Here is a 72,089-nt window from a genome sequence, read left to right as displayed (position 1 = left end):
AATGGCCCATTTAGTCTGCCCATCCACAGTAACCATTATTTCTTTCTCTCTCTGAGAGATCCCACTTGCCTATCCCAGGCCCTCTTGAATTCAGACACAGTCTCTGTATCCACCACCTCTTCTAGGAGACTGTTCTATGGATCTACCATCCTTTCCGTAAAAAGGTATTTCCTCAGATTACTCCGGAGCCTATCACCTCTAAACTTCATCCTATGCCCTCTCATTGCAGAGTTTCCTTTCAAATGAAAGAGACTCGACTCATGCACATTTATATTATGTAGGTATTTAAACGACTCTATCATTTCTCCGCTCTCCCGTCTTTCCTCCAAAGTAAACGGATTGAGATCTTTAAGTCTGTCCCCATACACCTTACCACAAAGACCACACACCATTTTAATAGCCTTCCTCTGAACCGACTCCATCCTTTTTATATCTTTTTGAAGGTGTGGCCTCCAGAATTGTACACAATATTCTAAATGAGGTCTCACCAGAGTCTTATGCAGAGGCATCAATACCTCCTTTTTCCTACTGGCCATACCTCTCCCTAAGCAATCTAGCTTCCTTCTAGCTTTCACCATCATCTTTTCACCTTGTTTGGTCACCTTAAGATCATTACATACAATCACACCCAAGTCCCGTTCTTCTGTCATGCACATAAGTTCTTCACCCCCTAATATGTACCGTTCCCTCTGGTTTTTGCAGCCCAAATACATGACCTTGCATTTCTTAGCATTAAATTTTAGTTGCCAAATTTCAGACCATTCTTCAAGTTTCACTAGGTCTTTCTTCATGTTATTCACACCATCTGGCATGTCTACTCTATTGCAGATTTTGGTATCATCCGCAAAGAGGCAAATCTTACCCAACAACCCTTCAGCAATATCATTTATGAAAATGTTAAAAAGAATAGGCCCAAGAACAGAACCTTGAGGCACACCACTAGTAACATCCCTTTCCTCACAGCAATCTCCATTGATCACTACCCTCTGTCGCCTTCCACTGAACTAGTTCCTGACCCAGCCCGTCACTTTGGGAACCATCCAAGGGCACTAAGTTTATTTATTAGACGTCTGTGTGGAGCATTGTCAAAGGCTTTGCTAAAATCTAAATACACCATATCTAGCGCACATCGTCTATCCAATTCTCTGGTCACCCAGTCAAAGAAATTGATCAAATTTGTCTGACAAGACCTACCTCTAGTGAATCCATGTTGCCTCCAGTCCTGTAATCCACAGGATTACAGAAACTTGCCCATTCTCTGTTTTAAAAGTGTTTCCATTAATTTGTTTACCACAGAAATCAGACTTACTGGCATGTAATTTCCTACTTCTTCTTGAGAAATATTTGCCCTCATTGCTCCCACTGCATACAGATCTCTCTTTTGATTATTCATTGTGGATATTCTGTAAACCTGACTGGCTGGACTAGGTATGGGAACCACTGGCATATTACATTACATTACATTAGGGATTTCTATTCCACCTGTGCCTTGCGGTTCTAGGCGGATTACAATAAAGATGATATCTGGGCATTTCCAGTAGAATTACATTACAGGAGAAGAGTAGATTACAAGTAACAGTGAAGAGTTACAATACATTCAATATCGCAGCAGATGTAACATAGCCACGGATTACAATAAAGAAGATATCTGGGCATTTCCAGTAGAATTACATTACAGGAGAAGTGTTAATTACAGGTAATAGTGAAGAATTACAGTACATTCATTATCACAGGAGATGTTACATAGCAACTGAGTCAATTTACAACTGGTGGAGAATAAGAATTACAATATATTCTAGATTACAAAAGATGTTACATGAGCTGAGTCAAGTTTCTTCGGATGGAGAGTAGCATCATATGCCTATAAGTGGAGGTGTATTTATTGTTTTGATGTTTGCATGATGTTGGTTAATTAATGTTGATGATATGGACAGTAGGGGTGTTTAGTTTGGGTTGGATAAAGAGATTCTATTCCCAAAGGAATTGGTTGGGAACTCATTAGATGGCGGTTTAGATTGATGGGAGATATTTTTTGAACAGTAGTGTTTTTATTTCTTTTCGGAACTCTTTTATGTCTGTAATTTCGATCAGTAATTTTGAGATGTCGGAGTCAATATTAGCTGCCTGTGTCCCTAGTAGGTTGTCATAAAGTTTCTTACGTCGAGTACCATTGAGAGGAGGGTAGGTGAAAATGTTCTGTGTTCTCCTTCTTCTGGATAAGAGATAGTAGTGAAAACGGTTGTTTAGGTAGCTGGGTGCCGCACCGTGGGTTACTTTGAATAGGAGACAGTAGAGTTTGAATTGTATTCTTGCTTTTATTGGTAGCCAGTGAGATTCTATGTATGCTTTGGTAATGTGGTCATATTTGCTGAGTGAGTATATGAGTCTGAGGGCTGTGTTCTGGACGGTCTGTAGTTTTTTTATTGTGTTGATTGGGCAAGGTAGGTAAAGGCTGTTGCAGTAGTCTACCATACTTAGCACGAGGGATTGGACAATGATCCTGAATTGGTCTTTATTAAAGAATTTTCTTATTTTTCTCAGATTTCGCATTGTGAAGAATGCTTTTTGGATGATTTTATGGATTTGTGTTTGCATAGTGCAGCATCTGTCTAGTTGTATTCCCAGGATTTTGAGGGAACTCTGTATTGGGTACTTGATTGAGTTTACTTCCAGTTCTGTTAGGGATGGTTTTTTGTCCTTCTCTAGTAGTAGGAATTTAGTTTTGTCCGTGTTCAGCTTCAACTTATGATTTGTCATCCATTTTTCTACTGTTTCCATTGTAATTTTCAGGCGTCCTGTGGAGATGGGGTCGTGGATGTCGAATGGAAGGAGGATGGTTATGTCGTCCGCATAGCTGAATGAAGTTATGTTTAGGGCATCTAGGGTGCTGCCTAGGGAAGCAATGAATAGGTTGAAAAGTGTGGGAGAGAGGGGAGAGCCTTGTGGCACTCCGCAGGGGTTAGACCATGGTTCTGATAGTATTTCTTTTGACTTGACTCTATATGTTCTTGTTTTAAGGAAGCTTTGGAACCAGTTGTGCACTTTACCTGAGATTCCTATTGCGTCTAGAATCTGGAGAAGTATGGAATGGTCCACTAGATCGAAAGCCGCTGAGAGATCAAGTTGGATGATTAGCAATCTGTTTCCTTGGCTGAGGTGTCTTCGGGCTATATCTAGTAAAGATACCAGGAGAGTTTCTGTACTGTGGTTAGTTCTGATATATATATATGAGGAAAGACTGAAAAGGTTGTGGGTGCCTTTCAGTGCTATAGAAATGATAAATAGTAGTAGTTAGGCTCTTCAGTTTCAAAAAAAGAAGGCTGAGGCAGGGGCAGCGGAATGCTGTCTTGTTTGGGGAGGCCAAGGCGCTCCGCCCTAGCCCCAGCAAAATTGTGCGGCAGCTTCAATTTTAAATGATCAGGCCTCCGTCGCGCAGCATCAAGAAGAAGGCCTGTCCCCGGAAGTCTTCATTCTACTTCCGGGACAAGTCTTCTCCTTGAAGTTGCGTGGCAGCAGCTGCCCGATCATTTTAAGTTAAACCCTGGGAGTTGGAAGGGTGGGTGGGCACCAGTTTTTGGGGGAGGCAATGGCCCCTGTGGCCTCCACTGTTCCAATGCCTATGGGCTGAGGGGAGATATGATTGAAGTCTATAGAATCCTGAGTGGAGTAGAACGGGTACAAGTGGATCAATTTTTCACTCCGTCAAAAATTACAAAGACTAGGGGACACTCGATGAAACTGTAGGGAAATACTTTTAAAACCAATAGGAGGAAATATTTTTTCACTTAGAGAATAGTTGCCAGAGGTTGTGATAAAAGCAGATAGCATAGCCGGTCTTAAGAAAGGTTTGGACAAATTCCTGGAGGAAAAATCTATAGTCTGTTATTAAGGCAGGAGGGAATCCTCTGGATCAGTAGCATGGAATGTCGCTACTCTTTGAGTTTTGGCCAGATAATAGTGACCTGGATTGGCCACTGTGAGAATGGACTACTGGGCTTGATGAACCATTGGTCTGACCCAGTAAGGCTATTCTTATGTTGGCAATATGGTCAGTTTTAATGAAGCATCTTTTTCAGACAATTTAATTTTTCCTCCAATTTTACTCATCAAGCTTGCTTTTTGGATTTTCACCTCTAATCAATCTCCAAATATAATTTAAGCCCACAAATAATTGCTTATGTTTGACTTGAGTGAATTCCTTCAAAAAAGTGGTAAATAAATACCCCCCCCCCCCCCTTTTTACAAAACTGCAATAGCAGTTTTTAGCGCAGGCCGGTGTGCTGAATGCTCTGCGCTGCTCCCATGGCTCATATGAATTCTATGAGTGTCGGCAGCAGCGGAGAGCATTCAGTGCACTGGCTTGCGCTCTAAAGCGTTATCACGGTTTTGTAAAAGGGGGGAGGGGGGATAAATAAATATGAGCAAATTGAATCCATAAACAATTTTTGCAATGGGATAAGACTTCTGAGTATGTGACATTGTTCTTGCTGTCTGGCATAATCAGCATGATCTTATCCTTCTGAACAAGTATCTATACTTTATAATCACATTTAACATAAGCTATAGGGAAAGGAAATGACTTGATTCAATAATACACTGATCAAAGCACATATTTATATCTCAGTTTAAAATGCATCCAATGCAATTACTTATATTGGCCTCTATTATATTAAAAATGTCTTTGGAAATGGAAGAAAATGTTATCTGTATTATGGTCAATAGGGAATGGGGTGCACATATTTATATTTTCTGACTATGGATTTCATAATAGAAAAAAATAGACCTGGGTCTAATACGCAAAGCTTTTTCTCTGTTGATGCAGAATAGAAGAAAGATGTATAAATCAGGCTTATAAGAAGCAAAACGTAATAGGTTCTGGTCTCACGTCAATGCACTTTCAATAGTCACAGAATTGTGCTGGCAAATACTGTAAACACTTTAATACCTCTGATGGGATGCTTGAGGTCAAATTGTATAGCTGTATTTCCCTTGCCACAGCTGTCTCGAACTTGAAGTGTATCTATGAAACAAGCTGTTCATTTTGAGTATAAGATGGAGTAAGAAGAGGATGTCCCAAAGGAAGAAGACTGCTTAAGAACACTTGTTTTCGATATACAAACACAGATGTAATCGTACATAAGTCCTTTTATTAAATATTTCAGGGCTGAAAAAGGATTAATTGAGAATAGAAAACTCCATGCCCATCCAATATGTACCCGTTTACAAAAAGCAGCAGACAGGGGTTCTAAGAGCATAAGAACATAAGAATAGCCATATTGGGTCAGACCAATGGTCCACCTAGCCCAGTTTCCTGTTTCCACAATGGCTAATTCATGCCACAAGAACCTGGCAAAAACCCAAATACAGAATACAGCCATAGTATCGACACAAAACTCGACAGCTCAAAAATTATAACTTCATTTATGATGCATAGGAGTGATGCTTAAATGGAAGTCCCAGCAACACATAAGTGAAGACGATGCAGGACAGATTTCTATGGTCTGTGCAGTGGCATAGTAAGGGTGAGCAGTGCCTGGGGTAGAGAATGACATGGTGACAGAATTTGTCACCAACCCTTTCCCTGCGGTTAACCAAGGGAAATCATTCCCGTGCCATTCTTTAAGGAGAGGAAGAAGAATCAGAGTATGAATGGACACAGCCACTGACCCTCAAGCCTTGCATTGAAGAATGCTAGTGCAGAAGGACTGAGGTTGAGATAGACACTAAAGAAGGGCACGGGAAGATTTCCCGTGGTTATCTGCAGTGATGGGGACAAGTTCTGTCATTCTCTAACCAGGAGTCCTTTGACAATTTTGAAAAAAAGGAAGTATACAGAATACATTAGACGTATGATATATATGTTAATATTTGTGAGAAACGGAAGAGACAAAACTAAAGGTGAAGAAAGTGCAATGAATTGAGAAGTGATAATACAAATACAGCACTCCACTGAAATTCATAGGGGTTCCGTTCCAGGAACACCTGCAAATTTTGAAAAACTGCAAATGCGGTTTAGGAGCTAATCGATGGCAGGAGAGAGCAGCTGGGGCGCCGGGGGGTGCTGAAAATCATTCTCAGTATTTTCTGACCGCCTCTTCCTGGTTCTAAAGTCAGGCCACACCAATCAGGAGCTGCTCTGACACGCCAGATAGCGCCAGGAAGAGTCAGTCAGAAAATAGCACAAATTACTGAGTCCACGACTCGCGAACCGCAAAGTCGCGGAGGTTTACTGTAATTGGAAAATAGGCCATTTTGCTGCTCCGATAAAAATGGCTTTAACCCATGGGGGAAACCCATGCAAGGCTACACTAAGACCACTTTTTACTACTGCTTAGTAAAAGGACCCTTTTACTAAGCAGGCTGACATCAGAGGAGGGGCGGGACCGAGGCGGAGGAAATAGCCGAAGCAAGCAAAGATCGCTGGCATCGCGCGATCTTGCTGCAGGCTGTTTCCCCAGGGAAATGAAGCGGGGAGGCTGGGGAAATGAGCAGTGCATTGTGGTGGTGGTGGTGGTGGTGGGGCCGAGCGGTCCTTCGAGGTAGTGGGGGGGGCAGCAGTCCTTCAGGGTGGGGCGGGCAGGCAGACCTTGTGGAGGAGGGGGCACAGGCCTTCATGGGGGACAGGCCTTCATGGGAACAGGCAGGCAAGCCTTCAAAGGGGGGACAAGCCTTCGGGCGGGATATGACAGGCCGTCGGGGAGAGACAGGCCTTCAAGGGGGACAGGCCTTCAAGGGGGGGGACAGGCCTTCAAGGGGGGGGACAGGCATTCAAGGGGAACAGGCAGGCCTTCAAGGTTGGGGACAGGTCTTTGAGGGGGGTGTAGGCCTTCGGGGGGGGGTGCAGGCTTTCGGGGGGGTGTAGGCCTTCAAGGGGGGGGGACAGGCCTTCAGGGGGGCAGGCCTTCAAGGGGAACAGGCAGTCAGGCCTTCAAGGGGGGGACAGGCCTTCGGGGGGGTGCAGGCCTTCAGGGGGTGCAGGCCTTCAAGGGGAGGGACAGGCCTTCAAGGGGAGCAGGCAGGCCTTCAAGGGGGGGGACAGGCCTTCAGGGGAGGGGGGTCCCTGGTGTAGAAGTACACGGAGGGAAGGGGGAGGGGTTCAAAGAGACGTGCATATGCCGGACTTTGGGTGGGAAGAAATAATGGGTCTGAAAATAGAGGAGAGAGAGAGAGATGATGGACATGGGTTTTATGGAGGGAAGGAACAGAAAGGGAGAAAAGTTGGACACAAGGGATGGTGTGGAGGGGGGATAGAGATACTGGTTAGGAGGATAGTTGGGAAAAGAAAGGGAGAGATGATGGACCCTGGGGTGGTGGGGAAGGAGGGAGAGCTGCTGGATGAAAGAGTAGTTAAGAAAAGGTGGATCTGTGGAGGGAGACAAAAAAAAGGAAAGATGCCAGACATCCGGGGGAGGGAAGGGAAACGGAAGGGGAGAACAGAGATGGCAGATGGATGGTTAGCACGGAGAAAGAAGAAAGAAGGAGACCCTGGCAAGCAAGTTATCAGAAGACAACCAGAGCCTTGGACCAACAAGATTTGAAAAATAACCAGACAACAAAAAGTAGAAAAACTAATTTTATTTTCTGTTTTGTGATTACAATATGTCAGATTTGAAATGTGTATCCTGCCAGAGCTAGTGTTACACCGCAAACGTGAGCTAGGATTTAACAGAGAGAGGAAAAGTCCTTTTTGTTTCTTTATTTTATTTACACCACAGCGCCAGTGTGGTTAGGAGAAGCTAAAGGGGGGTGAAAAAAGCTATAAAATAAACCCACCAGGATGTTTGAAACAAACACCCAATTGGGCAGGAAAATCGAATCGATAAACCAATTCAATAGGCTGAATCGAATCGAAATTTTTTTCCTGAATCTGGCAGCACTAGTTTGCGCTACTGTCTTAGACTTTAGGACCTGGGATTGGGGAGAGATGGCATCCTCAATACTTTATAATGCAAGTGCAACAAGGATTTGGTCAGATTTTTGAAGGGTCTGCAGAAGAAAAATATTGTATAGGCCAGGGACATGAGACAGCAGGAAATGGAAACTTTTCTTCCTTCTATTTTTGTGAATGGAAAGGCTGAGGATGTCAGAGAGTTCAGTTAAAATATGTGCTGTATAAGAAAATATAATAATGTGTTTTGTAAAGTTTATAGCATTGCTGGCCTACCCGGTGAGGTGTTCCTAGTGGTGGTGGTGGCAGCGTGTCAATGTGTTGAGAGGAAGAGGTGATCTGGGAAATTCTGCTGAGAAAACTCCGGGCCCATTTCCACCCCCCAATTAGTCCACTCCACTCAACTGGTTCACACACTGAGTGGGTCTTTGGGTGTTGTTCCTGGGTAGTTGTTTTGGGATCTCTTCCAGTGGTTTGTCAGTATCTCCTTCTGGTCCAAGGAAGGAAACTTTGTTAACCTTAGCACTGACCTACAGAATATGTTTGTAACAGCGCTGCTTGTGTGACATTAGTCTATGTAGTGATCAAAAGAAAAAAAGAGACCTTTGTACATTTTTGCACTATATGGTGGGTGTATGAGGAGATTCACATTTCCTGCACAGCTAAGTCCGTGTGAAGTTACCTTGTGCTGTATTTGACATCTAGCAAAGTCTCTGTTTGGAAGGAAAGATCTCAGCTTAAAAATGAAGTGGCCAGAAGTTATGGTAAAAGCAGATAGCGTAGCTGGTTTTAAGAAAGGTTTGGACAAATTCCTGGAGGAAAAGTCCATAGTCTGTTATTAAGACATGGGGGAAACATCTGCTTGCCCTGGATCGGTAGCATGGAATGTTGCTACTCTTTGGGTTTTGACCAGGTACTAGTGACCTGGATTGGCTTCCATGAGAATGGGTTACTGGGCATGATGGACCATTGGTCTGACCCAGTTAGGCTATTCTTATGTTATGTTCTCATCTGTAGGGGCCTTTGTTTTCACTTCTTATTTTAATGTATTTTTTTTCTGAGAACTTATCAGTGTTTTTTATAATGTGAACAAAAATGGAAGAGAATTAATGTGTGTGGAATGGGGGGTAACTAATTTCTTCAGCTAAATAATTCAATCCACCTCAACCAGATATAGGAGAACTCGCACACCATTCACACACCCTCCAACCAAAAACGTCAAAAGAAAAAAACAGTTTGACAACCTCCTAGCCATTCGAGCTGCAACACTTGACCCCCAACTCTACAACCTATTGACCTCGACCACAAACTACAAAACCTTAAAAAAAAAAAAAAAACCCTTCTATTCAAAAAACACATAAAACTGAACTAACACAGTCAGAACTGTCCCAAGCATCACCTGCAACTACTCCATATGTACTTCTGATGTCATGACAATTCAGACATAAAGCACAGTTACTTACCGTAACAGGTGTTATCCAGGGACAGCAGGCAGATATTCTTGACTGATGGGTGACGGCACAGACGGAGCCCCGGTACGGACAATTTTAGAGTGATTGCACTCTAAGAACTTGGAAAGTTCTAGCAGGCCGCACCGCGCACGTGCGAGTGCCTTCCCGCCCGACAGAGGCGCGCAGTCCCCAGTTAGGATAAGCCAGCTAAGAAGCCAACCCGGGGAGGTGGGTGGGATGCAAGAATATCTGCCTGCTGTCCCTGGATAACACCTGTTACGGTAAGTAACTGTGCTTTATCCCAGGACAAGCAGGCAGCATATTCTTGACTGATGGGTGACCTCCAAGCTAACAAAAAGAGGAATGGAGGGAAGGTTGGCCATTAGGAAAACAAATTTTGCAAAACAGATAGGCCGAAGTGTCCATCCCGTCTGGAGAAAGCATCCAGACAATAATGAGATGTAAAAGTATGAACTGAGGACCAAGTAGCAGCCTTGCAGATTTCCTCAATAGGAGTGGAACGGAGGAAAGCTACAGATGCTGCCATAGCTCGAACTCTATGGGCCGTGACAGAACCTTCCAGTGTCAGTCCGGACTGAGCATAACAGAATGAAATGCACGCTGCAAGCCAATTTGACAATGTACGTTTAGAAACAGGATGTCCCAATTTATTCGGATCAAAGGACAGAAAGAGTTGTGGAGATGATCTGTGGGGCTTAGTACGGTCTAAATAATAAGCTAAAGTCCGCTTACAGTCCAAAGTATGTAGAGCCTGTTCTCCAGAATGAGAGTGAGGTTTCGGAAAGAAGACAGGCAGAACAATGGATTGGTTGAGATGGAATTCAGAGACAACCTTAGGGAGAAACTTTGGATGTGTACGCAGAACCACCTTGTCATGATGAAAGACTATAAAAGGTGGGTCCGCAACTAGTGCATGTAGCTCACTAACCCTCCTGGCAGAGGTAAGAGCAATAAGGAAGACCACTTTCCAAGTGAGAAACTTGAAAGGAGCCGTAGCCAAAGGTTCAAACCGAGGCTTCATTAAGGCGGAGAGAACCACATTGAGATCCCAGACTACAGGAGGAGCTTTAAGAGGTGGTTTCACATTGGAAAGACCCCTCATGAATCTGGAAACCAAAGGATGAGCTGAAAGGAGTTTTCCATGAACTGGCTCATGAAAAGCAGCAATAGCACTGAGGTGAACTCTGATGGAAGTAGACTTGAGGCCAGAGTCAGACAAAGAAAGAAGATAATCCAACAAGGTCTCCACTGCAAGGGAAGTGGGATCGTGATGATGAAGAAGACACCAGGAAGAAAAACGTGTCCACTTCTGATGGTAACATTGCAGAGTGGCCGGTTTCCTGGAGGCATTCAGAATAGAACGAACGGGCTGAGACAAAAGAGTATCATGTGAAGTCAGCCCGAGAGATACCAAGCTGTCAGGTGCAGAGACTGGAGGTTGGGATGCAGAAGTGTCTCCTGATGCTGTGTAAGCAGAGAAGGAAACAATGGAAGAAGAATAGGCTCCCTGGAACTGAGTTGAAGTAGAAGGGAGAACCAATGTTGCCTGGGCCACCGTGGAGCAATTAGAATCATGGTGGCTTGTTCCCTCTTGAGCTTGAACAAGGTTCGTAACATGAGAGGCAGAGGAGGGAAAGCATACAGGAACAGATTGGACCAATCCAGAAGAAATGCATCCGCTGCCAGACGGTGAGGAGAGGAAAGTCTGGAGCAGAAGTGGGGCAGCTGATGATTGTGAGGAGCTGCAAAGAGGTCTATCTGAGGAGTGCCCCATTGAGCGAAAATGGACTGGAGAGTCAAAGGATCGAGAGTCCACTCGTGAGGCTGGAGAATCCTGCTGAGATTGTCCGCTAAGGAATTTTACTCTCCCTGAATGTAGACAGCCTTCAGGAATAATTGGTGATCTGTCGCCCAAGACCAAATCTTCTGGGCTTCCTGACACAAGAGGTGAGAGCCTGTCCCACCCTGTTTGTTGATGTAGTACATTGCAACTTGATTGTCTGTGCACAGGAGGAGAACTTGAGGGAAGAGAAGATGTTGGAAAGCCTTGAGAGCATAAAACATCGCTCTGAGTTCCAGGAAATTGATGTGATGCTTCTTTTCCTGGGCTGTCCAAAGGCCTTGAGTTTGGAACTCGCTCAAATGAGCTCCCCAGGCATAAGGGGAGGCGTCGGTGGTGATGACTAGTTGATGAGGAGGTAGATGGAACAGAAGACCTCTGGAGAGATTTGAGGATATCAACCACCATTGTAGAGACTGACGAAGAGATGATGTCACAAATATGTGTTGTGAGCAAGGATCCGTCGCTTGGGACCACTGGGTAGCTAGGGTCCATTGAGGAGTGCGCAGGTGAAGACGTGCGAAGGGGGTGACATGAACTGTCGAGGCCATGTGACCCAAGAGTATCATCATTTGCTTGGCAGAGATGGAACGTTGTGGAAGCACCTGCTGGCAGAGAGATTGAAGAGTATGAAGCCGGTTGGACGGCAGGAATGCTCTCAAGAGGACTGTGTCCAGCACCGCTCCAATGAATTGAAGTCTCTGAGTGGGGATGAGATGAGATTTGGGTAGATTGATCTCGAACCCCAGAAGTTGTAGAAACAGGATGGTCTGGTTGGTGGCCAGGAGCACTGTCTGAGAGGAAATGGCTTTGATTAACCAATCGTCCAGGTAAGGAAAGACCTGAAGGTGGTGAGAACATAGAAAGGCAGCCACCACAATCAGACATTTGGTGAACACTCTTGGAGAGGAGGCAAGACCGAAGGGCAGCACCTTGTATTGGTAATGACAATGATTGATCATGAAGCGGAGGTACTGTCTGGAGGCCAGATTGACCGGTATGTGAGTATATGCCTCTTTGAGATCGAGGGAGCATAGCCAGTCGCCTTGATTGAGAAGAGGGTAAAGAGTGGCCAAAGAGAGCATCCTGAATTTCTCTTTGACCAGGCATTTGTTGAGATCGCGAAGATCTAGGATGGGTCTGAGATCTCCTGTTTTTTGGGGGACCAGAAAATAACGCGAGTAGAATCCCTGCCCCTTTTGATCTAGAGGAACTTCCTCTATGGCGTTCAGAAGGAGGAGGGATTGAACCTCTTGAAGAAGGAGGGAAGACTGAGGAGTGTTCAAAGCAGACTCTCTTGGCAGACTTTGGGTAGGAAGAGTCTGAAAGTTGAGAGAGTAGCCGTGGAGGATGATGTTGAGGACCCACTGATCCGAGGTGATGATTTCCCAACGGCTGATGTAAAAAGCAAGACGTCCTCCTATGGGTCGTGGAAGATTGGCAGATGGTAGAACACTGGCTATGCCCTGGAGAACCAAGTCAAAAGGGTTGGGTAGACTTTTGTGGTGGAGGAGGCTTCACCTGTTGCTGCTGTGCTGGCCTAGGCATTTGCCGTTGTTGCTGACATTGATGCCTAGGTTGTTGGGGATCCGATGGCAAAGGGCGAGCCACATAACGGCGTTAATAGGCCGATTGTTGTCTGAAAGGCCGGGCAGGTGGAGTCTTCTTCTTGGTTTTTAGAAGAGTATCCCATCGAGTCTCATGGGCGGAGAGTTTTTGGTGGTAGAGTCCATGGATTCGCCAAAGAGTTCATCCCCTAGGCATGGAGCATTAGCCAGGCGATCTTGATGGTTGACATCAAGCTCCAACACTCTGAGCCATGCAAGGCGATGCATGGCTACAGACATGGCCGTTGCTCTGGTGGTAAGTTCGAACGTGTCATAAATTGATCGAACCAGGAACTTACGCAGTTGGAAGAGAGAGGACGAACACTGATGGAAAGCTGGTCGTTTGCGATCAGGGAGGTATTTCTCAAAGGAAGCCATGGTGGTAATGAGATGCTTGAGGTAAAAAGAAAAATGAAAAGCATAATTACTAGATCTGGTAGCCAGCATGGCATTTTGGTATAACCTCTTACCAAACTTATCCATGGCCTTTCCTTCTCTGCCAGGAGGGACAGAAGCGTACACACTAGCTCCGGCAGACTTTTTAAGCGTAGATTCCACTAGAAGAGATTCGTGTGGAAGCTGCAGCTTATCAAATCCAGGTATAGGGATCACTTTATACAAAGAGTCTAATTTACGAGGGGCTCCTGGAATGGTTAAAGGAGTCTCCAGATTCTTATAAAAGGTTTCCCTCAAGATGTCATGGAGGGGTAACTTGAGAAATTCCTTTGGAGGCTGGTCAAAATCCAGAGCATCAAGGAACGCTTTGGACTTTTTAGACTCAGCCTCCAAAGGAATAGAAAGAGATTCACACATTTCTTTCAGGAAGGAAGTGAAAGATGTAGAATCTGGCTTTGAGGACAGGTCAGGAGCAGAAGGATCCTCATCAGCCGATGAACACTCACCCTCAGAGAGAAAAGGCTCTTCGGAGTCACCCCACAGATCAGGATCCCTAATTTTAGAGCTACAGTCTCGAGACTCCGGTGTGGAGGGTTCCAGGTGTCGGGTTTTGTGTGTCGACTTACACGACCTCATAGAAACGGTACCGGGAGACGTTAAAGGCTGCAACGGTGCCGAAGTTTGAACAGCCTGGTGTTGAGCTCTCGGTTCCGGTGCCAGGATCGGCATGGAGACCGAGGAAGCAGAATGGACCGGTACCAACAAAGTGGACAAGAACAATAGAGGCTGCTCCACTGTCGGTACCGGTGGCTCAGACCGGACCAGGACAGGAAGGCTCGGTGCCAATAGAGCAGGGAGAAGCTGTTGCAACTGCTCCTTAAGCTGCAGCTGTAGGATGGCTGCAATGCGCTCGTCCAGAGAAGGCACCGGTACCGCTTTTTCTTCTGCGGTACCTGCGGTGCCGCTCGACGCCCCGAGGATGAGGAGCCCAATGTCGAGGGACTCACCTCAATAGGGGCGGAGCGCTTCCGTGGGCGCCTCATGGTCGGCAGGACTGGGCTTGCTGCTACCGAGACCGGAGGACGCTCCAGCGGGGAAGGCTTCTTAGCCGGCTTACCTGGGTGCTGCGACGCCGGCGCGGTGTCACGCGGTGTCGACGAAGTGGGTGCCGACTGAGATGGGGCCGATACCGGTGTCGATGCCGCAGGGTCAGACATATCGGCACCGAAAAGCAACCGTTGCTGAATTTGACGGTTTTTTAAAGTACGTTTTTTTAATGTGGCACAGCGGGTGCAGGTGGAGGCCTTATGCTCAGGACCCAGGCACTGTAAGCACCAATTGTGCGGGTCGGTGAGTGAAATGGGCCGTGCACACCGCTGGCACTTTTTAAACCCTGGTTGGGGGGGCATGAAAGTAAAAACGGCTTCTGCTAAATTGAAGGCCGAGGCCTCGATGGTAGCAACAGGCCCCGCCGGGGCGAAACCGAAAAAAATGAAAAAAGAAAGGAAAATATATATATATATATATTTTTTTTTTTTAAAGAAAATAAGAAAAGAAAGGAAATAATATTTCCTCAGAGGTTTTTGCGAGCGGGAAGGCGATACCAAAAAAATCTTTCAACAGCCGTTGAAAGGAACGCGTCTTCTTAGCTCCGCGGAAACTAAGAAACTGGGGACCGCGCGCCTCCGTCAGGCGGGAAGGCACTCACGCGTGCGCGGTGCGGCCTGCTAGAACTTTCCAAGTTCTTAGAGTGCAATCACTCTAAAATTGTCCGTACCGGGGCTCCGTCGGTGCCGTCACCCATCAGTCAAGAATATGCTGCCTGCTTGTCCTGGGATAATTTATGTTATGTTATGGTATGTTTGGAATAATGGTTACATATGTGAGGTTCAATAAAAGAAAATTTTCACTGCCTGTTTCTATTATGACCATTTATTCAGTTTCATGGTTATTACAAAAAATATTTTTTTACATGGGGGGTTGTCAAAAAATGATGGGCCACTGGGTGACACCCGCTTTTGTGACTGAGAATGGAAGAAAGGAGGAAAGACAGCTAAGAACTGTACCTGAAATCACAGGACCAGGACATGACATCAGAAGGGAGCGGGTGGAAGATGCTGGCTTATGCCGGCAAACATTTTAAGAGGAATGTGGGAGCGGGGGATGGGGGGGGGCAGGGACACATGGCACAGTGGGGAAGAGTAGGGGGCATATGGTGTGGTAATGCCGGGCACCCCGGGAGCCATCCTCCCTCACTATGCCACTGCCTGAAATACCTAATGATGCTAGCCTGTAGAGAAGGAGAGAATGATTGATTGAATTCATTTTCTAGCTCGTTTTCCCCAAAGAGCTCATAACGGGTTACAGGTTAAAACATACATAGAATATAGTTAACAGGTTACAATATGACAATTACAGTACAAGGTTGTGTCCTTGTACCAGGAGTCTAATACCAATAAACATAATACAGTATAGAGTTTACAGGTTACAGTTTGCCATAATTATCCTTAACAGTGCAAGTTTTTTCAGCACAAGTTTATATCCTAACTAGACACACACAAGAGTTCTAATACCAAAATACGTGATATACAGTTAGAGGTTAAATTTTCCATAGTTATAGTGGAAGATTTTTCAATACAAGTTGTTATCCTAACATGATACATACTGAGATCTAGTATCAATATATATTTCTTTGTAATCCATCGGTCATGGTCAGGGGAGTTAGGTGAAGATACTGAAGGGAATAGACTTAGTAGATAAAGACAGGTTGTTCACCCTCTCCAAGGTAGAGAGAACGAGAGGGCACTCTCTAAAGTTAAAAGGGGATAGATTCCGTACAAACCTAAGGAAGTTCTTCTTCACCCAGAGAGTGGTGGAAAACTGGAACACTCTTCCGGAGGCTGTTATAGGGAAAAACACCCTCCAGGGATTTAAGACAAAGTTAGACAAGTTCCTGTTAAACCGGAGCGTATGCAGGTAGGGCTGGTCTCAGGGCACTGGTCTTTGACCTGGGGGCCACCATGAGAGCAGACTGCTGGGCACGATGGACCACTGGTTTGACCCAGCAGCAGCAAATTCTTATGTTCTTATGTTTTTATTACTTTCCTAAAGCAAGGAGTACTTCAAGAGATCTGATCTGCAGAGGCAGTCGATTCCAGTGGCTCAGTATTTACCAGGTCAAATGTAGCAGATGAAAAGTATTGCCTGAAATTATTAGCAGCTGAAGGAAGCCAGACAGTGTTGATATTGTGGCATCACTGATGAGGATGGCTCTTAGGCATTGGTGGAATGAGTTATTTTGACATCACAATCTCAGCTCTGGAATATTGCTACTCTTTGGGTTTCTTGGGACCTTAGTACTCGGGATCTGGGTTGGCCACTGTTGGAAATAAGATACTGGGCTTGATGGACCTTCAGTCTGTCCTAGTATGGCAATTATTATGTTTTTATGTTCCTCCCCCCCCCTCACTAACTCATCTCATACACCCAAACATGCCCCTGCTCTTCCTATACTCCCCCACGCCCTTCTCATAATCATTCACATCTCCGCTCCAACATGCCCTCTCCAAACTCCCCTTCCACGTTCACTCTACCTACACAAACATTGCATTTTCAAAGAAATTAAACAAATGCAACATCATAGACAACATTTCAAACATATGTAGCCTCTTAGAAAATACTGACCATCTTAAAAGTGGTTGTTGTGATGGCGCATACTTTAGCAGGGATGGAGTTTAGGTAGAGCATAGGCAAAATACACTTGTTCACATAGATGTGAAAAATAGGCTAATGCTGTGTTACTTTCTTTATGTACTTCGTTTGTTTCTCTTGTTGCTTCCTTAATAAAAATGATTTTAAAAAAATAATAATTTACAGGTATTTACTCCTAGTGTAGGATGGGTGCAAATTCTGCCACTTATGCTTGTATTTCATAGATCCAAGTTTATCAAGTTTATTAACTTTTTAATATACCGACCATCACCAAGTATCTGGCCGGTTCACAATAGAATTTATACAGAGGAAAAAGAAAAAAAAAAAAAAATTTAAAATATAAAATGTAGTGGGTGAACATTAAAGACATAACTTGACTAACATGAAAGTGAGGATATGAGGGAAAGGGGGGGAAGTTACATATTTTGGAGAAGAGAGGGAAATAGTGGGGATAGGGAAAAACATATTGGGTAGGATCGCTTTTATTAGAGCGGTTGGTTAAATAAGTTGGAACCGATCGGATGAAGAAGAGAAAAGATAAGGAAAAGGGTGAAGTAGAGAGGAAAAAGGTAGAAAGAGATCGAAAGATTAGGGGAAGAAAAAGAAAGAATTAGAATGAAAAAAAAAAAAAGGGAAGAAGAAAAAGGTAGAACTAAGAACAGGCAAAAGCATCTCGAAATAAAAATGTCTTCAAATTGGTCTTGAAATTATCTAGATGTTGTTCTTCTCTAAGTTGTTGTGGTAAAGCATTCCATAGCGTTGGGGCAACAACTGTAAAGTTTGTTTTCCGGGTATAATAGAATTCTTTGATTGAAGGAATTTGTAAAAGTTTTTGGTCTGTTGACCTCAGAGTATGTGGAGAATAATGGGGGATGAGTTTCTTATAAAGATATAAAGGCTGGTGTGAGAGGTTTATTTTGAAAGTAAGCAGAATGATTGTATAGGTTATGCGATGTGTAATAGGCAACCAGTGTGCCTCTTTCAGTAGTGGGGTGACGTGATCATATTTGCCTATTTTATAAATGATTTTTATTGCCGTATTTTGTATTAATTGTAAACAACGGGTTTCTTTTTGTGGGAGGCCATTATAAAGAGAATTACAGTAGTCCCTACTTGTCTCTATAAATTTGACCTAGAAAAGGCACCTGAATACATGCTTATGCACAGTGCCCCCTTATAAAATTACTCTTTCTGTCTTCCAGTTAATACCAGCCCAAATAAATAGATGTTATAAGAAAGGAGTTGCAAATTTTCCTCACTTTCTTCTATCAAGTTGATGTTGTGAGCAAAATATATCTGGCCTGCAGCGCTGAGCAGTTGTTCAATAGCAACACTTGTTGGCAAAGCAGAGAGAAATTTTCTGGCAGTGGATCTGACAGCAGGGAACTGTTTGCAATTCCAATATTCATAGTTTGCAGAACAAGCAATACAGGAGGGTTATACAACTTCTTTTTTGCATTACATTGGCTATTGCTGCGGATTCAAATTCAATTTAAGGTGTGCTGTGTGGTGTTTAAGATTCTTTAAGATATTGGCTTTATTCAAATGGGCTTTCTAGGCCCAGATTCTATAAACAGCACCTGAAGTCAGGCGCCTAGATTGGCAGATCTCCTTATACTGGCGGTTTAATAAACTTGGGATTGATTGATTGGCATTGTACCTGGGGCAATGGGGGAGGGGGATTAAGTGACTTGCCCAGGGTCACAAGAAGCAGTGTGGGTTTGAACCCACTCCATTGGAGTGCTGGGGCTGTAGCTTTAACCACTGCACCACTCTAGAAATCATAATGTAGTAAAAATGAGCCAAGCATAGGACAATTAAGCCATTGTGACATCACTGATGAGGTTGGCTCTTAGGCATTAGTAGAATGAGGCATTATGACATCACAATACCAGCTCAGGTTACCAGGGACAGAAACATTTCACACTATTTATTTATTCAGTTTCTGTACCATTCTCCCAGGGGAGCTCAGAACGGTTTACATGGATTTATTCAGGTATTCGAACATTTTTCCCTATCTGTCCTAGTGGGCTCACAATCTATCTAATGACTTGCCCAGGGTCGCAAGGAACAGCATGGGCTTGAACCCACAACCTCAGGGTGCAGAGACTGTAGCTTTAATCACTGTGCCAAAGCATTTTTTTTATTGGACTAACTTAATGTAGTTTATGATTAGCTTTTGAAGATAACCCATTCTTCCTCAGATCAAAAAAAAAAGTTCTAGTAGAACTGCTTAAGGATGATCACAATTGGATCTACCAGTTTCTACTCCAATTTTGTCAAAAACTTGATTCTACCTCTTTTGCCACTGTAGAGGTTCAGTGCTTTATGATGACCCACTAGTACTGGATTAAAGGCTCCTTTTACAAAGCTGCGCTAGCGAGGTTAACGCACGTGACTTTTCATCACGCGCTAACCCCCCCACGCTGGCCAAAAACTACCGCCTGCTCAAGAGGAGGCGGTAGCGGCTAGCACGCCTTTGTAAAAGGAGCCCTAAGTCTTGAGTCAAGCCCTTGTTGATTAATAAAGTCTTTCTGAAGGAACACTATTGGGTTGCTTCCTGTTTACATCATCCCCACTGCTGCTTGCTTCCACTTATTTATTTCATTTATTTTTCACATTTACGTTCCACTTAAACCTAAGCAGATCACAATTTACAATATATTGTGTTGAAGGCACAATAAACTTCCCTTTCTCTCCCTAGTGCTGTTCTATCTGGTATCAGCCTTTTTTTTCTTCTTCAAATGAGGCAATGCCACATGGAATGAACGCTGACAGTCATAAAACTGATGGCACACCTATCCCTTGTGCTTAAAGTACATTACAAACTTATGACTTTTTCTTGACGTTTTCAACTTATATTTAAATAATATTTATCAGCATTCCATAAGCATATGATCATGCAGCTGAAGTCATCTGTGCTTATGTCATGCATATTATAGACCAGATAGACAGTGTTAGCTCTGGTTTTCACATGAAGTTTCATTTCCAGGCTCCACAGTTGTCAATGACAGTGAAGAACATAAGAATTGTCATACTGGGACAGACCGAAGGCCTGTTTCCAGCAGTGACCAACCCAAGTCCCAAGTACCTAGCTAGAAACAAAGTAGTAAAACAGATTTTATGCTGCTTATCCTAGGAATAAGCAGTGGATTTCCCTAAGCCATCTCAATAATGGCCTGTGCACTTCCCTTTTAAGAATTTATCCAAACCTTTTTTTAAACTCTGCTAAACTAACTGATTTCACCACATTCTCCAGCAATGAATTCTAGAGTTAAATTACATTTTGTTTGAAGAAATATTTTCTCTGGTGTGTTTTAAATCTACTACATAGTCGCTTCATCGCATGCCCCTTTGTCCTAGTATATTTGGAAAGCATAAACAAGTGATTCACATCTACCCTTTCCATTCTGTATTTTATAGACTCAGTATTTTATAGACCTCTATTACATCACCCCTGAGCCGTCTTTTCTCCAAACTGAAGAGCCCTAGCCACTTTAGCCTTTCCTCATAAGGAAGTCATCCTGTCCCTTTTATCATTTTTGTCATTCTTCTCTGTACCTTTTCTAATTCCACTATATGTAATTAGAGATACAGTGACCAGAATTGCACACAGTATTCAAGGTGCAGCCATACCATAGAGCGGTACAAGGGCATTTTAACATTTTCATCTTTGCTTTCCATTCCTTTCCTAATAATTCCTAACATTCTATTTGCATTCTTAGCTGCCTCTGCACATTGAGCTGAGGGTTTCAACGTATCCTCAACAATGACACCTAGATCCTTTTCCTAACGTGGAACCTTGCATCACATAGCTATAGTTCGGGTTCTTCTTTCCCACTTTCATCACTTGGCACTTGCTCACATTAAACATCATCTTTTATAAGCTGTGCTAGAGTTTTTCAGCACGGCTGGCGAAGTAAATCCTCCGATGCTCATAGGAATTCTATAAGCATTGGCGTATTTACCCCCCCCCCTCCCCTCCCCCAAAACTCATGCTAAAAACCTCTAGTGCAGCTTGGTATAAAGGATCCAGAACTAGGAAGGGGTTCATATCCCTCCTCCTCCCAGACAATATACTGTTATATAACATAGTAACATAATAGATGACGGCAGATAAAGACCCGAATGGTCCATCCTGTCTGCCCAACCTGATTCAATTTAAAAATTTGTTGGGATTTTCCTTAGCTATTTCTGGGCAAGAATCCAAAGCTCTGCCCGATACTGTTCTTAGGTTCCAACTACTGAAGTCTCTGTCAAAGCTCAATCTTATTATATTATTTTATTGTGATTTTCTTCTTTTATATAAAGTGCTTAGTGCTTGAAATTCATGCTTAAGATTTCAATAATTTCATATGAATGCTAAAAAAGTCCATAGCCTGGTGAAGTTAATGAAGCTGACTGTGCTGGTACTATTAAGTTCTGACGCATTTCGCTCTTGCGGGCTGCCTCAGAGAACCCACCACTTCTTGTGACAGCCAAGAGGACTACTGCTTCTCCTTCCATTCTTCAGTGCTGCATTTCCTGTTCAGAAGAAAATCACAATAAAATAATATAAGATTAATTAAATAGATTTTCAGTGTAGGAGGAAGTGCAGTGATAGACCAAGGGGGTTTGCATTTTGGGGCGTGTCCCTGTTTGCAGCTTCTCTACCTGCGGGTTCTGAGCACTTCTCAAGTTAGTTCACATATAATGTATTAAGTTTAAAATGATATAGGGAGGGGATCGGTTATTTATATAATTAAATTGTTCATCATTTGGATCCACCAAGCATTAGATTTATATTCCCCGAGTTTGATTTTGGGAACCATAGGTATAGTACATTTTTTTACTATTTCAGCTGCTCACCATACAGTATAAGGGGGGGGGGGGGGGGTTAGGATGTGATGTGTACCTGGGAAATTGTTTGAAATTCACTGCAGTGACCCCTAGGCTGCCCCTCTGCTCTGCTAGGATGTCTGTGCGGCCAGTTTAATAGGACTGTTGGCCCCCAGATATCCCAATGGCTTATTTTTGTTTCTCCCTTGGATGTTTTTTTTTATTTGAAAATGGCCCTTAAAGACATATTGAGCACAAACAACATCTAAAATTGGGTGATTTTCAAACTAAAATGATAGATGTTTTCCAGTTTGAAAATGACCATGTTTGGCATTGGGTTTTTGAATGTTTTAGCAAAATGTCCAAAATCTGATTTGGACATCATAGCAAAAAAAATGTCACTCTTTGTTTTCATAGGAATCATAGGATGCTTTTGCCCTGGTCATTTTCTTTATGGAATTCACTAGCTAATCACCCAGCATTGCCCAGATATTTATTTATCCCGATCTTCCAGTATTGGATCGATTTTTCCCAGATAGTAATAATAATAATAACTTTATTCTTCTATACTGCCATAATTATACGACTTCTAGGCGGTTCACATTTAAGAGAGCTGGACAATCAGTGAGTTACAATATGCAGATAGTGAAATTACAGTTTGTTAAGAATTTCAGAGGGGACATATTAGAAATAGTAGCGAATTACAAGTAAGTCATATGTGTACCAAGTTTGGTTGAAATCCCTCCATGCATTTCAGAGTTATGCTGAGTATTCATCTCAGCAAGCCCAAAAACTATGGGATAGACACTAAAATCTGTCGTCTGATATTTTACATGTCACCCCTTCCCACTTCCACAGTATTTTTCCCCAGATAGTAAGTCATATGTATGCCAAGTGTGGTTGAAATATGTCCATGCGTTTCAGAGTTATGCTGAAACATACATACAGAGAAATCCAAAAACCCGAAAATGGGAAGAAACCCAAATAATGAAAAAAAAAGATCTTCCCAAACACTAAAGCAGGTGTGATAGGAAGAGATAACTGAAATCACAAATGAAATACATGAAAAAATTATTATTAAATTTATGTGAAATATGGAGAGTCCTCAGTATACACAGCTCACAGCTGACGGCGCTATTTTGAATTCAATTCTTTTGAGCCACGGAAGAAGCTGTGTTCCGTAAGTTGCTTTAATCTTTGCTAAGCACTAAAAATTAAGATTGGGATGATTCAAATTAAAATTATTTCAAATAATACTGATCAAATCTTTTAACATTTAGGTACTGCTAAGATTCTAACCCCTGACGAAGCCGACTCGGGTGAAATGGTGGCCCCGTCAGGTTTCACAGTGCAGTGCTGATGATCACACAAATCAAGATAAGTGCTTTTGAAAATTATAGCACTATCTTTTTTCTATACTTATATATTTAAGTTGAAAAAAATGTTTATAAAAAGCTTATTAAAAAATTTAAATTATTTGCTACTTCTTTGAAGGTGGAGTCAATGATTGAGATTCTTATTGATCTGGAATTTTGGCATTTTATTGCCTAATTTCAAGATCTCTGAGGCTCCCCTTCATATATATTTATAAAATTTTCACTTTGGTGCGAGTTTTATGGTGTGTTTTGGCTTAGACTGTTTATTATACACACCTATTTTTGTATTTGATTTATTGGAGTCCTCAGTATACACAGCTCACAATGGGGACGAAAACCCCTAATGTGCCAGCTGTCACATACATTACACCCACAAGGGTGTTACCTGTGTTACATCCCCGGACTCACCCATATGTGATACCACATACCTAGTGCACAAACCAGTGTGCTAATAGTGAAAAAAAAAATCAATCAACATAACATGCATAAATGGTTAAAGCTGTCTCTGCCTCTCATCCAAGGGCACAGCAGCAACCAAAATCAGCTGAAGGCACAGGCGTAAAGAGACATGATGGTGGATGTACCGCCTCACCATCCAATCATTGCATGGTTCAATACAGTGTCAAGATATTTATCGATTACTGTTGGATTAGAGCATGCCACACTGGCTATGATTGAATCTTCTTATATTATTAACTTAAAGGAGTAAAACTTAACTTTAGAACTTCACTGGTTCCGACGTGCCACATTTTGGTGACTGCTTCAGGGAACCGAATTACACTAGTACTCCCCTCAAAGTTATGGGTAATGGTGTCACTGGAAAGAAAAGTCAAATATTAAAATTACTTTATTTAAACTATGCCTTAAAACACTAAGGGGTTAATAAAAAAAATAAAAAGTCTAAAAAGTGTCCTAAATGGCTACTTGGATGATCAAAAAGCCTGATCGTCCAAGTACCCATAATTAAAGCTGGTTTTTAGACATATCTAAAAACAGCTTAGGCCTTTCCCCTGCCACTAAATGCACAGAGAGAAAAGAGGCATGTTTAGAGGAGGGGAAAGGGCGGGCAGTGGGCGGGAGGTGGGCCGACCTACACCTAGGCGTACAACAGGTATAACCAAAACATTAACAGGTTGCCTAGTCGGCACTTAGACCTTTTTGACAGACGAAGTCAAACCAGGTCGGTGCCGAAAAAGGGTCCGCTGAGCTGATGGCCGCTGGCACCATCAGTTCAGCGGCCCGGCAACCTACCCACCGCAAGCATCGCAGCAGGAGAGATGCCTCATCTCCCCTACCGTGATGCCATCACTCCTCTACCCGAATTGCCACGACCTGCGGCAGGAGAGATGCCCTATCTCTCCTGCCGCGGGTCGCGGCAGCTCGGGTAGAGGAGTGATGGCATCACGGTAGGGGAGATGAGGCATCTCTCCTGCCGCAATGCATCATCCCCCCACACACATACAACATCAGGGCAAGAGGGAGCCCAGGCACCTCAGGCCCCACCTGTAGGCGGGGTTTCTTCTGCCTGGGCCAATCTGGCACCTGTCCATCTGGCCAACGTTCAGGTACGGGGAAGGGGTGGGGGTTCGTGGAGTTGGCCGGGGGGTCGCGGGTCAGCAGAGGGGTCCGATCGGGGGTTCTGGGGGGGCGGTCGTTGGGGGGAGGGGGTTTGTGTCAAGGGCAGGAGGGCCTGGGATCCCTCCTGCCCTGATGTTGTTGTGGGGGGGGAGTCACGGTTGGACGGGTCAAGAGGGCTTGAACTCCCTCTTGCCCCGATGTTGTCGTGGGGTGGGAGTCACGGTTGGACGGATCAAGAGGGCTTGAACTCCCTCTTGCCCCGATGTTGTCGGGGGGGGGGGGGGGGGTCGTGGTTCGACATGGTAGGAGGGCTTGGCCACCCTCCTGCCTGGATCATTTGGGGGGGGTGTTCTGTAACCGGTGTTGTTTTTGACAGACACCGGATACAGAATCCAGCTTTTAGGCAAAGGACTGGCTCCTCCTTCGCCTAAAAACCCTTCTGTTGGACGTTTGGGGCTTAGGCGTTTTTTTGGTTCATTATGGCCAAAAAGTTTAGACGTCGTGGGGGTGTACTTTTAGACATAGTGGTGATCTGGGCGTTTAGTAGAGGCAGGCCATAATCAAAATAAGGACGTTTGTTTTGGTTATGGACACTTTCCCTGCTTCTGCTTTGACCGTTTAAGGACTTAGGCCAAAAGGGGACTTAGATGTTTTTTTTTATTATGCCCCTCAACCTTGCTAACATTATATAACATAATTTAAGCCTCACCATGTACTGTCAAAAGTCAGTTCTAACAATTCAAGCGAACTTGTCCAACGGCTGAAAGAACGCCGAAGGACTATTCAATTTCTAACCTCAACTGGTCATATGAGAACGTCGTATACATATAGACGGAAACACACAAACTCACTTAATAGAATACGGATACCGAAAAAGACCAAAAAATGCTATAACTGTACACCCATGTGAAATGTAATCTTATATTAGGAAAAAACTGACGATATTTACATATGGCAATCATGAAACTAGTAATTAAGGGCTGGTATTTATAAGTAATTTTAATGTTTGACTTTTCTTTCCAGTGACACCATTACCCAAAACTTTGAGGGGAGTACTAGTGTAATTCGGTTCCCTGAAGCAGTCACCGAAACGTGGCACGTCGGCACCAGTGAAGTTCTAAAGTTAAGTTTTACTCCTTTAAGTTAATAATGTAAGAAGATTCAATCATAGCCAGTGTGGCATGCTCTAATCCAACAGTAATCGATAAATATCTTGACACTGTATTGAACCATGCAATGATTGGATGGCGAGGCGGTACATCCACCATCAGCTGATTTTGGTTGCTGCTGTGCCCTCAGATGAGAGGCAGAGACAGCTTTAACCATTTATGCATGTTATGTTAATTGATTATTATTTTTTTCATATTAGCACACTGATTTGTGCACTAGGTATATGGTATCACATATGGGTGAGTCCGGGGATGTAATACAGGTAACACCCTTGTGGGTGTAACGTATGTGACAGCTGACACATTAGGGGTTTTTGTCCCCATTGTGAGCTGTGTATACTGAGGACTCCCAATATTTCACATAAATTTAATAATTTTTTCACGTATTATTTCATTTGTGGTTTCAGCTGTCTCTTCCTATCACCCCTGCTTTAGGGTTTGGGAAGATCTTTCTTTTTCATTTTCGAAACATACATACATACACACACAGATACATCTGATTTTATATAGAGAGATTATAGTAGAATGATCATGGTGCATCTTGCTTTTAAAATGTGCAATGTACAAATGTATACATTATACACTATTTTAAGTTTGTATGTAATACAGCCTATGATGTTTTAAATTGTTTTAGAAAGTTTTTCTATTGCAGGTTTAATGATGTGAGTAGCAAATAGTGATTCCTGGTAGATAGATCAGTGAAGCAGACAGGAAATGTCATACAATGAGCACAAAAGCTACCACATGCATCATATTAAAGATCAAGAGACCTGAAAAAAAACCATATATTCTTCAGTCTTAAATGATAATAACATCTTCTGCTGAGATGTTGAAGAGGATTGAATGAGGTTAAAATGACCTTTCACCTCACTCTAATTGCCATTATAGACTTGACCATTCACTCAGCAAATGTCTTTCTATAGTAAGCTTCATTTATTGCCAGGCAGTGCTAATAAATGGCTAATAAGATGTAGATTAACCACTTCAAAGAGGAAGTTATTTGATTTGAATTTGAAAAATAGTCAAAGAATATTTTTTTAGCAGTACAGGCTTTTATATTTAAATCACTTGCAGAAGAGTAAAATTGATTAATTTTCCACTAAATTCATTTCACTGAAAATGATTTTGCATGAAAAATTTATTTCTAGCAATCAAAGCTATGTTTGCACTATGCACATTTTTTCCCATCTACACAAAAGGAAGCCAAGTCTATAAAGGGACATCTACATTATCAATATGAGGGGGTCGCTGAAAAGTTCTCAGTCCAACCAAGAAGAGAATGGCATGGAACCTTGAGTCTTGCAAGTTATTCCATACTTGACACTTTTTGTTTAATTTCATATCATCAAAAAGTGTCAAGAAAAGTGTGGAACAACTTGTAAGTTTCATGATTCCACATCATTCTTTTCTTGGTTGGGCTGAGAACTTTTCAGTGGCCCCTCGTATAGGTTTTTGGTTGATTGGCATGTACCCCTCTTATCTGTCATTAGCTACAAATGTTCTAATACCATGTTTCCCCCAATTAAGGCAGTGTCTTATATTAATTTTGGGTCCAAAAAATGCATTAGGGCTTAGGGGGATGTCTTTTTTTTCATGTACATCAATCATCTCTCCTTTCCTCTCCTCCTCTCCAATTCTTCCTCTTTCCTTTCTCCTCCCCCTCCCGCCACCCCCACCCCCATGTGCAGCATCTTTCCTCCCCTCTCACCTATCACCTTGTGCAGCATCTTTCTATCCCTCTTTCCCATCCCCCTGTGCAGCAGGGTGGGAGTCGCTGAATTGACAAGTCTGATTTTTTCAGTGAATCAGGCAGTACTAGTGTCAGGAATGGAGTCGTGGAATGTCAGGGACATTCGGGGGGGGGGGGGGGGCTTTGGGGGCCGATCTTAACTAGGGCTTATGTTTGAGGTAGGGCTTATATTAAGAGCATCTTTAAAAATCATACTAGGGCTTGTTTTCCAGATAGGTGTTATTTTCAGGGAAACAGGGTAAGTAGATATGTCAAAACCATTTTAAGTAGACCCAAAACATCTCTATTTTGTGTTTAAACTTTGTATTTATTACATTTTTAAAGGATATAATGCAATATATCAGACTTAAACATGGAACATCAAGATCCATTACAAAACAAGAAAAAAAATCCATTACCATGGAAGGAAAACATTTCTTAGCTTACATATTTATAGAACAAGTTTATCAACTTTTCCACCACCGTTCCAAATAACTCATAAGATAATGAACTCTACTGTTCTATCTACAATTCAAAGTCAGTGTTTAAAATGGGATATGATCTTGTTTCTTGAGAAAATGAAATTAATATTTATTAGCAAAACAAGTATACCATTTAAAATGTGAACTGAAACATGCATTTTTACAGTACTAATGAAATTAAATGTTATCATACATAGCAGCTGAAGCAGAAAGATTAGTTGTTCAATTAATTTTCCATAAAAACTCACTATATTATAGAATAAATGCCAACTCTCTGCAGAAGTCAATGAAGTACATCCCAGATGTGGGGAGGTTTTCATTAAGAATGAGAGAGCTAGAAATTGAATCCATAGGCAAACCAATGTCTTCCAAGTGTCACAGCAGGAGAGCAAATGAGTTAAAATTGCAGTGACAATAAAGAGAAAGTAACATTATTATCATTTGAAGGACCCTAAAGAGATGTTATGGAAACTGACGAGTGCCAGGTGACAAAAGTTAAATGGAATTTGTTCCGATGAGAGGACTGTACCAACACTGTACTGCACAAACTGGTCCTCTGAATATTTTCCAAATGACACAGATACGGTGAAAACCTAACAATAAACCATAGCTCTTTCACATGTGTGGTGCAAAGTATGATAGTGGCAAACAGCACAGGCTCTACAAAAAATACAGGTAAAGTTAAAAAGCCTCAGAAATGGACCCTCCCACCCCACAATGCTGGTTTAAAGGTGGCTAGGCAATAACCTCATTGGCATTAAAAAAACATTTCCTGTTAATTGAAAAAGCTCTGCGCGGTGCAGTGAAAACTGTACGTATAGCAAGATAGATGAACAAAATCAATTATCTTCAGATTGATCGGTACCTTTTACAAAGGTACGCTAGCGGTTTTAGCGCGTGCTAAAATGCTGCACGCGCTAGCCGCTACCGCCCCTTTTAAGCAGGTGGTAATTTTTCGGCTAATCTTGTGCGTATGCTAACAATGCTAGCACACCTTTGTAAAAGGAGCCCCAACAGTGGCCAGCGTTTCACAATTTCACAATTCTGCTGCCTCAGGGTGTAACAATGTCGATCAAACCTGAAAATTTTCAACATTTTCATAATTCTGGCAGTACTATCACGAAAGGTTAGAGTTTTTGCAATGGATGTCTGGAAACCATCTTATGGCTACTATCAAAGCTGGAGGAATCATCAAGAGTTTGGCAGATATGATATAATACCAAAAAATGCCCGATTATACACTTGGTTTAAAAAAAATGAGAGCGCAACATATAGGAGGTAAAGTTCTAGGAACTCATTAGGCGCATGCAGGGCATGCCGATAGTGTAAGAGACTTTTCCGCTGGAGATGCTGCAAAGGAGCGGTATGCAGCAGTCCTCCTTGGGGCTTGAAACGACCTTTAGTCCTGACGTGAGAGCACCGCCCCTGCATCCCCAGACTACCAATTCCCCGCGGAAGAGGGAACTTCCGGGAGTCGGAGTGCTACCTCCTCCGGAGGCAGTGGAGATCGTTATGGTGAACAGGGATTCAGGTTCTCAGCTCTTTCAAGGGAACCTGAATATGGATTTGGAGGATTTGACAGCAACAGGGGCTGGTTTAATCCAGCCAGAACAGAAACGGGAAGACTTACCAGTGGGTGAGCAAAAACTATTACATTTACAATTTCCTCAATTTTACAAGCCCCAGGAAGTAACCTTGGATGCCCTGTGGGACCTGGTAGCTAATATACCTAAAACTATTGCTCCTCAATTTCAACAAATAGGTCGATTTAAAGAGCACGATAGAGAGATTTCTGATCTAAAGAAAATGACTGGTGATTTTAAATCACAAATAGAAAAACAACGACAAGACATAAAATCTTCAAAATTAATACAACATAAGAACATAACATAAGAAGTGCCTCTGCTGGGTCAGACCTGTGGTCCATCGTGCCCACGCGGCGGCCCAACAGGTCCAAGACCTGTGCAGTTATTCTCTATCTATACCCCTCTATCCCTTTTTCCAACAGAAAATTGTCCAATCCCTTTTTGAACCCCAATACCGAAATCTGTCCTATCAAGCCCTCTGGAAGCGCATTCCAGGTGTCCACCACACATTGGGTGAAGAAAAACTTCCTAGCATTTGTTTTGAAGCTGTCCCTTTCAACTTTTCCGAATGCCCTCTCGTTCTTGTATTTTTTGAAGGTTTGAAGAATCTGTCCCTCTCCACTTTCTCTATGCCCTTCATGATCTTGTAGGTCTCAATCATATCCCCTCTAAGTCTCCTCTTTCCAGGGAAAAGAGCCCAAGTTTCTCTAATTAAGGACAATACAAGTCACTTGAAAATCTTTCTAGAAGTAATAATCGTTGACTGATTAATTTCCCTAGGATTGCTGCAACAACTCCTAGGGAAATGTTGAATCATTACTTAAAGGAAATATTGGAGGTACCTGAGGCCTCTATACCTCCACTTACACAGGTTTACTATCTCCCTAGTAAGGAGCAAAATAATTTATAAGCAGTGATTCAAGATCCATTGGATGTATCAGCCTTATTAGAGACCTCAGACAGGGAAGTACGGTTACTATTCCGGCTACTTTACTTCTTTCAATTGCTCTTAGCTTAGATAAAACATGGCTTCTAAGATTGTATCTACTATAATAAAATGCTAAGCATGCATGTTCCCTGTTCCCTGATCTGTCGGGCTGTGGTTAGCAGAGTGCGCATGTGCGCTAAGACACATGAAAGGTGGTGCGGAGTGGCGGCTGCCGGGAGGAGGGCTTTGCGGAGCAGCGCTGGCGGTGGCTGCCGGGAGGAGGGTTTTCTTTTTTTTTTTTTTTTAGTTCAATAGTTTTTATTGAATATTATAAGAAATTTACAGAAAGCAGTTCAAACACACAAAATCTGAATAAGACACAATGGTATAGAAAAAGTCCATATCTATAATCATTTACTTACAACCAGATTAATAAAAAGAATCTAGGGTATGTGTAACTGCTAATAGAAGATATATGAAAGGCAGAAAAGCAGGGAGAGTGAAATAAGAGAGAGGGAGAAAAAGAAAAAGAGAGAGATAGATAGAGAGGCAGAAGTGTCTACTGGTTAGAATGAACATATGAATCTAAGAATGACCAAGGTGATTTATTTTGCACCATGTTTGTGGAGAGTCGAGAAATCATGTTTTTCTCATATGCATAAGATTCAAATTTGTGATACATGCTCAGAGAGTTCCACCAAAAGGTGTAGTCAAGTAGCGAGGATGATTTCCAATTTTTCAGAATATGCATAAGAGCTGTTACAAACATGGCATCAATGAGTTTAGGTGGGCAGTTTGTTTGTGTGAAACAAGGGTGTTGAGAACGAAGAATTACAATGTCCATGGAAATCTCTTCTGAACACTTAGTAATAGATTTTATAGTGTCCCAAATACGAATCCAGAAGGAGTGGACTATAGTGCAATGAAAAAGCATGTGATCAAGAGTTCCAGACTCTTTCAAACAGTTCCAGCAGGTGGAGTCTTGTTTTAGCTTCGCTTTCCACATGCGATATGGGGTTCATACTGCATTCCACATAACGAAGAACATTGATTGCGAGACTCTGGAAGATAGGAGAGGACGGTTTGTGGAGGACCAGAAAAGTTCCCAATCTATATCAGAAAGCGTAGTCTGCAGAATCGAGTCCCATTGGTTCATTGATTGAGGTGAAAAAGTGAAAGAGTGATCCCTTAGAATACTATAAAAAAGAGATATGAACAGTGTGGATAGAGGTCATAAAGTCAGGGCGCATATGTACTTTAGACAATATTCCAGTAAGCATGAGCCATTGGGAATGTATAGAGGATGGAAGTGAATATGCAGAACAAAAAATATCAAAAGGAACGATTGAGGTGGAGATCAATTGATGAGCAAACTCGACACCCGCCCGTTGCCACTTTTTCCATGAGAGGGATCTACCTTTATTTTGGAACGCTTTTTATGTGCACCACTGCACGTTTCCTGCTTCCTTACAGTGTCAGTACCTAGACACTTGAGAAAGTATTCCTTGTTGAGTGCAACGCAACATGCTTTTCATCTTCTAGATGCAACAGCTGAGATCTGTTAGTGAAAGCCCACTCATGTCCCTTTGGAATAACCCTAAAATTCAAAATAAAAGGAGGAGGGTTTTCTAATGATAGAGCTTTGGGCTTCTCGGCAATTTGAGGGTGAGTCTACTGTTCAGCTTCTCTAGCAGCCTCATGCCGTCACTGTGTGCATTTTTAAAAGTTTGTGAGCCAGTAGAACGTTTCCTCTGACATATGTGATCGCGTCAGAGGGAACGTACTTCTAAAGGGCAGAGCGGCCTACGAGGACCGGGGGAGCAGGGAAGAGGTGCTGCTGAACCGGAACATGCTTAGGTAGGGCTAGTCTCAGTTAGGGCACTGATCTTTAACCAGAGGGCCGCCGCGTGAGCGGACTGCTGGGCACGATGGATCACTGGTCTGACCCAGCAGCAGCAATTCTTATGTTCTTATGTTCTGTTCTCTCCCTTTTCACCCAAGTATCCTTCTGACATTTGCCGTTGCCTTACCTACATGTTTTATTACCTTGTGATCATCAGAAATCACCTACGGATCCTGCTCTTGTTTTATGCCTAGAACTTCACTTCCTTTTATTTATTTATAAGTTTTCAAATATACATAATCAAGATTAACTTGTACAGAAAGCAAAATTCAAGACATGAGGAAAAGATCAAGCAAGATTTTACAAATTCAAAGAAAAAATCCTAGCTTAAATCCAGCTCAAGTCCTCTAATAGAATCCAAAAGATATTTAAATGGAATTAAGGAAAATTATTTAAAAGGAAAAAACAGTTATAGGTTAGCGGATTTAAAGGCAGCCATCTATACCTTCATTGAGCATTCTCAAGCCTCGACAGAGACGAAACTGTTGTCAGTTGTGAGGGTTCAAAGAAAACAAATGTATGTGATTTATAATGAATTATACATTTACAAGGATAACAAAGAAAAAAAGTAGCTCCCAAGGCTTAACAGAAGAAATTCTTTCCATCGCCTCTGTGTGTCCCGGGCAAAATCTGGAAACATTTGAACTTTAAGATCCAAAAACTCTTTTTGCTTATTTTTTAAACTAGTGTTTTAGCCCATTACATTAACGGGTGCTAGTAAAGCCTCCTTCCCTCACATGTCCCCTATTTTCAGCCCCAGCTCCAAATCCATTTTTATAATAATAACTTTATTTTTCTATACCGCCATAGTCAGTCGACTTCTAGGCGGTTCACATCGAAAGAAGGCTGGACATTCAGCGAATTACAAATGCATGAGGGGAATGTTACAGAAGGGGGAAAGAGGGGGGGAAGTGAGGAGGGGGTAGGAATTGCCTGAAGATTGCTTAGGGCAGGGGTGTCCAATGTCGGTCCTCGAGGGCCGCAGTCCAGTCGGGTTTTCAGGATTTCCCCAATGAATATGCATTGAAAGCAGTGCATGCAAATAGATCTCATGCAGATTCATTGGGGAAATCCTGAAAACCCGACTGGACTGCGGCCCTCGAGGACCGACATTGGACACCCCTGGCTTAGGGTTTGAAGGGGAAAAAGCATAGAAAGCGCGGAATGGTTTGTTTAGGTGATGAATTTGTCAAACAGAGTGGTTTTGATATATTTTCGGAATGCATTGTAGGTCTGTCTGGTTTTACCCCCACCCTCACCCCAGCCCCCTTCTCCCATCTGTTCCCTTTCAGCCCGAGCCCCCTTGTCTCACCAGTATTATTTCCCTCCCCACGCCACTTCCCTGTCCAGCAGCACCTCTTCCCTGCTCCCCCTGTCCCTCTTCCCTGCTCCCTGGTCTAGTAGCAACTCTTCCCTGCTCCAGCAGCACCCCTTACCTGATTCCCCGGTCCTCTTAGGCCGCTCTGCCCCTCGGAAATACGTTCCCTCTGACGTGGTCGCGTATGTCAGAGGAAACGTTCTACTGGCTCACAAACTTTTAAAAATGCACACTTACAGCATGAGGCTGCTGGAGAAGCTGAAACCTCCCCCCACCCCCAGTGACTGAACGGTAGACTCACCCTCAAACTGCAGAGAAGCCCAAAGCTCTATCATTAGAAAGCCCTCCTCCCAGCAGCCGCCACCAGCGCTGCTCCGCCCTCCTCCCAGCAGCCGTCACTCCGCACCGCCTTTCATGTGTCCTAGCGCGCATCCGCACTCTGCCAACCAGAGCCCGACAGATCAAGGATCAGAGAACACGATGGTAAGAATGCCCATGCGCGCTTAGCATTTTATTATAGTAGATAAAAGGAGGTGAAGTTCTATGCATAAAACAAGAGCAGGATCCATAGGTGATCATTTCTGATGATCACAAGGTAAAAAAACATATAGGTAAGACAACGGCAAATGTCAGAAGGTGAAAAGGGAGAGAACTTAACATAAGAACATAAGAATTGCCGCTGCTGGGTCAGACCAGTGGTCCATCGTGCCCAGCAGTCCGCTCACGCAGCGGCCCTCTAGTTAAAGATCAGTGCCCTAACTAAGACTAGCCCTACCTAAGCACGTTCCGGTTCAGCAGGAACTTGTCTAACTTTGTCTTGAATTCCTGGAGGGTGTTTTACCCTATGACAGACTCCGGAAGAGCGTTCCAGTTTTTTACCACTCTCTGGATGAAGAAGAACTTCCTTCCGTTTGTACATAATCTATCCCCTTTCAATTTTAGAGAGTGTCCTCTCGTTCTCCCTACTTTGGAGAGAGTGAACAACCTGTCCTTATCTACTAAGTGTATTCCCTTCAGTACCTTGAATGTTTCAATCATGTCCCCTCTCAATCTCCTGTGTTCGAGAGAGAAAAGGCCAGTTTCTCTAATCAGTGACATGTGAAAGGAGGTAATCAAAAAGGAGACGATCGCTTCTGCACGACTAATCACAAGATCCGATAGGTGAGAGCAGAGCGCGCCTGGTCTTCAAACCCCACTTTATTAGCAACCAAACATAAAATCCATACACAGTGGTATTGTCAATCATACGAGAGCTTGTAACAGATTGTGGATGCAACACGGACTGTGTTTCAGCTAAACAGCCTGTATCAGGAGTCCCAGACTGGTAAATGACAAACCCAAATTGTGAGTCAAATTAGTGAAGATACATCATGCTGCTCAGCAATTCATGCTGAGGCCATGATCTGATTGACAAGATTACTGTGTGCATGGATTTTGTGTTTGGTTGCTAATTAAGTGGGTTTTGAAGGCCAGGAGTGTTCTGCTCTCTTCTATTGGATCATGCAAAAGGAAGTAACATTGCATCAATATCAATTTCTAGTGAGAACTCATTTGGAGTACTATGTGAAATTCTCTAGATCAGGGCTGCTCAAGTTCAGTCCTTGAGATCTACTTGCAGGCCAGGTTTTCAGGATATACACAATGAATATGCATTAGAGAGATTTGCATACCAAATCTCTCTCATGAATATTCATTGTGGATATCTGGAAAACCTGGCCTGCCAGTAGATCTCGAGGACCGGACTTGGGCAGCCCTGCTCTAGATGATACATACTTTCAAAATAAGTTAAATGGATGGAAACAGTCCAGTGAGCAGCTATTAAAATGATCAGTGATGTTTGTCAGAAATCATTTGGGACTACATTCTATACATATATATATGGCACCTAAAAAAATTACTGTTCTATAAACAGTGCTTAAAGTTAGGCATGATTTATAGAATAGTACTTATGCCCGGGAACTGCGGCTAACTTTAGGCATGGCCATTTGCACCAGTTGAAATATGGTGCAAATTTTCATGCCTAAATTAGACATGGACCCCCCCCCCCCCCCTTAATCTATAACTATATGTGTAAATCCAAGGAGCACTCTTGCTTTGCCCATGACCCTGCCATTATTGTGATCCATACCTAAATTTACGCATGCAAATTTTAATTAACTAATTAGTGCCAATAACTGACTGTTGAGATCCCAATTATTGGTGCTAATTGGCTTGTTATTCAATTACATTATGCACACAAATTCAGTGCATGCCCAAATTTGTGCATTTATTTTTTTAGCTCTTTTAATAGAAGTCAGGGGATGGCGACAAACTAAAGGATATAAATGTAAAGATCCCAGAGGAAAGGAGGAAGAGGGGAGATGTGGTGGGGTGATCTCTCTCCAAGTTGGGTGAAGACAATGGAGGAGAGGGGATTGTCCTGGCCCAAAGAGACTACAATATAAAGGGAACCATTGGTGCCTATCATGACCTAACCTGAAGCAGGGCTGCAAGAAGAGGAAAAGAGAAGGTAATACTCGGTTCAGTCCCTTTTACATAGAACAAAGAAACATGATGGCAGATAAAAGCCAAATGGCCCATCTAGTCTGCCCATTCGCAGTAACCATTATCTCTTTTTCTCTCTGAGATATCCCACGTGCCTAGCCCATGCCTTCTTGAATTCCACATTTCACTATCAATATTTATTTGGGTCCTATTCCCTCTGACCTATTTCGTACCAGGAGAAAAAAAGTTTTGTTGCCAATTGTGTTTTTGTATTTCCACTTATAGACATCTTGGTAGGGACTCCACACCTAGATTAAAATGAAAGATCTTTGAATTTGTTTATGAAGATGTGAATACTGGCTTTTTGACTAGTAAAGAAAGCCATTTTTTATGTCCAGAATTTTCTGTGACTCCAGTGATGTATACCTTACACAAAATTTATAAACAGTTGCATTATCCTCCAGGATGGCCAATGATTTCATCTTGAGGATCCATTCTAGAACCTTTCAAGTTAATAATAAAAACATTTAAACATCCAAAAACCAGCCTAATTCAGCACTTGGACATCCTAATAGCCTGGATATACAAGTGCCAATAATCGAAACCAACTTTCTGGATATCCAGCAGGACTTACAAGCCATTGAATGCCCTAAGATTAAAGGGGCTTACTGGGAGGTTATGGACAGGCTTAAACCTGGATGTCCTGCAGTGATAATCAAAGCTTTCCAAGGGTTTGGGGTGGAGTGTGAGGATTTGATGGGGCCTAGCGGCAGGAGGGAGTGGGCATCCCTCTGCCATTTTTTGTACCAAAGACACAGGGGGACGTGGGGGGGGATGTCAGCTGTGTGTAAGGATGTCGGGGGATGATGAGAGGAGGGGTGTAGTGCAGGGGCTCTCTGTGGATGGGACTGGTAAATCAGTGCCTGTGAGGGAGGGAAAAAGGAATTCCCATGCCAGTTCAGCTGATCCTGGCAGGGAGAATTCCCATCAGCTGAACTGGCAGTAATCCCTAAAACCAGCTCAGCTGATGGGGATTCCTCTGCCACAATCATATGATGGCAAGCTGTTCTAACATGGTAGGACAATTGGGTACCACATATGAACAGCTTGCTTTAATGTGTTTTTCATGTGGACGTCTTTATATTGGGAATGCCAAAAGAAGATAGATGTACTGAGGAATAAAACATATAGATATAGATCAGTGGTCTCAAACTCAAACCCTTTGCAAGGCCACATTTTGGATTTGTAGGTACTCGGAGGGCCTCAGAAATAATAGTTAATGTCCTATTAAAGAAATGACAATTTTGCATGAAGTAAAACTCTTTATAGTTTATAAATCTTTCCTTTTGGCTAAGTCTTAATAATATTGTAATTTATAGCTAAAGAGACATATGATCAAGAAACTGTTTTATTTTATTTTTGCGATTATGATAAACATACCGAGAGTCTCAAAACAGTACCTGGTGGACCGCATGTGACCCCCAGGCCGTGAGTTTGAGACCACTGATATAGTTTTTTATTTTTTTTAAAGTTTGACTTGTGGAAGTTTTGAGAATGGCAAGACAATAACAGATATGATGGTATCTGTTATTAATGCTTCTGATTTTATTTCTATCACGAAGCTAACTGGGGAAAGACCTCAAACACCCAAGTGCAAAACCACTTTAATGGGGCCATAAACAACATCATTTTCTTTTTTATTCGTGTTAATTACACCTAAATTTATGTCCATTAAAAAAGCATACTTGTAGATACCATCCCGCCTCTTCCCAATGTTGGGCAAAGTTTGGTTTCTTGAAAGTAATGATGAGTTCTAAAGTATAATATACTGAAAATGAAAAATGCATAATTAGAAAATAACTTTTGTTGTTTACTTATATGTATTTAAGTTTGATTGTACTGTCATTCCTCCAGTGGCTCTTATATGTTCCCATTTGGGGCCCACTTCCAGATTCGTACAATACTGTGAAGCAATCTGTCTTTCCAATTACAAAAGTTTGAGTAGGAAAAAAAAAAGCATACTTATATGATCGATTAACTGGCAGTATGAATGTGATTTTCCTAAGCAAGCCCCATTACTTTAAATAGAATCTTTTCATATTTAACTTCAAATGACAAACATTAAATAATAAAGGTAGCACTTAACTTGCTCCCGATGGAACTTTGGCCTGTCCGTTTCACTGCTAAACGGCTTCTTCAGGGGAAGTGCTTATTCGACAATATAAAGTCAAGGCTGTTTTTACCAATCAATTGTGAGCAGGGCAGGATTAATTCGTCGAGGGCCCCTAGGCACACAAGTACACTGGGCCCCCTGCCCCGCCTCACTCTACCATGCGCCCAGGCAGTAAACAAGAAGCTGCGTCAGAGGGAAGCTTGCACAATTACAGTTCCCATTGCCTTTGTTACCCGCGTTGCTTGCTTGTCTTACTTTCCATCGATGGGGGAGGGCTGCGTTGCCGATTGGGGTGGGGCCCGCATTGCCGATAGATGCTGGAGGGGCCCATCGCCATTTGGAAAAAACGATATTGATGCCCTCCTTCATCGGGCCCCCATGACCATTTCAGGCCCTAGGCATGTGCCTACTTGGCCTATTGGTTAATCCTGCCCTGATTGTGAGTGCACTGGCTGTTTTATTCTCAAGCCAACTGCATACTGCCTCTCTCCCTCCCTCACAGAGATAACACTGAGCTTTCTCTGTCCTGTGGGCCTTGAGTTCACCTAACCGTGGAGAGAATGTCAGTAGGACTAGATTTAAGATGGTCTATCTGCAATCTTTTAGGGCTATTAATCTTCAATAGACTTTTTCAGGTTTCCCTAGATACTCTTTGGCTTGTTTTTGCTGATTTAGGGAAATTTTTGTTATCTGTAAATGTGCTGTGGTTTTGTCTTTAGTGAAATATGTGTTTTTGGGAACCCATGTACTTAACATCTTGTTTTATGGCTACCTGGGGATCTCTGGTGTTGCCTCTCCAAATTGATGGGCTACAGTATGGCAATATTTTAAAGTACTCTGCATTCTGGATCTTTTCTTAGTTAATTAATATTTTTCCTTTATCATTCTCTATGTTATGAGAATCGGAACTCCTAATTGTAGAGGACTTGAACTGAATAATTTATGGCTATTTTCATAATACTAGATTTCCTAAGATAGCATTGTGCTTATTTGAATCAGTTTTTCTGTTCAAGTTTTGCCTGATTTATGTTTATTTGCAATTTGATAAATACATTTTTTTTAAATACTTTAAAAAAAAAAAAAAAAACCTTGCTAGGAAAATTCATATGTTTATGGAAATTTGGGATCCGTATATTCAGAATCTTTCAACTAAGGCAAGAAGTTTAATTCTTAATGATTTACATTGAAGCTATGATTATTTATCAAAAATTCCAGTTCTTTATTTTTTATTTTTATCAACTTTCATTGGGTTTGGGGGGTTTAGTAGGATTCCTTCAATAAAATGTTATAAACTAAATTTTGGGGGAGGATAGGGGGGAGAGGTGAATAGGGAATGGGAAGGGGGGAAGGAATTAGGGAGAGGGTATTGAGAGATGTAATGGGTATTTTGGAAATATATTTTGAAGGAATGAAAGATATTTGATGGAAATTAATGATGAATTTTCATTTAATTATTATTTTATTATATTATTGTATATTTACTAATTTCTTCAATAAAAATGTTATAAATTTTTTTTTTTAAACCCTCTTGTCACAGGGGTGGGGCTTGGCAGAGGGCAATGCTTTGCAAAGGCGGGCCAAGTAGGGGAAGGGGCCCCACCAAACTGGTCTGCACAGGGCCCCACAATTGCTAAGACTGGCCCTGTGCCCCACACCGTTTGTGCAGTGATCTGAGAAGGGGACTGGGCTTGATTCCCACTATAACTCCCTGTGACTCTAGTTAGTTCACTTAACTCTCCATTGCTACAGGTGCAATATACAGTAAGTACCAATATATAATATGTAAACCACCAACTTGCTTTACCTGCTGTTCATTTGGTACGTCTAGCACAGGGGTGGGCAACTCCGGTCCTCGAGGGCCGGAATCCAGTCGGGTTTTCAGGATTTCCCCAATGAATATGCATGAGATCTATTTGCATGCACTGCTTTCAATGGTCTCCTTATCTCAAGAAAGATATAGTGACACTGGAAAAGGTTCAAAGATGAGCGACCAAGATGATAAAGGGGATGGAACTCCTCTCATATGAGGAAAGACTAAAAATGTTAGGGCTCTTCTGCCTGGAAAAGAGATGTCTGAGGGGCGATTTGATTGAAGTCTACAGAATCCTGAGTTCAGTAGACCAAGTGGATCGATTTTTCACTGTGTTAAAAATAATAATAATAATAACTTTATTCTTTTATACCGCCATAACCAAAAGTTCTAGGCGATTTACACTAAAAAGAGCTGGACAATCAGTGAAATACAATACAGTAAAAAATACAAATATTTGTAAAATAGAATTTCAATAATAAAACTCTCATTAAGTAATAAACTTATTGTACAAAGTGGTCTTAATTAATTTCCGAAAACAGCAATAAGATAACATAGCTTGCTGAATATATTAACCTAACCAAGATTGTTGCCTACCTGCTTGAAATGCTAGGGTCCTATCGAAGAAGGTCTTACATCTACACCCATTAATTTTTGGAAAAGCAAATAAGTAGAAGTTTCTAGTTTCTCTTAATGGTCTATGCAACACAAAATGAGGAAAAAGGTAAGCTGGAGACAATCCTGATATCAGCTTAAAGCAGATACAGGAAAATTTGAATAAAACTCTTGCCTCCAAAGGCAGTCAATGAAGTAAATGATAATATGGACTAATATGGTTGTTCTTTTTTAAATCAAAAATCAATCTAACAGCTGTATTCTGGATTATCCTTAATTTCCTTAGAATTTTTTTGGGTGCTCCTAAATAGATGATGTTACAATAGTCTAAAATAGATAAAACTAATGCCTGCACCAATAGTCTGAATGATAAAGGATTAAAATATTTTTTATGGTTCTTAATTTCCACAATGTAAAAAAGCATTTTTTTGTACCACTAAGTTCGTGTGTTCTGCTAGTGTTACATGTCGGTCTAGTGTGACTCCCAGAATTTTGATAGATTTGATAATCAGGTAGTCATGACTATTAAGATGAAGCAATGAATTTGTTATTTTGCCATTGGGACTAGCCAAGAAAAGTTTGGTCTTTTCTATATTGAGTTTCAGTTTGAAATTAATTGTCCTCTGTTCCATCTGAGTCATAATAGAAGATATCTGGTTTAAAATTTCAGTGGTAAAATTATTTAGAGGGATTAAAATAGAAATGTCATATGCGGATATATAAAATTTTACATTTAAACTCTGTAATAAATGTCCTAAAGGGGACACTCAGTGAAGTTACAGGAAATATTCGTACTTTCAAAACCAATAGGAGGAAGTATTTTTTCACTCAGAGAATAGTTAAGCTCTGGAATGCATTTCCAGAAGTTGTGGTAAGAGTGGATAGCATAGCTAGTTTTAAGAAAGGTTTGGACAATTTCCTGGAGGAAAAGTCCATAGTCTGTTATTGAGAAAGACTTGGGGGAAGCCACTGCTTGCCCAGGATCAATAGCATGGAATGTTGCTACTCCTTGGGTTTTAGCCAGGTACTAGTGACCTGGATTGGCCACCTTGAGAATGGGCTACTGGGCTTGATGTGTTTATAAAGCTAAGATAAACTACTTGAAAATTGTTACAAAGGTCAATGGGGGGAAAATACCTGCATAATGCAGCAATGGGAGTGATTTGAAAATTGCCCCCCCCCCCAAATATAATTGATAATAGGATATAGGGGTTAAAATTCAGATTTCCTCCCCTAGATGCATCAGCAATATAGTTGATACATACTGCAGAACATTCTTTGGATGTGTGGTGCTCTTTCTTCTAGTATTACTGCATTTTGATGCCATTTTGTCATAAGAATATACTTGTCTATGTACGAGGGGCCACTGAAAAGTTCTCAGCCCAACCAGGAAGAAAATGATTTGGAGCCATGAAACTTACAAGTTATTCTACACGATACGATATGAAATGCAACAAAAAGTGTCAAGAAAAGTGTAAATTTCATTCTTCCACATCATTCTCTTCTTTGTTGGGCTGAGAACTTTTCAGCTGCCCCTCATATTATAAACTTTCATAATATTGTACAATATTGTAGTATTAATACAGATATTTAATTCCTATTTTCTTTACCTATGTACTGCTCTTAAGGAAATAAAATTACTACTATCTAAAAGAGGGTATAATTGTTTAATGGCACTTTTGCATTGAACAGCTTGTTCGTAAAGAGAGAACAGAAACAAATGGGCTTTGTGGGTCTTCTATAAAAACTGTAACAATAAAGGAATCATTAAAAACTTATTGAATGTATCTAGGGTCACAAGTGGGTCATTGCTTGTCTTATTAACCACATTAATATCCTTTATGTAACAAATTCCAAGTTCAAGAGAGGTATCCCATCTGCAATATAAAATAAAGTTGATTAAGCAATAAAAGAAGAAAAGTGCAATGGGTATCATTAAATAAATCATGGCTCAAAAGTTTATAAGAGAAAAATCACACCAAAGTGCTTCTGGAGCAAAGATTTCTCATAGTCTACATATATTTAGATAATTAAAATACAGGGCCAATGGATAGCATATAGCTCTGCTGTAATCACACAGCCACTGATATTACACATTGTCTCAGCCCAGCTCAATGTTTTTCCCTTTGGCTTTTGTTCTTCTCATACATGGTATGAAGCCAAGAGTTGGAACAGGACCAAAAGGAGCAGTTCTTTGCTGCATGCAAAACTGGCTGCTCAGAGTAAGGTAGCCTTAAAATACCAAATTCCATGCCATTACCCTGTTTCTAGATTGTCAAGTTTATAAATGCTATATATTTTACCTTTTCCTATGTTGATTTCCTTGCTATTCTGTCCATCCCAGCCTTGTAACTGTTACTAGGTTATAGAAAATAAGAGGGAGATAAATTTTTCCCATTCCTGCGGGATTTCTCTATTGTTTCTTCAACACTTTCGGGTGTATCTTTCAGTTTTTTGGCTGCTGATCATGAAAATCATGTTTAAAATTACCCCATGGGAGGGGCTTTAGGAATCTGTCCATTCAGAGTCTTAGGCCACTCCCAGTGCATCCTCTCTCTCCCCATCCAGCATCACTCTATATTTCTCCCCCAAGCAGTACTCTATTTCTCTTCTCCCTTTCCATTACTCCATTTCTCTCTCTCTCTCTCTCTCCTGCTCCATCCAGCATCCTGCTGTCTTTATCTTCCAGTCACTCCCCCCAATCAAACATCACCCCATCTCTCTATATTTCTTTCCTCATCTATCACCTCAATTCTCAATCCCTTTCATCCAGCATGGCCCCCTTTGTCTCTGTCCCTTTCCCTAAAATCCAGTGTCATCCCTTTTCTCTCTGCCCCCTTCTTTCTTAATTATCCACTTACAGCATTTCAAGTTTGGTGGCAGAGCAGCAGCTGTATCAGCTGTAAAAACAAAGTCAAAGCACAGAAGAACCATTTTCCTGCATATACCACCACTGCTTTGTCGGTCCCACTTCCTTGGATATCAGGGGAAGTGGGACCAGCAGTGTAGCAATGCAGTGAAGTATGCAGGAAAATGGTCCTGCTGTGCTTTGACTTTGCTTTTAGAACTACTATCACTGCTACCATGCTACCAAACTTGAAATGCCATGAGAGAATGAGCTTTGACTTTACTTTTAGAACTACTATCACTGCTACCATGCTACCAAACTTGAAATGCCACGAGAGAATGAGCAGGAGAGAAGGGAGGGAGAGACCTGCAATAGGAGTGGGCCTAGTGGGCCTAGCAGCATGAGAGGTAGGTGCTATTCTTATTCAAATCTGTTTGGGGGGGTCACTCCCCTTGCCCCTCCCCCACTCCCCAGCTATGCCTGAGCACAGCCTGTTATCATTGGTATCAGTATCAGAGCTAGCACTGAATTGGCTCACGGCATAAAAATTAAGATGGGCCTTCTATAATACCTTCTCTTTGAAGATAGTAGGGTTAGAGGAAGAAGGGGAAACACTCTTAGAGCCCCAGTAGAGTTTTGTATTACTTCATAATTAGGTACTGAGAGGATTTATATACTGATCCTGAGATTACAATAAAATCAGAAATGTTTTAATATGGTAAGTCCTATGGGGGAATGTCCCAGTTCTACCCGCAGCCAGTGTTGGAGGAGAGACAGGTAGGGGTTCTTCAGATGTAGAATGTATGTTTAAATTTAATACCCATATTGGGGGACTGTGGTTCAATGGGGGTTGAAAGCAAGAAAAACAATGAAGACGACCTAAAGGACTCAATATGAACGTGTTTCGGCCGATGGCCTACTTCAGGAGTCTAAAAATAAGTGACAAACAAACTTTAAAAAGAACATCAATATTAAACAAACATCTTGAATGTTAAATAATTTAACAAACATCGATAAAAAATAATGTCAATATATGAAATCATGTATGACATACTACTGTTATAAATAGTGTGTGTCTGTACTTTGTCCCTGCAGTGATTATCTGGTCACTTTGGATACCTTCTTATGACTTAGACCTGGTTTTAGATCAATGGTCTCAAACACGCGGCCCACGGGCCGCATGTGGCTTTCCAGGTTTTATTTGTGGCCCGCGGTCTGGACGGGATCATTCTCTTCCTTTTGGAGCAGCAGCGTGTCTGGCCGGTTCGTTCGTTCAAAGCCGCGGGTTGGCGGCTCCTTGCGCTATTCACTCCTGCATCGGAAGCCTCTCTGAAATCACAACATCAGAGAGGCTTCAGACGCAGGCGCGGATCTTGCAAGGAGCCGCCACCCGCAGCTTTGAATGGAACGAGCCGGCCAGACACGCTGCTGCTCCAGTGGCGTACCAAGGGGGGGGGGTTTCGCACAGCTGGCCACCCTCCACTGTTCTCCCTAGAGTGCGGCTCGTCTAGAGCGGTGGTGCCCAACCTGCTTCCCTTCCCTTCTCACTGCCGCCATTGGGGAACAGGCCGGCACCGTGCTCTTTGATCTCCCTGCTTCTCTCGCCACCCGACGTCAATTCTGACGTCGAGAGGACGTTCTGGCTAGCCAATCACTGCCTGGCTGCCCGGAACGTTCTTTCCGATGTTAGAATTGACGTCGGGCGGTGAGAGTTGGTCGACCCCGTGGAGAAGAGAAGCATGGAGATCTCGGTTTCTTCCCGATTGCGACAGCAGCAGCAGCCTATTCCCCGGCGGCGGTGGCATGGGTGAGGGCAGGAAGGAAGAAAGAAAGAAGGGGGGGACAGGGAACCAGAAACAAAGCAAAAAATGGGACACGGAATCAGAGAAAGGCAGATAGAAAAAAGAAAAAAAAAGTTGGGGGAGGCTGAAAGAAGGGAAGAAATATTGGATGCACAGTCAGAAGAATAAAATGCAACCAGAGACTGATGAAATTACCAAACAAAAGGTAGGAAAATGATTTTATTTTCAATTTAGTGATTGAAATGTGCCAGTTTTGAGAAAGAAAAGATATTAAACTTTAAATGTGAGTGCTACAGAAAAAATAGAGTACTTGGAGGGCCGCAGAAAAATAGTTAATGTCTTATTAAAGAAATGACAATTTTGCATAAGGTAAAACTCTTTATAGTTCATATATCTTTCCTTTTAACTGTTAAAGGAAAGTTTTATAAACTATAAAGCGTTTAACCTCATGCAAAATTGTCATTTCTTTAATAAGACATTAACTATTTTTTTCTGCGGCCCTCCAAGTACCTACAAATCCAAAATGTGGCCCCGCAAAGGGTTTGATTTTGAGACCACTGTTTTAGATGGCCTAAGTCACAACATCCAAGTTCCATCTAGGTAGTGTTGTTAAACTTTCGGTTATATATGCAGTATGACTAAGGGTTCCTTTTACAAAGTAGCATTAGCGGCTTTATCGCACACAACTTTTTAGCATGCGCTAACCCCCGCACTAGCCGAAAACTACCGTCTGCTCAAGAGGAGGCGGTAGTGGCTAGGGCGACCAGCAAATTAGCGCACGCTATTATGCACGTTAAACTGCTAATGCAGCTTTGTAAAAGGAGCCCTAAGTCTAGGATGGCTCATGGCCCACTCAAATCACGCCCTCACCACTTCTCCTAAAATGCCCCTTTTAGCTCTGGGCGTACTGCAGCACTGTGAAGGCCTAAGTCATTTTTAGATACTTCTAAAAACCGGTTCGATTATCGGCACTTGGACGACTTGTCTCACTGATCTTCTAAGTGCCGATTTAGACCGGTTTTTAGATGTATTTCTGTTTCAGTTATGATCCCCATAATTATTACTTTTTAATATGTGCCTTTATAAATGACAAAAGTTAATTAATTTACTTTAAGATATTTAGCTAATATATATTAATATGTACCTTTGAAATTAAAAAATTTGTTTAAAAATCAAAACCATACATAACACTAATATTAAACATAAAATGACATAAGCCATTATTACATATTAAACCATAAAAATAAAATTTATTTGAAAAACGATGAATAATCACCTACGGACAAGACCAGAAGATTTGAAATGACAAATAAATCTATTCTTAGATGTATTTTTTGCTAAAAATTAATCTAAGTTAAGGAGAATCAACTATAAAAGAGTCTTCGTGTAAACCCTCTAATATCAATTTGCGTTGGGGGTTGAACCATGGGACCCAACTTTTCAGAGTTATTGGGGGTGCTACACCCAACAGAATGTTTCTCTCCCTGAACTCATTCAAGGAGTTTGAACAAATATTGAACAATATTGGGTGGGAGGGGGATACTCAAGCACCCACTGCATCCCAGAGTTGACTCCAGTGGGTTGAACTGCAACCCTCTTACACTCAGCCTCCCGATGTAGCCTGCACTGTTGCCTTAACTACAGTTATTTTGGAGGCTGTCCTAAAATAGATTGGAATTTTGTGGCATTTTCTTTCAATAGACAGTGTATCTGTGGCACAGGCAGTGTCGTAGTAAGGGAGGTATGTGTGGGTGAGGGTGGGTGGGTGAGTGGTTCACCCTGGGCATGATCTTGCTAAGGGCGCAGCACTTCTCCTCTCTGCCCCCCGCTCCTCTCCTTGCCACAAACTCCTTATCTTCCCCCGCATCTTGTTTTACTTCCCCAGCGCGAAGTTGCTGCCCACGTCGGCATCGGTGCTCTCTCTGATATCACTTCCGGGACCCACACCTGCTCATGCTGAAGAAGTTAAAAAGGTATTGGGAAAGGGAAGGGGACACGTGCGCCACTGCCCCAGGCGCCATTCACCCTCACTATGCCACTGGGTACAGGTTTCATATATTATTGCCTCTGACGATTATACTACATAGGCACAGACATAAATAAATATAAATACTATTTATCTATTTGGTTCATGCCTTTTCCAGTTGTAGCGATGGCGAGTTACATTCAGGTACAGAATTTTCATCTTTCCTAAAACTGTATGAGATATACTTTTCCCAATTCCAAATATGTGTTTAATTCCAGTGATCAGATAAATTATTCTAAGTATAAACACTACACTTTATTTATGTAGAACACCAATTTAAAGCATTAATTTTACTTCTTCCTTCACTGTATTTTATCACAGAGTAATAAGTGATGTGCAGTTTAAAAATATACTTTTGAGAAGTTATTTTGGGATAACTCTTGAGAACACAGCTGTTTAATTTTGTGGATGTAATAACACACTCCAGGATACAGAGGCCTGATGAGCTTGAAGGTGTAATTAGGTGGTTAAGAATCCTTAACTTCAGCTTGTGTGTCATTGTACACCTGAGACAGCCTGTTTTGATAGGTCTGTATATTGTGAGAATACACAGGAGTGTTGCCATTCTGTATGTACTTTAAAATCCTACTTTGCTTCGGGTCTCATTGCAGAAAAATAAGAAACTGGTGATTTAGGAAAAGGGGAGGCAAAATAAATACAAGAGGCAACTGGGAGCGAGTGGTTTTGCTTCAGAAGGGTTGAAACATGATGAAAACAGTTACCGCAGCGTAGTATTTTAATAGCCAGATTCTGCACAGATTGGAGTCTACGTATTGAAGATTGGGAAAGGCTGGCATAGGCTGCATTATAATGGTCGAATTTAGAAATCACTAAGGCAAGTAAGACTGTGATTTGAGATAAGTAATCAAGAAAGGAGTGAATGGCACAGAATTATCTGAGAGCAAAAAAAACCTCCAGGATTTAACCAGGGCAAGGCTCAAATGATAGCTTGTTGTCAAATACAATTCTGAGATATTTAAATGTGAAAAGTAGAGTTAAAGGAGTGCCACTGATTAGTGGGCTGACAGATGGAATGGGAAGACCTATCTGGCAACCAATTGGTTTAGGGCTCCTTTTACTAAGGTGCCCTAGCGTTTTTAGTGCATGCACAAGATTAGTGTGCGCTATAGCGCACGCTAGCTGAAAAACTACCGCCTGCTTAAAAGGAGGTGGTAGCGGCTAGCGTGCAGCAGCATTTTAGCACGCGTGTTAAGGCCCTAACGCACCTTTGTAAAAGGAGCCCTTAGTGTAGTTAAGTATAAGATTGTCTATAAGCCATTGGGAGATTTTAGAGAGAATTATTTGTAAGACAGAGACATCAAGGGCAAATGGATCAGCATACTGGCAGGATCCTGAATCAGAAAAGCCAAAGGACTTTAAAAATGTTGAAGAGCAAGGGTGAAAGTATGGAACCATGTGGAACACTGCAGGAAAGAGGCTGAGGTAAATAGATGGAGTTAATGGTGACTACTGAGAACAATCTGTTCAAGAAAAAGGAAGCAAACCAGTTCTAGGTAGTGTCTCTGATGTCATAAAAGAAATGGAGAAGGAGAAAATGGTCAATAAGATCGAATGCTAGAGCAAAGGAAACCAACTGAACAATCTTTCCTTTGTTAAGTGCAGAGTGAATGTCACTGAGAAGACTTATAATAATTGTTTCAGTACTATGTTCATTTCTGAATCCAGGTTGCTGTGGGTGTAGAACACCGATGTCCTCAACAAATTGTGAAAGCTGATTAAAAACTGTCTTTCAGCTATTTTAGAAACAAATGAAAGATCAGAGATTGGTCAAACATTGGAAACCGATGTTGGCTTCTTCAAAATGGGCCGAATGATGGATAGATTGCAGTGTTTGGGTATTGGTTGATTGTGGAGACCATTAAAGGGAGAAGGCCTGGTGTGGAATTTTCAGTCAGGAAGAGTATATTAAGTTGAGAGCGCAGGTTGTTGGATAGTAGAGCTGACCAGTTTTGTGAGTTGAGAGAGCGATAAGGAATTGAGAACTGAGCTGAGTGCAGATAGAGGGGAAGAGGAAGACCTATGCTAACAGAGAAGTGTCTAAAATTTGGGAAAAGTGAAGGGGCCAAGATGATTTTTTAGTGGAAATAGATTGCAAGTCCAGAGGCTGGGTTGAATGGAGAGGAAGTTGATGTAGGAATCTGAGTGGTAAGTTGGGGGATACTACTGAAAAAAAGCTTTTTAGGTTTACAAGATGCATTGGCTATCAATGCCCTGGCTATTTTAACAGTGTATTATACATAAGCCCGGACCCACACTAATGTTTAATGTGCAGTAAAACCTACGGTAGCTGTTTAATGTGGCTTAGTAGAAAGGCCCCAACATTTTCCAACTGCCCATTGACAGATTTACAGCTCTTATATAAAATACAGAATGGGAATTGGGATGGGATTTGTTATACTGCTTTTCTGTGGTTACAATCATAGCAGTTTTCAGATTATACCACTAGGGACAGTGAAAGAACGTACTTTCTCAGCTCTGGAATACCTTACCAATGTTAAGTCGAGAAGAAAAAAAACTTGACCGTTTTAAGGGCCGCCTCAAAAGTCACCTATTTAAGGAAGCATTCAATTCTTAAGCTTAGCTTCTTCTATTAAACTTTTATAATTTCCCCCATTTTTAATTATTGATCTTATGTAACTCAACACCTATCATTTTTTCCTTTAATTATTCCTCTTTCCTATCTTAAATTGTATTTCTATCCATATACCTTTCGTGTCATGTTTGTCTGTTTATATTATTGTCTATATTTTTCTAAAAAAAATTTTTGAACGAAAAATTTTTTGATTGTATGTGTCCTACTCCCCTTATTTTAATTGTAACTCACTTAATAGTTTTGATAAGCGACTATCAAATTTTTATTAAAAACTTGAAAACCTATGTGTAATACATAGGGGTCCTTTTACTAAGGCATGCTAGTGGGTCTTAGCACATGCTAAAAATTAGCATGCGCTAAATGTTAACACATGCTAATGCGTCCATAGGATATAATGGACGTGTTAGCATGCGTTAGCATTTAGCGTGCTCTAATTTTTAGCGCACGCTAAGACGCTCTAGCACGCCTTAGTAAAAGGACCCTATAATCTGCTTTGATTGTATCACAGAGAAGCAGTTTATCAAGAATCTTAATAAGAAGGCAGGAGATGATGAAGGTTATTGTGCCACTGGTTGTGGGGGAGGGTTTAAAATGTTATATTATAATGGGGATCCCAATGCGCTTGTTTGCTTAGTCCTGCTTTGACTTTAGCCTCTGAATACAGGTAAAAGGTTTCTAACGAGACCCTTCATAAATGCAGACACCATCTATTAGAAAGTGAATCCACAAAGAAACAATCAAATGGGAAAACGATAGAGACAAGTAAGTACAATATTTCTTCATTTTGGAAATAGCTTTTCAAGTGCTCAGAGCACCACATTACACGAAGAACATTCAGTGTAGGTGAAATAACTGACTCTTATGCTGAAAATCTCCTTTGATGTTTTTTTTTTTCTCAGCAATAAAATAGATGAAGTATGTTATGTGGGGGAGGGGAAGGGAGATTATTACTTTTGGTGGTAATTTTGTTCTCATCTCATGTGTTATGTTCTATAGTGAAACACTTGCACAAAGAATCATAATAAAATGGAAAACTTTGACTCTTCTCAAATTTATACACCGCTGTTTTGTAAAAAATGCAATCTATATTCAGAGATGAAATGAACAAGTGTATGCGGCAGCATTATAAAAACTCCCAGTTGTGTTATACAAACAGAGAACAACTTCTCTATTTTGTAGTAGGTGATCCGGGCTTTCTGCTTCAAAATAACAGATTTTTATTTCCAGGTTTTAGACCTTGTCTAACTTTTGTTTTTTTTATAAAGACAAAAACAAATGGCAAAACTGAGCAGAATAAGGCATGTTTTAAAAATGTATGAATGACAAGTATTTTACTATATTATTTTGAAATGACACTATATTTAAAGTTCCTCAAATATTTTGTTTAGGATTTTATAAAGTTTGAATAATGTGTGCAATAATCAAATGGCTGTCTGCAGCTTAAACATAATGAATGACTTATATACTTATCTTAATATCAAGTATTTAGTGGCCTTAACCTATGCTGTTCAATGCATGATCCTAAACTTAAATGAATACATTTTCTGTTTATTATGCTAGATAAAGGATGCTATTTTTTAAGCTCCTGGAAATATCAGCATTTACACATGTAAATTAAACTAAATCTTAATTTTGTATAGCGCATCATCTCCATAAAGACAGAGCTCAACACGGTTTACAGGTAATTCAATAAATGAGGGAAGGACATAATAAGAAATTAGAGGTTAAGAAGAGGATAGCTAGCTTTACATTTTAAATAGATAGCTTTATGTTTTGGAGAAAAGCCAGGTTTTCAGATGCTTTCGGAATAATTGGAATGAGCCTAGGTTCCGCAGCGGGGCAGGGAGGTTATTCCAAAGCTCAGTGAATTTGAAGAAAAGGGATTTCCCTAATTTACCTGTATACATGACACCTTTTAACGAGGGGAAAGATAGTTTGAGTATGTGGGCGGATCTGGAAGTGTTGAGTCTCGAAGAATTCCAGGATAATGGGATTAGGGAAGGAAGAATGCCATGTAGGATCTTGAAAATTAGGTAGGTACATTTAATGTGAATCCTAGAAATCACCGGAAGCCAGTGAAGTTTTGACAGAAGCAGGGAAACATGATCGAATTTGCTTTTTGCGAAGATCAACCTAGCCGCAGTGTAGATAGGCTACACATGCATATGATCATTTCAGAAAGTTGATACTTAAATGGGACTGGTAGGAAGGGGGAGGGTTTGGAGCATGGCTTGGGCTGGCCAAAAATTTAGACATGCATTTCTAAACTTACGTTGGGAATACGCGTAAATGAATTTCTCATTTGAGTTTTGTAGCAATTCGGAAGCATGCATATGCGACCTCCTCAAAAATGCCTCTGCTACAGAGCAGGAGGCATTGGATTCTTTGGAGTGTCACTGAGTGAGTGTTTGTGTGAAGAGTTGGAGGTCCCTTTGCCTGAGTGGGAGGGGGAACAATATAAGATCAAGGCTTTTGGATAGCCCAATTCTCCTGCCAAAGCCCTAATACTGAGGGAGGGATTCAAAATAACCCCTAATACGCTGGTTGTGTTTTCAACTTTAAGAAAAACTCCTCAGTAAGTATCTCTGAGTCTCCTCATACAGAGCCTGCTAGTATATATCAGGAATACTGACTGGAAACGGTCTGCACTACAGAACTTAGAATTCTAAGACAAGAGATCAATCTTAAGTTCTTAAAATAACATTTAGCTTTCAAAAATAGTTTCAGATTCTCCAAGCTTCACACAACTGTGTATACTGGTTAAGGTCTCAGCAGATTAGTAATCAGAAAAGACTACAGGAATGTACTCCAGCACTGCAGCAGAAAAAGAGCTGAATACTAAATTAAATATAAAACATTTGCTTTAAACACCAATAACATTAGGCAATCTGAGTTGAATTTGTGGTCTTACACAGTAAAAGGATTAAAATTCTATATTTCCTAGTACTCAATGCCTTTTAGCAACAGGAGCCACAAAAATCCATTTTAAATTCTGAAAAAAACATTTTAAAAGTTCTTATCAAATTTCCTTTGAAATACAACTCCAAACTTAGGGCTCCTTATATCAAGCTGCGCAAGTGGTTTTTAGCATGAGCAGGCGCAGTAAATGCTTGGAGAATTCCTATGGGCATCAGAGCACTTACCTCGCTAGCCCATGCTAAAAACCTCTAGCGGAGCTTGATAAAAGGTGGGGGGGAGGGTTAATTTAGAAATCTCAATAAATCATGAGACCCAGCAGGTATCAGATAAGTTCTTGACCCACAACTCGCGTGGCAACCTGGTGCGCCACAATTCCGCAAGAGAACAAAAGAGGAGGCAGCCACGTCAGCCGTTCTCGGGAGAAGCGGCGGAGGAACAGGCAACCAGCCAGCCTTGTGAGCCGTTCTCAGCAAGTAAAAAAAAAGGGGAGAGGCCGGGGCCTGCCTGCTGCCTGCCTGGTGGATAGGGAGAGGCCGGGGCCTGCTTGCTGCTTGTCTGGGGAGGAGGGAAAGGCCAGGGCCTACCTGCCTGCCTGCCTAATTAAAAATAAGGAGGCTGAGGCTGGGGCTTGACTGCCACATGCTGGAAAACAGGGGGGGGAGGCCTACCGGCCTGCCTGCCCTGTCCTCTGTCACTACCTGCCTGCTTGCCCTGTTCCTACCTGCCTGCCAGCTACTAGGTCTACCTGTTCTGTCCCTGCCTGCCCTGTGCCCTGTCCCTGCCTGCCAGCTACTAGGCCTGCCCTCCGTGTGCCCTGTCCCTGACTACCACTAGACCACCAGAGGGGGGACAGAGTACAGAGCCTGGCAGGGAGGGGGAACAGGGTGCAGAGCTTGGCAAGGAGTGTGGGGCTGGGTGCAGAACCTGGAAGGGAGAATTTGGTTCAGAATATTTTCTTGTTTTCCTCCTCTAAATCTAGAGTGCGTCTTATGGTCAGGTGTGTCTAATGAAGCGAAAAAAGGAAGAATTATTGTGTTTATACAAGCAGAAAATAAACTCTTTAAAATATAAGGGAGAACTAGTGTACATATTTCAGGATTATTCACCCGTTCTTTTGGAGAGGCACAGGTGTTTTACGCCTCTCTAAAACATTTTATATGAGTACAACATTCGATTTGTTTCTCTATCCAGTGCTCCTAAATATTTTTGGGAATGGCAGATGAAAAGCCTTTGAGTCATTGCAGGAGGCGCAGGACCGTGTAGATAAATGACCAGGGCTGCCTGAGTACACAACATAAATCACCATTTTCAGACTGCACATTAGTTCTTATGTTTTTACTGAGGTGGTGTAGTAGTCACTGGACCTTTTGCTTCAATTGTTACTCATGTTATTTCAGTGGTTAGTTGTACACTTTTAAGCATTAACAGATGCATGCCCTGGCTTTGTTCTGGGCCTAGGCTTTTTCAGTTGGAGATGGGGAGCCTCCTAGCGTGTGCGCTGCTTGAATGGAAAGAAAAAACCTAGGCAAATTCAAAGGGGCATTGAAAAGTTTTCTTTATAAAGAAGCTTTTGAGTCTTAGGCTTTTTTCAGCCTCTCCAGTTTTCCAACCCTTTTTTATTCTTGATTAATAGCTGAAACTTCCCTCCCATTCCTATTGTTTTTTACCGTTTATGTCTGCTTTTCTTGAATTATTGTAGTTCTACCTCATCCCACTTTGTTTAGAGTTGTGTCTGTTAATGTCCATGACAATTAATGTTATGTTTTATTGCCGATTACATGTATCCCCCTTTTTTAAAAATTAACATTGCCTAGAAATCATGATAGGCAATTTATCAGAATTTTTAATAAACTTGATACTTGAATGCTTACTCTATTGACAGGGATAATTGCACCAGAAGGGGCAGTTGGGGGGGGGAGGGAGGGGAGGGAGGTATGAGGGGGTTGGGCTGCTACACGGGGACGATGTTTACTGATTTACTGAGGGGTCTTATATTGGGTTTTTTTAAAAGGGACTGCTGTACTCATACTGATATCATTTGTATTGGTGTATATGCACTTAAGGGTAGTGGCATTGCTCTTGGGTAGGGACTGGGTTCCCAGGGTTGGATATTTGGGAGGTATTCTGTTTTTTAAGATGGGTTTTTGATCCTCCATAACTAAGTCAATGAAGAGTATTATCCGCTTTGTGTCTTGGAATGCAGTTAGTATTACCTGCCCAATAAAAGAGTAGTAAGATTTTAGCAGCTCTTAAGAGACACAGGGGAGATATTGCCTGTTTGTAGGAAACCCCATTATCAGAGGCTGAAATATTGAAACTACAGAGACTGTGGTTTGGGAATGTTTGTTATTCTGCTGCAGATGGACACAAGGGGGGAGTGGTGGTACTAGTGTGCAAGGGTTTACCTTGCAAAATAGAACTGCTGCTTAAAGATATGAAAGGCTGCTATGTAATTTTGAAAGTATATCTTCAGGAAAGATAACTGATTTTTGTGGTGGTTTATTTTTCAGCTCATCCAGATCCTAAATTTTAAATGCCACATCTTGTTAAATTTTCTTTTTTTTTTCCGCAAATATTTTTTATTAATTTTACCAAGTAAATACATCAAATACAAATAATATTAGCAACATATATTAAGTACATACAATAATGCACTATTATATTGAAAACATCAGAATAGAGGAAATAACCTAAAACAAATTAGACATATTAAACAAACCAAAATAGAATAAAATGCACATGAGCTGTGGAGAATCTTTTCAGATAGAGGAGTCAAGTGAGATTACTACAGAAATCTTCTAGTGGGACCCATTTCTTATTGAAGCTAGCAATAATGTTAAGATTGAAAGCAATTATTTCTTCAAATTTTCTAATTATACACAAATGATTCCACCATTCGTGAAAATTGAGATTACGTAGAATTGTCTTTCCAATTGCAGGCAATGTGTTGGATAGCCAGAGCTATCATAGGCCCTCTTTTACTAAGTTGCGCTAAACGATTAGTGCACGCTAAACGCTAATGCGTGCATGTTAGTCTATGGACGCATTAGCGTTTAGCGTGCGCTAATTCAATTAGCGCACCTTAGTAAAAGAGGGGGCTAGTGTCAAATATTTTAAAGAACTTTAATGGAAATGAGATATCTGGGTTTGAGAAGCGCAAAATGGCCTTATAAGAGACAGGCAAACCACTGTTTAATTGAGTTATAGAAAGAATATCTTATTAAATTTTCTCGTTAAATTTTCTCATTCCTCTTTAAACCTAAGAAACAATGATACTTTTCGGTATCCAGTCATTAGGAACATTAGATACAATAGAACTTTTAACTTCACATGGGCATATCAAGCAGCAAAATTATGAAAAGCATTAACAACTTAATATTAACCAGCAAACTAATTTTAAAAAGTTTCAAAAAAAGACCTAAAGACATATCTATTTCATGAATTTGTTACCAATAATTCCTAAATATTATAACACTAGTTTTTAATTTGTATCACCATAATTACTTATGTAAACCGCTGTGAATTTCATGGAGGTATTGGCGGTATACTAATAAAAATTGTGTTGTATTGTATTATCATCTCTTACAGGTATGCCATAGCTACGGTATACAGTACTGTATAGATAAGCCTATGTTTGTAGCTGGGGACATGAATTTAACTCTTACCACTATTTTACTAAGGTGCGCTAACCGATTAATGCGCACTAATCAAATTAGCGCACGCTAGACGCTAACGCATCCATAGACTAACATGCATTAGCGTTTAGCGTGCGCTAAATCGATTAGCGTGCGCTAATCGGTTAGCACACTTTAGTAAAAGAGGGCCTTAATCCAGCTTTAGACTGCTCATCTGTGAGAGTAGCAGGCGGTTCCACAAAGAGACCCTGCAACATTTTTGTACCACTCTGGATCTCGTAGATCCATGGTGCTTATTGCACTCGGAAGATCATAACTATACCCACTAGGGTGCATGGCACCTTCTCCAAGTTGGATTATATTTTTGTTCAAAGGTCTTTTTTCCCTCATGTGTCCTCAGCCAAGATAGGACCAAAAGAGATTTCCGATTACCCCTTAATTTGGTTGGAGCTGGATGCAGAGCTGTTCAGGGTGGTTGCTCCCATCTCACCTCTTTAAACATCCTGATTTTTTTGAGCAAGAAGTGGGAGAATTTTGTGCCACCTAATTAGGGTTACTGGATTTTAGTTAAATAAAACCCATACCCATAGCCCTGCCCCCAGGCCCACCCAGTTCCGTCCCGTTACACCCATATCACACCCCAGCCCAGCCCCACTCCTCAACCTGTTCTCAACAGTCAGGAGGGCATCTGCAGATGCAACGCGATGACGGACAAAGTGCTGGGTTTTGAAAAGCCATCCGGATGCCTAGTCATGCCCTCTAGAAGGAGGACATGTCCGGGTAAATCTGGATGCCTGCTAACCCTACATAAAATCAGCAGCATAATAATAATAACAGTTTATATAGCGCAGGACCGTGAAGTTCTATGCGGTTTACAATGATTAAAAGGTATTACAGACTGAGTGGAATAAACAAAGTTCAGAGTTAATGAATAACAGTTCTAAAGATCATTTGTGGAGGACTAAGATTGTGTAGGTCAGTTACCTACAGTACTTCAGGAACTTAGGCGTGCCTTTCCTTTTTTGCCCTACAGCTAAGGCTGTATCGCAGGGAGATATTATTGCTTGTATTGCTGCATGTAACAAACAGTTTTCTCAAGAAATCATAAATTTGAAGCATAAATTAGGAGCCTTACAGCACACATATATCAGACATCCATTGTCCCACGTAAAAAAGAATTTGGTGTCCACTAGAGTGGCTCTTAATTCTGTACTTCATGAACAGAAGTAGAGAACGACACGGTGATACTTCCTGTATCTGAAGTAGAGAATGACACGGTGACAAAATTCATCACCGTTCACGTCCCCACGAATAACTGCGGGAAATAATCCAATGTCATTTTCTAGTGTCTATTTCAACCTCGGTCCTTCTACACCAGCATTCTTCAAAGCAAAGCTTGTGGGTCAGTGGTTGTGACCATTCATACTCTGATTCTTCCCTCTCTCCTTAAAGAATGACATGAAGATGGTTTCCCACGGTTATCCGCGGGGACGGGAACGGTGATGAATTTTGTCACTGTGTCATTTTCTAATCTGAAGTATTGGTAATAGATTTGGTAATAGATATGGGAGACTTTTGGCACAAATCACCAAACCTTGGGATGGGACCCCTAATGGCACCATGCTCACCAGAATGGAGGATATTGTGAAGGCTCTTACCATATAGTATACTTTAAGGAAATATATGCTACTGGTGGTGAGGCTTCTCAGATGGAGGCCCTTCTCTCTCACTATCTATGGTATTTGGGGATGCCTGTACATTTGCAGGACGGCTCTTGATTCCCTTAATAGACTCATAATGGCCAAAGAAGTGTAGCCTGCTATAAGGGCTCTTAAATTATACTCATCTCCAAGGCCTGATGGTTTTTCAGGGGAATTTTATAAGATTTTCAAACACAGTTGGAGGGCCATCTGGTGGATTATTGTAATACAGTAGTGGACACTGGTCATTTTCCCCTGCCTGAGAATGTAACCCTGATTAGTTTGCTTCCAAAGCTGGGTAGGCCTCTGAATGTCCTTGAAGACCTTTCAACTGATTTCCCTTTATAATTGTGGCTATTAAGATTGAATCCAGAATCCTAATGGAGCAGTTTGTGGGATTTTTGCTTGATTTGGCGGGAGAGGACCAAAAGGTTTTGTACGTGGCAGGCAGTCAGTGATTATCTTTTATGGTTATGTTTTATTAGAACTTGTTATACCGCTTCAGCATATGACAGATCTAAGTGGTTTACAATACAAATATTTTATGAAAGGAACTCCATTTAAGATAGGAAAGTAAAGAGTTAGGATACATAGAGCATAATGTTATAAGATTTCTATACTGACCCAAAAGTCCACTATCTATCACACTCCCCAAAAGTCATGCCGCTGAATCAAGTTCAATCAATAAATATGGGAAATATCTGATAAGCATATGTGAGTTCCAAATGACTCCTTAAAGTAGAAGGTCTTAAACCTAGTTTTGAATGTCTTTGTGGTTACTTCTAATATCCTGTGGAAGATGATTCAATAATTGGGGAACAATGAAATAAAAGGCTTTATTTCTTGTAGATTCCCATTTGGCCCTCTTTGCTGAAGGGAGTATCAGTTTAAAATCCTGCATTGATCTCAGCATTCTGTTAGGAGAGTAATGTAAGAACATAACATAAGAATTGCTGCTGGTGGGTCAAACCAGTGGTCTATCGTGCCCAGCAGTCCGCTCACGCGGCAGCCCTTAGATCAAAGACCAGTGCCCTATTTCAGTCTAGCCTTACTTGCGTACGTTCTGGTTTAGCAGGAACTTATCTAACCCTTTCTTGAATCCCTGATGGGTGCTTTCCCCTATAACAGCCTCTGGAAGAGTGTTCCAGGTTTCTACCACTCTCTGGGTGAAGAATAACTTCCTTACATTTGTACAAAATCTATCCCCTTTTAACTTTAGAGAGTGCCCTTTCATTCTCTCCACCTTGGAGAGGGTGAACAATCTTTCTCTACTAAGTCTATTCCCTTCAATATCTTGAACGTTTCGATCATTTTTCCCCTCTCAGTATCCTCTTTTCAAGGGAAAAGAGGCCCAGTTTCTTTAGCCTCTCATTGTACGGCAACTCCTCTAGTACCTTAACCATTTTTGTTGCTCTTCTCTGGACCCTTTTGAGTAGTACTGTCTTTTTTCATGTACGGTGACTAATGTTGGATGCAGTATTCCAGGTGGGGGCGCACCATGACCCGTTACAGTGGCATGATTACCTTCTCTGATCTGTTTGTGATTCCCTTCTTAATCATTCCTAGCATTCTGTTCACCCTTTTCTCCTCCGCTGCGCATTGCGCGGATGGCTTCAAGTCTACAAGTACCGGTACTCCCAAGTCTCTTTCCTGGGGGTTCTCTCCTAGTACAGCACCAGACATCCTGAATTTCTGCATATGATTTTTGTTACCGACATGCATCACCTTGCACTTATCCATGAACTTCATTTGCCATTTTGCGGCCCAATCCTCGAGTTTATGTCTCGTTGTAGGTCCTTGCAATCCTTCTGTGTCCTTACTACTCTGAATAACTTTGTATCATCTGCAAATTTAATCACCTCATTCGTCGTACCAATTTCCAGGTCGTTATTAAAGAATGTAAATATTCAGGTTGCTGATGATACAGCACCTGATGAATTAGAGTTAGTGTTTTGAATTGTATCCTAGAATGATTAATGTTTGAAAGCTGCTTTTGGACATTACTCATGTCAGAGATTCGGAGAGCCCTCTTTACTGGCTAGTTTGGACACAGAGAAGGCCTTTGATATGCTCTGCTAGCCTTTTCTTTTTCAAACTCTGATACATCGGCATTGGGGTTTGGAATTTGTTCTCTATGCAAAATCGCAGTCATCTGTGCTGGTGGATGGGGTGCTCATGGTGGCTTTCCCTGCGTCTTGTGGTACCAGGCAGGATAGTCCTCTATCCTCTTCGCTCTTTATATTATCTTTGGAGCCAGTATTTCATAGGTTATGAGCCTGTGAGAGCTGCTATACTCATGTTACACCTCTCTTAAAGTCACTTCATTGGCTTCCCATCCGTTTCTGAATACAATTCAAACTCCTCTTATTGACCTACAAATGCACTCACTCGGCTGCCTCTCACTATCTCTCTCCACTTATCTTCCCCTATGCCCCCCTCCCCCCCACGAGCTCCACTCAATTAATAAGTTCCTCCTGTCTATGCCCTTCTCTTCCTCTACCAACTCTAGACCCCATTCCTTCTACCTTGCTGCGCTGTATACTTGGAACAAGCTTCCCGAATTTCTATGGCAGGTTCTGTCTCAAGGCCTAGTCGAGGCCCAGTTAAAAGCCCACCTTTTCGAGACTGCCTTCAACTCCAAATGCCTCTCACCTTTGGGTTTTAACCCTATATGTCTGTCTATCCAAGTTAGATTGTAAGCTCTTCTGAGAAGAGACCATCTATTAAATGTCAAAATGTACACTGTGTATGCCTTTCAGTTCTATATAAGTGATAAATAGTAGTAGTAGTAGTAGTAGTAGACTCCCAAATGAAAGTGTTTGACTTTGCCGATGATTTAATGCTTGTTTTAGCAGCAGACCCCCTGTCAATCACGTTTTACTATGTGACAGATGATACAAGCTTATGATGATTTAGCAGATTTTAAGCTAAATTTAGGCCTCTTTTACTAAGGGAAAAATGCTTGAGTACCTGAATAAATTCATGTAAACCATTCTGAGCTCCCCTGGAAGAATGGTATAGAAAAGTGAATAAATAAATTTAAAAAAAAAATGATAAGCTTATTTACATAAGAACATATGAATAGTCTTACTGGGTCAGACAGATGGTCCATCATGCCCAGTAGCCTGTTCTCACAGTGGTCAATCCAGGTCACTAGTACCTGGCCAAAACCCAAAGAGTAGCAACATTTAATGCTACTAATCCTGGGCAAGCAGTGGCTTCCCCCATGTCTGGCTCAATAACAGACTATGGACTTTACCTCCAGGAAATTATCCAAACCTTTCTTAAAACCAGCAACGCTATCCGCTCTTAGCACAACCTCTGGCAACGTGTTCCAGAGCTTAACTATTCTCTGAGTGAAAAAATATTTCCTCCTTTTGGTTTTACAAATTTCCCTGTATCTTCATCGAGTGTCCCCCCGTCTTTTTAATTTTGACAGAGTGAAAAGTCGATCCACTTGCACCCGCCACTCAGGATTTTGTAGACTTCAATCATATCTCCCTTCAGCCATCCCCTTTATCATCTTGGTCGCTCTTCTTTGAACCTTTTCTAGTGCTGATATATCTTTCTTGAGATAAGGAGACCAGAATTGAGCGCAGAATTGAGATTGCACCATAGAGAGATAGAGGCATTATAACATTCTTAGTCTTGTTAACCAATCCTTTTTAAAATAATTCCTAGCATCTTGTTTGCTTTTTTTGGTCGCCGCCATAGTCTTGCAGGGTAAACATGCAAGACTACCAATTGCTATCATTCAGACTCCTAAGTTGTAGGGAGGTTTGAGATTGATGAATATTCGATATCTTACAATGGCTTGTGCCATGTGATATATAAATAACTGGAACAACAGACTTTTCTGTTACTTCTCTAGAAATTGTCCTCCCTCACAAGGAGCATTTTAGCTGGGTACTACATACTTTTAAAAGAAGGACCCCATTTCTCTTATAAGATTACATTCTCCTGCGAGCAGCAAGGTGACATGGTGCTGGTTATATAGAAGGCACTTCTTGGCATCCTTCCTTTCTATACAGCACAATCTTGGCTCCACAACAGGTACAGAGGCCCAGATTCACTACCTGCCTGATCGGGCCCGAGCTGGGCAGGTCCGATGAATTCAGGAACGAAAAATATGCAGATGGGGCAATCGGAGGAACGCCCCCATCTGCCTGCATGGATTGCTTTTGTGCGATCCACACGCATGCGCAGACCATCTGTAGATGCCCGTCCGAGATGCGACTTTTTTTTTTTTAACTTAAAAACTTTTTTTTGTTAGTTTTTAGCCCTGCGAGCCCGTGGTTTTAACCCGCTTTAAACCCGTGGGTTAAAACCACGGGCTCATAGGGCGGGGAAGGGCAGGAGAACGGCGATGCGGCAGGAGAGATTTGGGGAAGGTCGAGGCAGATCAGGGCAGCATGCGGGGCGAATAGCAGGAGATAAGAAGCAGGGCAGAGCAGGGCGGCATCGGGGCAAGCAGGCAGGAGAGATTGCAGGGCAGAGGGCAGGGCTTCCAGTCGGAAAGACGTTTTCGACTGATCCCCAGCAGTCGCTTCTTCAGGTGATTAGCCAGCCCAGTCGGATCTGAAATTTGGTGTTGTGAATCACATCCCAGCCTACTTTGTATGCATTTCACTTCATTTGCATGCATGGATTTGAAGCGGATCGCAGGAGAGGTAAGTGAATCAGGCCGGAGGGAAATTTAATAGTAAAGGGGTCACAAACTGATCGGTACATAATCGGTGTGCTTTGTGAATCTAGCCCACAGTCACCAGTGTTTCAGCCCTGGGGAATCTAAGAACATTGCTACTTATATCAAGTATTAACTGATGATGGCAAATTAAAACCTCTTCATGCTTGCATCTGATTATTGCACTTATATCCAACTCTGTCACTATCTTAACCATCTTGAGTAGATGCATTTATGAGAAGATGTCCAGGGCACACTTAGTGCTGCCTATACATTAGGTCCTTAGCAGCAAATCCCCTTGGCATATCATCACAGGGTCTTTGCAATAAATGACAGCTGAGCTGCAAAACACACGTTTAGCCACTGCTTGAAATAGCGGCTTGTCTCTTGATCTCACAGCATCTCAGCTGGAGGAGTGCTTTCGGAACATGAAAATCCTGTCTGGTTTAGCTCTTTGTGGGAGCTGCAATATACACTTCTCCCTCCCTATTCGCGGTTTCTGTACTCGCAGTTTCGCTTTTTTGCGATTTTTTGGCTGTTGACTCCGCCTTCCCAAATTACATCATGAGTAAAGTTCCTTTTCTTTTACTGTACCGATAAAAAAGTTTAGCGCTTACCAACATTCACTCTGAAAATTGCTGCTTCCATGCTTTCTCCCACAAAGTCGCTGGTTAAAATCTTTCACCCTCAAAATCACTGCTTCCCAGCTTCCCAGTGTGCAGAGTAAAACACTGCTTCACAGCATCCATAGAGAGAAACGCTGCTTCCCAGCATGCATGGAGAAAATCGCTATTACCCTGAAAATCGCTGGGGATCACTGCTTGCCTGCTACAAAAAGTTATTTGCGGTTTTTCCATATTCGTGGCTATGTGCTGCCCGCATCCACCGCAAATATGGAGGGAGAAGTGTAAATTTATTTTGCACTTGTATGTTTCTCCAGCTTGAGCACACAAGGCTATAATTAGTACTATGGCTCACTGTCCTAAAAGTGACTTTTATCCAGCCACTTTGGAACATATGTTTTGGCATAGAATTGGCCAGGACAGGAGACTGGAAGGATTCCTCCTGTCCTGGCCTACCAGGTCATAGGGCAGGTTGATAGAGGCCTGCAACAACTCCAGGAGAGGGTCAGGTGGTCAGTGGGTGTTGACTCGAATATAGGGTGATGACTCAAATATAGGACGAGACCCCCATTTTGGGGCCTTTTTTTTGGGCCAAAAATCTCAACCTATATTCGAGTATATACAGTAGCGGTAGCTCTAATTGTGCACTAATTTTTTTTTCACTTTTATGTTGATATAATTTTTGTAATTGCACTTTTTCCCATATGTTTTAGGCAGAAGTTTTTGAAGCTAACATGGGGTATAATAAACAAACATACCACTGATAGAAGCTGTACCACTCAATGGTGATTATTAAAGCTAATACCTGAGGGCTCCCATATATCAGTTTATTACTTCAGTACCTATATTACAGGATTTTGTGTTTAAGTGCAAGGTTTCATATATAGAGAGGTATTTTTCATATTAGTTGTGCCTCTTTTTCTCTCTTATCAGAGCGTGGTTATTTTTAGGGTTTTGCTGCTTTGGTCCTGCATGCTGAATAGAGAGTATTTCCAAGATGCTACTTAGAAGGTTCTGAATTTCAATGTTCTACCTAATATTGTAGATTTGACTTCCAGAATCTCCTTCTCACACTTTCTTCCCCAGTAGTATTCCCTCTATACTGAGCGGCATTGCTGCCTAGGGGGGGTGGGGGGGAGGGGGAGTGTGTTTTTGATCACTAGAGTCAGGTAGTTCCCTGCAGAGCTTGCCTGTAATAGTGAAACAGCAAACAAACATACACACTGGCAGGATGTACTGCTCCCCAACACTTTCTAAAATCCGATCTAGTTTATGCACAAGTTCTAGCACCATCGCATCAGGAAGTAGTGACTCAGTAAGGAGAGGAGGGGGCTCCAGTGCTTTCTCTGATGTCCCTTCCAGTGCTTTCTCTGATGTCAGAGAGAGCGCCGAAGCCAACGCAGGCAATAAGTTGGTGGCTGCCCGCGCTGAAGTTGCAAAGGTATGGGGAAGGAGCTTGTGCGGCGGGGGGGGGGGGGGGGGTAGAGAAGGGGGCAGGGGAGGGGTGCTACCACCACAGGTGACACTCACCTTCGCTACGCCACTGTCAGGAAGGCACATTTTCAAGTGAACCTCACTCTCACCAGCCAACCAGCAATCTCCATTCGAATGACTGAACTTACAGCTACAATGCCATCCTAGCCCTTCCCATCTGGTTATACCACTCTCCCTTGGAGATTTAATACATAGGCCCCTTTATCATTTACTGTTAGAGATGCAGAAATGTGACGCCCTCTGTACTGGAAAGGAGGAGAATCGAGGCCCTGAAGCAGCACCGAAAATGAAATGACTCCTTTAGCTATTGCATATTGGTAGCAAGTAGATACTAATAATACCTATTCTTTCTAGCTTTTCTAGTATAGTGAAGGAGGTATACAAACCTATGAATTAGAATTATTGCTGTAGAGTTATATTTCTTGGGTTCAGTTCTGAACTACTTTTGAACATTCTACAATAATTACATGAAAACAATTCTTATTTTTGAATCACCGCGTGAATGGTATAAGTAATATTTAAGGATAATGGATAAAACTAGGAACAGGGTGCAGTATATTGGTGTAAAATTGATATTCAAACTGCATGCTCTGATCTATGTTGTTCAAAAGACAAACAGTTCTGTTTTATCTAAATTGTTATGAAAGAAGAAAGCCTGAGAACAATAATTGCCTTTCTCAATTTATGACCTTGCAGCAACCTAAGTTTCACTCCTTCCCACTATTATTTCTCTAATTGTTCCCCCAAATACTCCATTCCAATAGAGATCGTGAAATGATTTCATTCTTTTGACTGTTGAGTGTTCAAGGTAAACCATTAAAGAATGGGAAATACTTACCACAGATAATTTACAAAGTTCATTTGCTTTTTTTATGCTTTTCAGCAGATAGAATGTTGGAATGAATTATGCAAAAGAGTCATGAATTTGATATACTGCCTGTCTGTGGAGAAACCAAAGTGGTTTTATATATATATATTATCACCCTGTATCACCTAGACCGGGCCGCGCCCAAGCAGCAGTGATCAAAAGAGCCCAGAGCACATGGTGCTGACCGAGCGGATTATCAGTACTGATTGGAGTTGGTGGATCAAATGAAAAACACCTAGTTTTGCTTCCAAAACAAAGTTCTTTATTCCAATAGGAACTTCCGCTTTCACAGCCCTCAATTGTCTTCACAGTTCCAAAAGAAAAATAAACTTGTGTTTCTCGATAATAGTCCAAAATGACACTTCATTACATCAAGGCAATAGCCCATGGATTCCAACTACTTTCAAAATACTCTCTATTAGTTGGATACAGTGTCTGCTGGCAATCACTTCTGGCAGCTTTAGACTGGACCCGCCTCTGAACTCTCTGGATGCAGAGCTCAGGGCAGAAGGGACCTTCTCCCACAATGACCGTTGGCTGTGGTCCCTCCCAACTAGGACCCACAATCCAGTCTATGGCAAAACTTCAAAAGGGAAAGGTCTCCAAAGAGACTGCTAAGGCTGGGCAATGCTAATTGCCACAGCCTAAACTTTATGGGTTTTGCTCCAAAAAGAAGGCAAGGAACCCGCACAAGCCGCTAAGGCTTCCCATAATCTTTCTTTTGGCTTAAGGTCAGAGAGACAGCCAGCCCATTAACTAGCACAACAAGTCTCCGCCTAACTTCCATATCCCACTGGTCAGAATCACTATTCCCTTTCTTTATAGTCCATGGCGTCTTCCTGGTCTACAAAGTCTTTACTGTCTGAAGCTTCTCTCATGCATTTCTCTAACATTTCAGCTTCTATACAGTTAGATCTGACCTGGGTGTTAGGCTGAGGTACATTGCTGCGAGCCCTTGGAACTGGTCTCCTGTCTCCATGCTTTTTCCTCTGATACAGTGTGGGTTGGTTCAGTGGCAGCCTCCTTTCTGAGCATTACTCCTGGTCCTTATAAGCCTCAGGATAATGAGCAACAGGTGTGGCTTGTTCCTGTCTAAACTGAGGACTAGAATGTTCCTGGTGTTGCCTGAAATTGTGTCCCCCATGCAGGTTAGGAGATGTGTGGTGCATCCTCCCCCTAGGAACAATATCCCGAGTACCTTTAGTTCCCCTTACCCATTGTTCTCCCTTCTCTAACTCTGGCGAAAACAAATAGGTACTTCTCTGCTCTTCATTAAACCTTCCTTGTCTGGCTGTAGTTCTGGGCTGAGGTGTTGGTGTGGGTAGTGTTTTATCTCTTTGGGCAAGTATTTTAACCTTGCCTAGCCCTAGGCATAGGCGTCCTTTCACTACCCTGCTCAGTCACAGGGCCTACCCTGTGACAAAATATATATATAATAAACAGATATGTTCTGTTTTTAGTGGGCTTACAATCTCCATTATACTGGCTTGTCCAGGCTGACAAAGAGCTGTAGTGGAAATTGAACTCACTCCCCCAGGTTCTCTACTCAACTGCACTAACCATTAGGCTAATCCTCTATGTTGCCTTAAGTGCTGCTTGAAATTTGCTCATTAGCGTTTTGTTTTTCAGGATCCAAGGTAGTTCAGGAGCTTTTTTAACGTAAAGGCTTCTCCTGGTAGGATAGTTGTCAACACTTGAATAGAAGATACCTGTACTTCATTTATGTTTGTCTGCATTTCTGCCTTTTTTCCTTCTTTTAATTCATAGAGAAAGCGAGAACTGAAATATCAAAGCTTCCTCCTCTGATTTTTTCTTCCCTGTGAAACAGCTGACCTGAGAGTAAAGATCCAGCAGAGTGTGGGAACTTGCTCTGCCCTGCTTTTACATCAGAAACCTCAGGCCCATATGCTCAAAACTCACTGTGCCTTTAGTGATCGATGCTAAATCCATAATAGCTAATTGTGGTCTTCTCTGTGGTTTCTAGCAGCCTTTAATAATGTAAATGGATTACAAGAAGCTTATCAGTATTAAAATGAGCACTCCAATCGATGTCCAGATGATGCACAAAATGAAGCGCCAGTTTTTAAAACTCCAAAATATCTGACAGGTCTGGAGTTGCTGGTAGTATTAAATAACGTTTTTAACTGACTTTCAAGGCACCTAAAAAAATTGGCACCTCTGGAAGAGGCGTTAGGCGCCCTAAAGTGACTACAGAGGCACGATTCACATCAAAGGTAGGCATCAGAAATATAGGCCTAGCAAAGGTCCATTTCTGTGCCTACATTTGGTAGAGGTGCGATTCTGTACCCATCGTCGTGTGATTGACATGCAATTCGCAGCCACTTTTAAGGCAGTCACCAACAATGGCGTCAGTTACAGAATCTGGGCCTTTGTGAATTAATCACTGAAGAGGAGATGAGTGCCTACCCAATTGAAAAAGTTGAGAAAGTAGAAAAAGGAAATTATAGTATGTACAGACTGGTCTCAAATTTAATCTTTGTTGGCAAAAATTCTAGAAAAGAGGGTATTGAATCATTCATCTGAATATGTAGACAGAAATAGGTTGTTGCATAGTAGATAATGTGGATACTGACAGCACCTTAGTATAGAATCCATTATTGGTTGATTTTTGGGGATTGGGATTTGATATACTGCTTGGACATGGTGTATTAAGCGGTTTACAATCAGGTATTCAAGCATTTTCCCTATCTGTCCCGGCAGGCTCACAATCTATTTAAGGTATCTGGGGCAGTAGAGGATTAGGTGACTTGCCCTAAGAGCAGCGAGGGGTTTGAACCCATAACCTCAGGACGGTGAGGCTGTAAGCTCCAACCACTAAGCCGCAGTTTGTGGATAGTATCCTAATATGTAAAAGCTGACCAAGGTTATAATGTATTATGGGTTCAATTAGATTTAACAGTGGCATTTGATACAATCTTCTTTGCTTACTTAAAGAGGTGGAATTGGGGGTCCACTGTTTTAGCCTGGTTTGATTCTTACTTGAAAGACAGGTGCCAAATAGTTAAGTGGGATGGACAATTGTCCAGTGAGAGAAGTTTACACTTCCCCCTCCCCATTCGTGGTTTCCATTTTTTTGGGGGGAGGGGGAACCCCCCCCCCCTATTTTTGCCTTTCCCCCGGCATCCCGGCCTTACCTGATGGTCTAGCGGGCTTTTGGGGCAGGAGCGATCTTCCTACGCTCCTGCCCCGTGTAGATCGCCATTAGGAAATGGCTGCTGTGAGCTCTCGCCGTAGTCTCTTTGGAGTGCTATCTTTGGACGGGAGCTAAGGAGATCGTGGGGAATCCCGTGGTAATTTTAGAAAAGTCAATTCATTGAACAACAAATGACACTTGTGTTCTGGCCACATTGGGTATTTGGGCATTTATTCAGTTTCTTGTATAAGTGATTATGCTAAGATGTATGAGTAAAGTGTGCTCTGTTAACTTAAATCCCCAGAGGGCTTTGCTTCTCCAAGTTAGCTAGGCTGCAACCACAGAGCTTAAGCCCGACCCGTATCTTGTTCAGTCTGAAAGAGAACAGTTGCCATTTTTGTAAGACCGCATGGCTGTATGAGAACCTGAAATTAACATTGTTCCCCCACCTGGTTTTCAGCCTTTATTTCTAACAATCTAACACAGCTTAGTTTTATATCTAAGTCTGGAGAACAGTGTTATTTCCACAAGGTGTGGACACATTCCAAGCTCCCTTTTTGGATAGGGAAAGCTGGTAGAGTGAGAAGATTCTTTGACAGAGTTGAATTGTGAGTGTTTATTCTTTCTCTATGTTTTTAAAGAAAGCTGTTCAAGAAATACAGAGTCTGGCTGGTAACACTAAGATTACAGAAGTAAGGGTTAACTGAAAAAGAACCTCATACAATTACCAAAATAACTCAGAGTGAGTTCAATAATATTTGGCTATTCAGAGGAGTCCTCTTGTCAGTACAAAGCCTGAGGAGATTAGAGTGAGGAAATCTACAGACTGTACAGAGAGCTATAGTCAGTATAACTTAGTAGGAACTTCCTGCATACTACCAATTGTCATCCTACAAATTGACTTCCTACCAATTGTTGGGATCCCTTCTCACTCACGGTTCCCTCTTGACATGGTTCTCTACACATTCCTTATTCTGTCCTCTCCTGGTGACTCCTTGGAAAAGTAAAGTCTCTTATATTCTCTCTCATTGAAACTCTCCAGGTTTCACTTTCTCGCCCTTCACACTGTTGTCAGCTCTTCTGGAAAACCCTCTCAGACTTTCTCTCCACAAGCAACCAGTGTTGTTTACTGTTAAAATAACCTATCAAGCTCTTTCTTTAAAATCAAGTAGAAAAGCAAGAGGAGATGGAAGGTGCAGTGATGTTTAATATTCTCAATAACATTTTCCATTACCAATGAATATACAATATATGTCACAGAAAGATACTGCCCCTCAAACCTATGTCAAATAACTTATTTTTTACTCTAAAGCAGATTTGTCAGTATGCCACCACCAGCCAGATGATACTTCAATCGGCTGCGTGTATCACTCATGGCATATATTCATCATCCGATCTACTTTTACTATATATATATTTTTTAACTTATCTTTATAAATATTATTTATTTTTTTGTTTTTGGTTTTTATAATCAAATTCACTCTTTTAAAATGCTACCTCTTCATTTATCTATAATAATTCATGTGAGAAAACCAAACAACTTAGCTAAAAGCTGTTTACTCTGTCTTGTGCTGCCAGTGCATTAGTTTTGTGCCGGGAAGGGACTGGCCGACATGTTTCGCCCTTAGGCTTTTTCAAGATCAGCCCCCTATAATCGTAAAACAGACATAAGATGAAAATATTGCACTCTTCTATGTATTTTAAGATATATTAAAAGAGTAGAGTAAATCTCCCTACCTCTTGAGAATCAACCCGTGCCAAACCGACTCAGATTCTTATGATCAAAGATGGCCGCATAGAAGAGTGCAATATTTCCATCTTATGTCTGTTTTATGATTATAGGGGGCTGATCTTGAAAAAGCCTAAGGGCGAAACATGTCGGCCAGTCCCTTCCCGGCACAAGCGTAATGCACAATATTCTAAATGAGGTCTTACCAAAGTCTTATACAGAGGCATCAATACCTCCTTTTTCCTACTGGCCATACCTCTCCTTATGCAACCTAGCATCCTTCTAGCTTTCGCTGTCACCTTTTCAACCTGTTTGTCCACCTTAACATCATCATATACAATCACACCAAGTCCCGCTCTTCCGTTGTGTACATAAATTCTTCACCCCCTAAACTGTACCTTTCCCTCTGGTTTTTGCAGCCCAAATGCATGGCCTTGCATTTCTTAGCATTAAATTTTAGCTGCCAAATTTCAGACTATTCGTCAAGCTTTGCCAGGTCTTTCTTCATATTATTCACACCATCCGGTGTGTCTACTCTTATGCAGATTTTGATATAATCCGCAAAGAGGCAAATCTTACCCAATAACCCTTCAGCAATATTGTTTATAAAAATGTTAAAAAGCACAGACCCAAGAACAGAACCTTGAGGCACACCACTGGTAACATCCCTTTCCATAGAGCGATCTCCACTCATCACTGCCCTCTGTCGCCTTCCACTCAACCAGTTTCTGAACCAGCCCGTCACTTTGGGACCTATCCCAAGGGCAATCAGTTTATTTATTAGACATCTGTTTGGAACACTGTCAAATGCTTTGCTAAAATCTAAATACACCACATCTAGCGCACATCGTCTATCAAATTCTCTGGTCACCCAGCCAAAGAAATTGACCAGATTTGTCTGACAAGACCTACCTCTAGTGTATATAGAAAGAGCTTATATATATATATATATATATATCTTCAACATAGTCTTTTAACAAAAAAGTAGTAAAACACTAATCAACAAATAATATAATGCTTTACCATAAACCCAAACATTAAAGTAGAAGAAGAAAGCTAAGGGCCCCTTTAAAACATTTGCAGTAGTGATGCTGCCACAGTAAATGCAGC

The 72,089-nt window shown here is 41.7% G+C and overlaps 1 long non-coding RNA gene across 1 annotated transcript; it reads right to left on the bottom strand.

The window, feature by feature from the left end:
* Positions 1-21,181: 21,181 nt before the first annotated feature.
* LOC117363546 lies at positions 21,182-67,146 on the bottom strand. Its single transcript, XR_004540091.1, has 2 exons — positions 67,017-67,146; positions 21,182-21,438 (listed from the first exon to the last, which is right to left on the bottom strand). It is a non-coding gene; the product is annotated as an uncharacterized LOC117363546 (long non-coding RNA).
* Between the last annotated feature and the right edge of the window lie 4,943 nt (positions 67,147-72,089).

This window comes from Geotrypetes seraphini, chromosome 7 (assembly GCF_902459505.1).
Source record: "Geotrypetes seraphini chromosome 7, aGeoSer1.1, whole genome shotgun sequence".
Taxonomy (NCBI): Eukaryota; Metazoa; Chordata; class Amphibia; order Gymnophiona; family Dermophiidae; genus Geotrypetes; species Geotrypetes seraphini.
This window is presented reverse-complemented; position numbering and strand designations above follow the sequence as displayed.